General features: G+C 54.8%; 2 protein-coding genes across 2 annotated transcripts; one reads left to right on the plus strand and one right to left on the minus strand.

Annotated features, from left to right (window-relative positions):
- Window positions 1–8,780: 8,780 nt before the first annotated feature.
- Window positions 8,781–41,180, plus strand: LOC111145115 (phosphatase domain containing, paladin 1). The gene is made up of 19 exons (XM_022499768.1): window positions 8,781–8,995; window positions 11,788–11,890; window positions 13,079–13,258; window positions 14,345–14,509; window positions 15,357–15,517; window positions 15,746–15,821; window positions 16,538–16,689; window positions 17,042–17,141; window positions 17,334–17,438; window positions 19,538–19,633; window positions 20,078–20,206; window positions 20,702–20,818; window positions 20,913–21,068; window positions 21,394–21,576; window positions 22,697–22,837; window positions 23,080–23,151; window positions 25,336–25,476; window positions 38,885–39,040; window positions 41,016–41,180. Exons 1-19 carry the CDS (start codon window positions 8,811–8,813, stop codon window positions 41,166–41,168), a joined length of 2,571 nt encoding a protein of 856 aa, XP_022355476.1. The 5' UTR covers window positions 8,781–8,810; the 3' UTR covers window positions 41,169–41,180.
- Window positions 41,181–60,589: 19,409 nt separating this feature from the next.
- On the minus strand, window positions 60,590–65,071 carry LOC111144931 (perforin 1). Its single transcript, XM_022499540.1, has 3 exons — window positions 64,979–65,071; window positions 62,991–63,570; window positions 60,590–61,847 (listed from the first exon to the last, which is right to left on the minus strand). The coding sequence occupies exons 1-3, from the start codon at window positions 65,022–65,024 to the stop codon at window positions 60,719–60,721; spliced, it is 1,755 nt and encodes a 584-aa protein (XP_022355248.1). The 5' UTR covers window positions 65,025–65,071; the 3' UTR covers window positions 60,590–60,718.
- Window positions 65,072–68,830: the final 3,759 nt, after the last annotated feature.

Genomic DNA, 68,830 nt, shown 5'->3' on the forward strand with positions numbered 1-68,830 from the left:
GGGCTGCTGGGACCCGAGGCAGAGGATAAGCTCCCTCACCGGTTGGTGGCCAGGAGGCCAGGGGACTCACAGACTTGGACTCATGGAGGGGCTGCAGGAGCTGTGACAGAGGTGGACGGGATGCCACAAACGCAGGGCTGCCCCAGGGAGCAGGCTGGGAGGTCAGGGAGGGCTCCAGGGCCCTGTACCTGCACCCCACTTCAAGAGAAACCAGAGATCTACACTTCTGTTCAAAACCCCTTGATTTCCAAGTACTGGCAGCTAATTAGAGTGGAAAATTGCAAACCCGCAGGGATCAAGCCAGTGGCACACAGGACTGCTTTCTGCCTGCGGACGACGACCTCTACCCTCTAGACCAGATGCTTCCTGAGTCTTCAAGGGGGAGGACTTGGGGGGATGTGTGGAAGACTCGCTTCTTGTGAGACAGCCTGAATTTTTAAAAATTTCATTTAAAAAATGTTTTCATCCCCAGTTTTGTATTTGGAAAACTTTTAAGCCTACAAAAGGGAGGGGAGTACTATTAGTGAGTTAGTGTCTGTCCTCGCTGTGGCTGATGTTTGCTCTGTTTGCTTGTGCTCTCTGTCTCTGTCTCTGTCTCTCTATCTCTGTCTCTCAGCCACCTAAAAGTGACAGACACCAAGGTGCTTCATCTCTGGACCCTTCAGCCTGGGTCTCCCGGGAGCACAATATCCACAATATCATCACACCCAAGGAATTAACTTATTTATTCCAACATGCCATCCATATTCAAAATTTCCCATTTGTCCACAGAATGTTCCTTATAATCTTTCCCCCTTCTCTAATCCAGGTTCCTGTAGAGACAGAACTTTATGTCAGGCAGAGCTGACCTACAGGGGAGGTTCAGAGGTGGGAGGGCTCCCTAGGCTAAGAGGCAGGAGGCTAGGGGTGCCAGAAAGGACCCTTTTCCTTTCCGAGGGTCCCAGATTCCTCAGAGCTGACGGGAGACCGTTCTCCGTCCGCCGGCTGTTAGGGGAGCTAGGAGGGAGGCTAGCCCTCCCCCTGCAGTGTCTCCCAGCTTGGGCACTCCCTCGGCAGTGGGACCTGCTGTCACTTGCGGGTCTCCCACTGGCCACAGCTCCTCAGCTACCCAGTCACTCTGCCCAGTCTGCCCACTCCTGGCTCCAGGCCCACCCCATACTGTCATCTCAGGGGGTGACAAGGATGACTCCTCCCTGCCGGAACTCCAGGCCCATCCCGTGGCGGCTGTCCACCTGCTGCATACTGAGGAATGTTTCCAAACATTCTTCCACCTCTGGTTTTAACTTGTAGATCTTTTTTTTTTCCAGTTTAGAAAAAAGTGGAAACATTTCAGAAACATACAGTGTAGCAGATGAGGGAGGTCTCCTGCCATCCCAGACCCCTGGTAGCTTTGCTTTATATGCTGATCTGCTGGTTTTCAAAAGAAGGAGGCTGAGGGCTGGAGGTGGTGGAGGGTTAGGTCTGGGTGACGCTCAGAGACGTGAGGCCATGTGCCACACAGCCGAAGCCACGTGACTCTGCCTCCCCTGAGCTGCGGAGCCTGGGGAAATTCCTGTTGTTGGCCTGCTTCCCTGTGGCCTCTTCTGTAAAGTGGGGGAGTCACAAACTCTCTGTCTCACCTGGTTTTGAGGTGGTTGACATTAGCAAAGCCAAAAAACTCACAAAGATATGAAAAATCCCACCAGGCTGTATGAGGGCCGTGATTATTATGGGAACGTGGATGGCAAGGGGCAGCGGCCACTGGAGGTGGCGGGGGGACAAAGACACAGAGCTGGGGGAGCACAGTGGGTGGTGCAGGGGCACCCATGTGAGGAGCCGTGACCTTTGTCCCACTCTGAACCATTACAAATAATTATACTTTAATTCCACGTTCCCAAAGTAATCCTTTTCGTCCTCGGAAATTGAGAAGGGATGGATAAGCCAAAGGAAAGTAGATAACGTCACTTGGTGCCCCACTCAGGAGTAAGTAAACATCCTTCCTATCTTTTGTGCCTCCTTGTTGTGGGGTGCCGCCCTTGTTCCCATCAGCACGAGCCAGGCAGGGTGGGGAGATAATGAGATGGAGCCGATTTGTTCCGTCATTATGTGTGCAGCCCCTCCCCTGAGCCAGGCAGCGGACGGAGCCAGGAAGGACACAGGATGGCCCCTGCCAGGAAGAGCGTGCTGTGGAAGGGAATGGAGTGTTCCATCTTGCAATGATCACAATGGGCTGCAGGTGTTGAGAGGTGGGGTGGAGGGGTGGGTGGTGGGTGTGTCATCAGGGAGGGCTTCCTGGAGGCACTGGGCTTTAACCTCAAGGGGTGGGTGGAATGTGGGAGGGTGGGGGGAGGAGGGTAGTCCGGGTAAGAGCAGGATGGTGTGGGAGCGGCTTCTTCCTCATGCTCTTGAGAAGGACTGAGACCTGCTCCTTGGTGCCAGCTGCCCGCTCCTCCGAAGCCTAGAAGCTTCAGGTGCCTGAGGCTGGTCATATGCTCATCTCATAAATATTTCCTGAGCATCTGCCGGGTGCTGTCCTGGTGCTGGGGCTGCGATGTGGACCAGTCAGGCACTGTCCCGGCTTGGAGAGGGACGGGAGGAGGCTGAGGGGTTCCCATAACCCTATCAGTGAGGCAACTGGGAAATAAAAGGGCTTGTGGATGGACAGAGACTGGTGTGGGGTGCTGGGGGCAGACAGCGTCCCCAGAGGCTCAGAGAGGCCTCCCTGAGGAGGGACATTCGAGCCACGAGCACAGGAACGGGTAGCCATGTGAACAAGCTGAAGAACGTTCCAGGCAGAGGGTGCTAGGTGTGCACCCTCATGAAGAGGAGTGGGCTGGGGGTGCTGGAAGAAGGAGGGGCCTGTGGCCAGGACCAGCGGTGAGTGAGGTCAGAGGGGCGGGGCTGGATGTCCCAGTGTGACCAGATTCAGGGTTTTACAGGATCCTCTGGCTGCTGCATGGAGGATGGATTGTTGGGGGACAGGAGCGGAGCACAGGAGCTGGTGGTCTGGACTGGGTGGTGGCAGAGGTGGGAGGGAGCGGGAGGGGGCAAACCTGTTCTTCTGTGGGGAGAGTCCCAGAGTGGGCAGAGGACTTGCCCAAGGTCATGCAGAGCAGGGCTCTCTGGGTTCGTGGTGATGGCCAGGAGCAGATGGGAACCTCCCTAAGTGAGCTGCTGGATTGAATGGAAGGGGAAGTTAGACCTGTGTGTTATACCCGCTCTGCCCTGTCACTGGCTTGGGATGGGAGCCAGCGGACCGCTGAGCCCACCGATTCCTTCCAACCATTCCTTTCATAGGCCTTGTCTGTGTGAGGCCCCTGGCCCCATGAGGGAGGTTCCGATCCAGCAGTGGCCAGGAGGGGATGGGGGAAGGGGTGGTGGGGAGAGAAGTGCATGAGTTTGGGGCCCTCGGGAGGGGAAAGGGACTATAGACTCCCCCCGCCCCCCAAACGCAGGGTGACCACACACCCTGATTTGGCTAGTTACACACTCATGCATTATCTGTTCAACACCATCTCCCTGTGCTCCTGACACAGTCTTCCCCTTTGCTCAGGCTGGAGGGAGCCATGGCTCAGCCAGGGAGCCTGGGCATGGGAGGCAGGAGCTCCGGCTTTCAGTTCTGTCCTTGTGACTTGGAGCACCCCGAGTTCCCTCACCGGGCCTCTGTTTCTTCATCTGTGGAGAGAGAGGGTTGGATTAGCTGACCTCTGGGGGCATAGCCTGCTCTGAAGCTGCTTTTGGGAGCCTTTGGTGACAGCTGGTTGTGTGGTTCTGGGAGTCACATCTTTCCTTTAGGTGGGATTAGGGATTTTGTAAGAGGGTCTGGGTCCATCCCAGTAGGCAGGGAGGGAGGACAAAGGAACGAGCTGGGGTCAGTAGCTGACGTGCAGCTTTCCACTTCAGTCCTGAGAGCCAAACTCTGCTTTGGAAAAGCCTGCAGGGTTTGCCAAACCTGGAGGTCATGGCTGCTGCATTGGGACAGGGACAAAGAAGGTGAGGACTTGTGAGCTTTGGGTTGCAGACGGGGAGACTGAGACCAGAGTGGGGATGATTCAGTTCTACCGAGAACCAAATGAAAAGAAACAGACTTAAACTCATGTTGGTGTTTTGGGCTGAGGCCTGAAAAGTCTGCACTTGAACCTCTTACCTGGCCTCCCTGCTTCAGCACTTCCTTGGCTTGAATGCTGCCATTGACGAGAATCTCATCACTCTGCAGCCTAGGCATTTGTACTGTAACATCAGGCAGTCACTTGATGAGCTGGAGCTCATGTTCCAGCTCCTAACATTGAGTTATTCCTGGGAAAACAAGGTCACCTCTCTGCCACGGATTCCAGAGGGCGGTTTCTTTTCTCTCCGGAATGACTGCGTGTGGAGGCAGGCGGATGCATGTCCTCGTGGGGGAATTCCTCAGACACCGTGAGAGCTGTGGTCCAGATGATTCTGTGCCTTCTTAGTCGCTGAGGGCTTCTGTGGGTGAAAGGGGGCCTGGAGTCCTCAATCCCACTGTGGGGAATTGTGCACCTCTCTCCCTCTCTGGGAGGCTGTGTCTGGGGTGCTTTGGCAGAGAATGGAGTGGATGAGTGGGGGTCCAAGAGGGAGGGAGGGAGGGTGTGGGGCATGCTCCAGCTCTCAGGGTCAGCTGTGAGGAGGCAGGAAAGCAAACTGGGAGGAGTGGCTGACAACTGCTGCTGTCCGCCATCCTCCTCCGAAAATGGACACAGTAAGGCCAGGACCTTTGGGCTTGTTGGATGCCACCTGCTCTGTTGGTGCTTTGAAGTGTTAACAAGTAGATGCAAAGGAGAAGGTGAAAGGGGACCTATGTTTGATGGAGAATATCCTTTTTTTTTTTTTTTTAAAGATTTATTTTATTTGGGGCGCCTGGGTGGCTCAGTGGGTTAAGCGTCTGCCTTTGGCTCAGGTCATGATCTCAGGGTCTTGGGATCGAGTTCTGCATCGGGCTCTCTGCTCAGCAGGAAGCCTGCTTCCCCTCTTTCTCTGCCTGCCTACTTGTGATCTCTGTCTGTCAAATAAATAAATAAAAAATCTTTAAAAAAAAAGATTTATTTTATTTATTTGAGAGCAAGAGAGAGAGCATGAGCAGGAGGAGGGGCAGAGGGAGAGGGAGAAGCAGGCTCGCCGCTGAGCAGGGAGCCCGACGCAGGACTCAGTCCCAGGACCCTGAGACCATGACCTGAGCCGAAGGCAGACGCTTAACCCACTGAGCCACCCAGGAGCCCCTGGCAGAGAATATTCTTCCTTCAAATTAGGGTTTTCTTTCTGTCTTTCTTTCTTTCTTTCTTTCTTTCTTTCTTTTTTTGGCCAAGAGCCCCTCTAGCAAGCTGGCAGAAACTCATGGACCCCCTTTCCAGAATGTTTCAAGTGCACAGACTGTACGGGCTTACAGAGGAAGTAAGTTGTAGTCAGAGAGCTATGGAAACACTAGAAAACAAATCAGCGATGTAGTAATACACGCCGTCCGTTATTATTTTGTGAACTAGATCACCGATGAAGTAAACTAAGGTTAACTTTTATTTTGTGAAGACACATCCGTGACCAGGCTGTTGTCGCTCAGCTCGGGTGGGGACGTTAAGCTAGAGTGTGCCTTTGATGGGCACACATCTGCGTGGCAGACACCCAAGTCAGTGTGATTGTCCTTTCGGTCTCAGGCGTTGAGAACCTGTTTGCAGATGGCACGGCTGCATCTTTTGGGCTTGCTGGGCACGGTGAGGATAGGTTTCATGCTGGGGTCCTCGGGAATCACCTGCTCGTAAGGTCACTTGTGAGAACCAGGGGGCTTAAGACTACCAGGCACACATTTGCCCAGAGTTGGCGAGTCAGGGCACTCCAGCGCCTGTGGGCGGGGCCCCGGGTCCCTGTGGCTTTAAAGGAGGGATGATCGCGTGCCGAGTTTCCAGACACCTGCACTGTGCGGTGGGGTATAAACTGCCCCTGAGTTCCATGGCAACCACGTCCCAGGCTCTGTCACACAGTGGGGACAGCAGCCTTCACTCCTGATCCTATGAAGTTCTGGACTAGCATAATTGTTTATAAACCATCCAGGCTCCATGGAGCGGGTCTTTCAGTCCACCCACACCCTGTCCCGCCCTCTGTTCTCCCTCCAGGCAAAAGTTTGAGCACTAGGGACCTCACTAACATACCCCTTGCCTTGCTGACCCCCTTCTCTGGTAGTGGGCAGTCGTGGCATGACCACTAGGACCACCAGTCATAGAAGCTAAATCCGTTTGGATCTGGAAAAGGCTTTTGGACCATGCCATCTCTGCTGTCGTTTTAGGGCTGGGGACATGAGGAAGTTACTTGGGGCCCTGCAGCCTAAGACCAGCAGGAGGAGGCCCCTGGGCTGGTGAGGCTCACTCCAGGCAGGGTGGAAAGAGGTTTCAGGAGGAGTTTTGCAGAGTGGGAGGCCTGGAGATCCGGGGCTTCACCCTCCTCTAGACGGTTTGGAAGCCAGTCAACTTTCAAAGGGTATTGTCCATCCCTCAGCCCTGGAGCCTACAGCTGTGCACATGGATATTGTCTCCCCGCGGCTCTGACGGGTTTCCAGCTGGGGCCTGTTGTCACCTGTGGAGCCCATGAGAAAGGGGAGTGGTGGCTGGAGCTGGAGCTGTGGGGGTGTCAGCCACAGCTCGGCCCAGAGCGGGCAGCTGTGGGCACCTGCTGCCTCCTATAGGACCTTCCCATGTACTGTCCTCATGCCCTTGTCTGCGACAGCTACCTGTGCTCCTGTTCCTGGGGGAGACTCTTCCCAGCCATGCCTTCTCGGCCCAGGCTGCTGAGAAGGTCTGGAGAACTTCAGTGAGTGGCGTTGCCAAAGCAAGTGAAGTGGAAAGAACTTTCTGGCTCTCCTTTCGGCGGGCTGGGGCCCACTGCGGAGCCCCTCTTGCTCTCTGAGCAACCTGTGCTTCTGTTTAGGAACAGAGAGGCTCATTCCGTCCACCTTTGGCAGAGATGGAGAGAGAGGGAAAGTGGGAGGGGGAAATCGGGGTGTGGTGGGGCTCTGACAAACACAAGGTGTGCATGTTGACAGCCATGTCACACGGCTGCTGGGAGTTTTCAAGGATGACAAGGCAGGGCTGGAGGGAGAGAGGGAGCCCTTCCCAGACTGGAGAGGGACAGGACAGGTGGTGGTTTGGGAAGGTTTGAGGACGGGTGGATGAGTCTAGTCACTGACTAGGCGGCTCTGGGGAGGAGGAGCCTGAGTGTTCAGGGCCTGGGGACGCTCAGCCTTCCCACTGACCCGCTGAGCCCCTGCCTCCGCCAACCACTTCCCCGAGGTGCTGCTGCTGGTTTCCAGAGGCCGGGGTGGGGGGAAACGTGGCTGGCTCCAGCAGACTGTCTGTACCATGTGGAGCGGCTCATCTGGGCTGAGGGGCTGACTGTGGGTGAGGGAGTCTGGCGTCTAGGGACCGCTTCCCGCGCCCTCCAGCAGCTCCTCGCCCATCTCTGGCCATTTCCCCAGACATTCTCTGATTTGTTCTCAGTATGCTTTAACTTTATTACCTAGTGTTCAGAGGAGAAAAAGCAAAAGGAGATGATACAAACGAACTCTCATCCCACTTGGTGATAACTTACATGAGCATCTTGACGTGTACCTGCCGGGGTTTTCTGCTGATACATTTTCGTGAAGTGAAACGGGATAGCAGCCTGTCCTCGCCTTACAACCCGCTCCTTCTGTGCCTGCGTCCTCGATGCCTTTCCAGTCCATCAGTGTGATATTTTCAATGGCTGTTGAACCTTTCACCTTCGAGATGCCTCTACGTTATTCAGCAGAGCTGCTGTTGTTGGCTGGAGGGGGTTCCCGGGGTTTGGCCATTGTAAGTGACACTTCCAGGAGCAACACATCCCGGAAGCCTGGTTTTTGTGGACATCTTAAGTATTTCTCTGAGAGGACCCCCCCCCCCCAGGGAATCACTGCATCCAGCAGGGCGCCCAGCCTGCCTCGTGCGCGTGCAGGGTGGAAGCTTTGGCTGTGATGGTGATACTGACGATGGCGTCAAGTTCAGGGGCCTGGCACTTTCACTGAACCCTGGGGTGTCCCCAGCCTCATTTTGTGATATTCATGATTAAACTGTCCTCCTGCATCCTGTTTGCATCCACATTCTCTCCCCCTCTTTTTTAAAGATCTATTTATTTTAGAAAGCGCACACGAGTGAGTGAGCGAGAGCACGAGCAGGGGCAGAGGCAGAGGGAGAGGAGAGAGAATCTCAAGCAGACTCCCCGTTGAGCACATAGCCCGACGCTGGGTTCGATCTCATGATCCTGAGATCATGACCTGAGCTGAAATCGAGGTGGACTCTTAATGGACTGAGCCCCCCCCCCCCCCCCCCCGCCTATCTGCATTCTTCAGAGCCAAGCCTGACTTCCCTCTGCACCTGCCCCTGGTCTTCCCACTTCTCCCAACTCTGGGAGCCTGGCCTCCATGTGGCCTGACCCAGTCACTTAGAGCCCTAGGTCGTGACCTGGTGTGGAAGGTTAATTAACCCCTTCCTGATAGTCATCTTTTCGCCAGAGGAGTATAACCATAAGGGGTCAGGGACTGTGTCTTTATGTCCCTTTATGTCCATTACCCTCCCAGACCAGTACTCAAGGGACAGGTACACAGTAGGCACTCAGTGAACAGGTGGGAGACAGCACACCTACCTTCTGTTTCCAGCTACAGGTTGAGTTGGCTCTTTCTGGGCCTCAGACTTGGCATCTGGGCAGTGGGGGTAGAGGTGGGCTAGGTCCCAGCCTGCCGTGAATTTTCTCACTCCTTCTGCCACCACATGCCTTCTCATCCTGCAGGTCTGGGCTCCTGAGGCTGCCAGCGGACTATGGGCACCACAGCCAGCACAGCCCAGCAGACAGTTTCGGCGGGCGCCCCCTTTGAGGGTCTCCAGGGCGGCGGCACAATGGACGGTCAGCACTCGCTCAGTGTCCACTCCTTCCAGACCACGGGCATGCACAACAGTAAGGCCAAGTCCATCATCCCCAACAAAGTGGCCCCCGTCGTGATCACGTGAGTGGTGGCGGGATGGGGATATGTGTGACTGTATCTCTGGAAGACATGGTTGGGGCAGATGCCCAGAGGAGTGGTGGCATAAAGCACTTAGTCTACAAACTGCTTTCACAGATGAAGATACTGAGGCCCAGAGAGGTTAAGCAGTTTGTCTGGAGTAACACAGCAATCAAGTGGCTGAATGGGTCTCTGTTGTGGGTCTCTTAGCTCATGGCCACAGGGCAAGGAAGCATGGAGAAGGAGGAGTGGCTGGCGGGGGGACACCTTTTTGAAAATCATTTTTGGCCGAATATTTTCAAAGGGAGCTTACAGACTGAGATGAATAAAATTTAGATTTTTATTTTTCACACCTAGTAATTATGGTTCGAAACTGGGCTTAATACCAGGTTGTGAAAGAGCTGTGGGCTCGAAAAGCTGGAAGCTCTTGGTCACTTCTCTCTCTTTTTTTTTTTTTTTTTTAAGATTTTATTTATTTATTTGACAGAGAGAAATCACAAGTAGGCAGAGAGGCAGGCAGAGAGAGAGGAGGAAGCAGGCTCCCTGTTGAGCAGAAAGCCCAATGTGGGGCTTGAACCCAGGACCTGGGATCATGACCTGAGCCGAAGGCAGCGGCTTAACCCACTGAGCCACCCAGGCGCCCCATTGGTCACTTCTCTTAATTAGGTCCTTGAGGGGTTTTCCTGGAGGAGGCCGAGAGTGGGTTCTGGTACCATATTTTGAGACACAAGGATACACCACGTGCATCCAGAGGAAGAGGATCCAGAAGGGGGCTCTGCAACCCTGTCTGCCCAGTGGCGTCAGTGAAGGAGTGGGTGCTGGGAGCCAGAGGCCAGGAGGACAAGAGAGGCATGGGCTCTGTCTCCTGGTGAATTGGGAAGCCTCGGCTTCTGTCGAATCTGCCTCTGGGCCCCTCCAGCATGCGAGATATAGGACATAGTGAGCTAAGAATGAACTATGTTCCACACATAGAAGTTTGGCAGAGACCTAGCAGGTGGGACTTTCTGTGTAAGGAGACCTAAGGGGTGGGAATAGTAAATTGGCCTGCTGGCTTTGGGTCCTGACAGGAAAATTAGGATCCTAATCCACTACTGTGCTTGTGATAAGGGGAAGAGAAGAGACATTACAGACAAGAGACTTGATACGTAGTCTCTCTGCCGGAGGTGACACATGGAGGTTTGGCCCTTGAGGGCCGTGTTGGAGACACATGTCCTGGGCCTTGCTCTGTGACCTCGGGAAAATCCTTTTCCCTCTCTGGGTCTTGTTTTTCTTATCCGATCACATGGGGATGACGAGCAAAATACTTAACGAAGTGGTGTGGCTCAGAACAGTCTTGGGCCTGCCAGAGTGGGACTGTGTGCGCCTCCTGGATCCAGCATGAGCCCAGCACCCCTGGGGTTGTAGCATGTTTAGGGGGAAGGGACCTTAAAGATCACCCAACACAGGGCCTGGCAAACTGTATCCTGTGGGCCAAATGCCACTTAGCGTCTGTTTTTGTAAATAAAATTTTATTGGAACACCGTCACTCCTATTCATTTACATACTGTCCGTGGACGCTTAACACTCGAATAGCAGAGTTGTAGTTGCAACAGAAACTATGGCTCGCAAGTCAAAATTATTTACTGTCCAGTTCTTGATATAAAAGGTTTGCTGACTCCTGATCTAATATGTTTTAGAGCCGGTGTGAAAACTGGATCTAAATACATAAACCAAGCTTCTGGGGGTAGAGGGATTTGTCCACCACGTGGTGAGATGGAGGCCGAGCTGGGAGCAGGACCCTAAGTCTCTTGACTCCTCGAATAGTGCTCCCCTGCCCCACCTCGGTCCCCTGCCCTGCCTTTCCTGGACGCAGTTCTTTAGTAAAGAGGAGCAGTGTCTTATTCACTGTTACAACCAGCACGGAAGCTTCTTGTGTCTTGAGCAGACAGATCCATCCCAGCAGAAATCTGGTTTTATACCCGTGGGTTTTGCTTGAAACGATCCCATGTAGAGGTAGCTCTGTGACTGGTAAAAATGATTATTTTAATAAACCCTTATTGTGCCCAAGGCTCTTGGCTGAGCACTTCCATTCAGCAGTGATTTGAGTTCTCACAGCGGCCCCAGAAGGTGAGAGTTACTGGAAAGGGAGCCACAGAGAGAGTGAGTAACTCCAAAACCACAACGTTGCTGAGTGAGGGAGCTGGGTTCATGCCCAGGTCATGCAACCCCAAAGCCTGTGTCCTGAGCCCCCTCACTGTGCCATGGGGTTGTTCTCAGAGACAACCTGATGGAAGGGTCCCCGGGGACCCAAGCAACCCTTGAATGGGAGGCCTTAAATAAGACCGGAGCTTCTCTCTGCAAGAGAGTCCAGGACGCACGCCAGGCTGGAAATGGCCGCTCTGGGATCAGCCAGGCCCCTTCTCTCTTGTTTCCCCACCATCATCAGCACCTACTTCTCGCCATCACCTCTGAAGAGAAAGTAGAAGGCACCCACCTTCCCTTTAAGGGAATGGCCAGAAGTTGTTTGCATTACCACTTCTCCCCAAATCCCATTGGTCGAAACTTAATCACATGACCATCCTATAGCTCCAAAGGAGGCTGGGAAATGTAGTTCTCTGCCGAATAATGGCCCAGTCAGAATTCCAGGGTTCTGTTGCTGAGGAAGAAGGGGAGAGTGGATACTGGGGACAGCAGGCTGTCTCTGGCACAGGTGGGTAGCTGCGTGGGTAGGCTGGCCCTGTTGTGGGGTCTGGTGAGGGTGGAGGCTACCTTGATTGCAAAGGTTTCCTGACTTGGGCTCCATTCTGCCCTGACAGGTACAACTGCAAGGAGGAGTTCCAGATCCATGACGAACTGCTCAAGGCCCATTACACGCTGGGCCGGCTCTCAGATGCCACCCCTGAGCATTACCTGGTGCAGGTGAGGGCAGCCTGGCCCCTCCCTCCCCCTTGAGCCTCCCTCAGCCCCCTCTGGTCCTCCTTCCTCACGGGGTCCCTCCTCCTACTTTCCCCACTGACCCCTTCTCTGCTTCATGTCCTCACCCTGTCCTCTGGGGTCCTCACCCACTTCCTCTCACCCCCTGGTCTCCTGGGGCCGCACCCCCTGCCCTGTGGAGATCTCTGCTCGTCTCTTCTAGCAGGTCCCTTCCTGGCCCCAGCCTGCACACACCCTACCTTTGGAGCAGGAGGGAGAACAGAGTCAGGGGGGATCCTGAGCTGGGGGAATCTTCATTCCGTTCTCCACATTCCAGAGCTTCTCTGGCTTAGCCATCTTTCCCTTCCCATATCCTCTAGAAAGCCCCACATGCCTAGGTGACTTTCATTTTTCTCGTTCCCTGCTGTAGCCCCCGGCCCTAGAACAGTGCTCAGGCACCGTGCAGGTGCTCATGCTGATTAAACTGTGTTTGTTGAAAGAGTAGCTGGGATTTCCCGGTGTCTGGAAGAGCTGGTTCCATTTCTAATCTGTCAGGCAATGTGTGGGTCCTGTTGGAGGGGCATGGCCAGATGATGTCCGAGCTCCGTTGTGCCCAGGATTGAACTCGCCCGGTGCCTCTTGCTCTCACCCTTCTTTACCCTCATTGCATCCATTCATCCCCAGCTGCAGGGGAGAGAGCCCCGTCCATCCTCAGAGCCTCAGGACCTCAGGAAGGGCCTAGTGCACTTTTCCTCTAGCTGATTCCTGGGGCCCCAGCTGTGACTTCCTGCTTGAGCCCCTGCTCCAAGTCCTTCCTCAGGCCAAGGGAGACATTCGGCTTTTCCTGGAGAGCTTCGGGCCCTACCCTAAAGCCAAATCCTGCCCCTGGAGTGTTCTCTCTGTGTTCTCTTTCCTTAAGGCCTGGCTCCAATGCCGCCTCCTTCATGAAACTTTCTATGATTCCTCATCAGGAGGAGTTGTTTTTCCCTTTCCCATGCTAAAAGACACCCTCCTTGGGCTCACAGATGGCCACATATTTTGTTTGTTTTTTCTAAAAACCTGCAGACAACTGGAAGACCCTGTCCCCTGCCCTTTCTCTCTGCTCCCTGTCCTCTGGGGCCTGGGACAGAGCTCCACCAATAGAAGATGTCCCTGAGCCATCTGAGTAACCCCCTGTGGCTCTTCCCCTGCCAGGGACGCTACTTCCTGGTGCGGGATATTGCTGAGAAGATGGATGTCCTGGGCACTGCACGGAGCTGTGGGGCCCCCAACTTCCGGCAAGTGCGGGGTGGGCTCACCGTGTTTGGCATGGGACAGCCCAGCCTCTCTGGATTCAGGCGGGTCCTCCAGAAACTCCAGAAGGATGGACACAAGGTAAATGGGGCTGCTTCTGGACAGAGTCTTGCCCTCAACATCTGGCAAAGGGGCTCCTGGGAGGGGCCTGGACCCATGATGGGGAGGGTGGCTAGGGACCCAGACCAGGCTCTGCTAGGCCTTGAATGCCATGGTGATCACAGTGGTCAGCATGGTTGGGAAATTCTGGGTCAATATTTATTGCCTTGTCATGTGTGGACCTGGGGGCCCTGAGGTCGGAATACCCTTATACACTCCATGTTGAGAACCTTGGAGAATGAGAAAGGTGACAGGGTGATAAGAGGGTCCAGTCATAACAAGAGAGGCACAGCTTGGTGACCACAGTGGACACAGGTCCTTCTATGAAGGCAGGGTAGTTACTACCATTTCACAGAGGAGGAAACCGAGGCCCAGAGAGGATAAGTGCTGCAGCTTAGGAGTGGTGCCCTGAGACCCAAACCAGCCATCTGGATTCTAAATGACTCCTCTTTTCCTGCCTGATGCTGAGGAGGGGTTTTGCGCGCCTGGGGGTCCCCTGTGATTTCAGGCTCCGTGTGGGCAGCCCGTGTCTGGTGTGACCAGGGTTTAGCTGGAGAGTCCCCGAGTGAACCAGAGTGGGATGGGCTGTTAGCTCTGGGCGGATCCTGTCCTGTTCCCCAGGGAAGGGTCTGCCCACCTCTCTCTCCTCTGTACAAGGTGCTCAGTGAATGAATGATTGAACGGTGGTGGTGGGTATTCATTTCTCCCCCCAGTGTTCATCAAGCGCTTGATTTATCTGCCATTTCGTGCTCTGAAGAGTGGGGAAGTGAAAATGATCAGGATACGGTTCTCCCTGTAAGGAACCTGTAGTCCACAAAGGGAGACGTATTCACTGATCATGTGAGGGTGAAGCAGGAATTCACACCAGGAGCTTCAGGCAAAGGGCTGGGGGCCCTGAGAAGAGGGACAGTCAGGAGCAGGCGACACTGGGACTGAGCAGGCACAGGGTGGGGGTGACAGGCGCTCAAAGAGGAGGGACCGGTCTGTGCAAAGGCACAGAGGTGAGGCAGAAGGCCAGGCCCCTGTGCTGGGTAGCGGTGACACTCTTCCTCCTTTGGCCCCTGGCAGGAGTGCGTGGTCTTCTGTGTGCGGGAGGAGCCCGTGCTGTTTCTGCGGGCCGATGACGACTTCGTGCCTTACACACCTCGAGATAAGCAGAATCTTTGTGAGAACCTCCAGGGCCTGGGACCTGGGATCCAGGCAGAGAGCTTAGAGCTGGCCATCCGGAAAGAGGTGAGGGTCCCTGGTGTGGGTGGAGGGCCCTCTCCCTGACAGGCCGCAGGCATCTGTGTTGGGACCCTGCCTCCCAGCCCCACTTTGCTCTCACCGGCCCGTGCTCACCCACTCTTTGGCCCTGCTCGGGCGAGTCACTGGCTGCAGGACCTGCTTATGGGCAGCCGGAGGAGGGACGTTTCCTATTTCCGGCTCCCTTTGCTTCTGCCCCTTTCCCACCCTGCGCACCTCCTCCAGGCTCAGCACCCGTTTTAGCAGGGGCCTGGTGGTGTGGAAGGAGCGTTAGAGTAGGAGCCCCAACATGGAGGGTCAGCCCTCCGGGAGCTGTGAGGCCCAGGTGAGTCACTTCTCTCGATGGGCCTCTGGCTGTCTCTGAGGTGCCCCTGTTCTCCTGCACACCCTGGAGGCCTGTCAAGGATTTTGATGCGGAGGTGTGTGCCTGGAGTCGGTGGCTACAGTGCCCCCAGAGGCTCCCACGGGCACGAACCCATGGTCTCCCATCTCCCTCTGGGGGCCTCATCTCCTCTGGCACCCGGCTGACTGAGATTCCCCTGTCCTTGATTCTGATGGCTTAGCTGAGTCCTGCTGCCTACAGGACATGGCAGGGCACTTGCTCATTGGCCCCAGCGTGGGCCATGTCATCTTGTGCACAGGTTGCTGCCCTTGGGCCACTGGCCACCACCGTCCCATCAGGCCTCCCAGGGCGCAGAGCACCTGGTTCCCCCCTGGAGGAAGAGCAGCCCGTCCGTGGCCTCTGTGCGGTCTCCTCGCTCTAGAGCTCGGCCAGGAAGGCCAGGAGGGGCCTGCAGATCCGTCATGGCCCTCTGGCCCCCACTCCGCCACGCAGATCCACGACTTCGCCCAGCTGAGCGAGAACACATATCACGTCTACCACAACATCGAGGACCTGCTGGGGGAGCCTCACGCTGTGACCATCCGGGGTGAGGATGATGTGCACGTGACCGAGGAGGTGTACAAGCGGCCCCTCTTCCTGCAGCCTGCCTACAGGTACCGAGTGACAGGCCTCCCCGATGTCAGCAGAGGGTTCGGGCTGCACGGATGCCTGCGTGCTGGGCAGTGGAGCTCCCTGGCCCTGCTCCCCGGCTGGGGCCTCGCTTTCACTGTCTGCAGGCCGGGCCGGGCTCCCCACAGCCATCTCTCCCATAGGAATGCAGGGGTGGGGGGATGCCCGGGCTGTGTGGCCTATCTGACGGGTCTCTCCCCGTCACCTGGCAGGTACCACCGCCTGCCCCTGCCAGAGCAAGGGGCCCCCCTGGAAGCCCAGTTTGATGCCTTTGTGAATGTTCTCCGGGTAAGTCAGGGCAGGAGGGGGCAGGGGGTGGTGGAAGCACAGAGTAGGGACAGGAACCTGGACAGTGGGTCTGGGTCTAGGCCCTGTCTCCATTGTGATGCTCAGGGCGAGTGTGGCCTCTGGCTTTCCTCAGAGGAAGGCTTCCTTCTGTGTTGTGTAGGAGGTAGAATGTGTGTGTGTGGCTGTGTATATTTGTGCATTCTCTAATGACAGAGCCCAGCACTGACAGTCTGAAGGCCTGGACGCTGGACAGACTCAGTTGCTAACTTGGCTGTGTGATCTTGGACAAATCACCTGACTTCTCTGGACATCAAGTTATTGGGGCTCAGAGATTCTCATCTGTGGCCTCTTGAGCTGGTGTTTCCTGAGTACTGGTGTTGTTTCTTTCCCAGCCCCTGTGGGAGGTCACCTTATTTAATTTGCATCTCATAGGGATGTCAAATATAGGCCTGTCACCTCTGAGCAGTCTCACTCCCAGGCCCAGTTGGCTGAGCTCCCCCAGGGCCGGGGCAGGAGGCAGGGCCGTACTCCTCGGGGCAGGTGGAATAGATTAGGTTTAGAAGTTTGCCAGAAGCAGCTGAACCCCCTGTCTAGGCACCCCTTGCCAAAGACTGTGGGGCACAGATGGGCCGATGTCATGACCCCCTCTCCCTGGACTTGGTCCTGGCAGAGGGTTTCCAGGTCATGCTGTTGCTGACGGTCGTGGTCTTTCCCAGGAAACTCCCAGCCTGCTGCCGCTCCGTGATGCCCACGGGCCTCCCCCTGTTCTCCTCTTCAGCTGTCAGACAGGCGTGGGCAGGACCAACCTGGGAATGACCCTGGGGTCCCTCGTCCTGTTTCACCACAGTGGGGCTGCTTCGAGGCCAGAGTGAGTGTCCCAGGGCGCCGCAGGGATGAGGAGAGGAGGGCACAGGGCTGCCAGAGTGCTGGGGCCATGTCAGAAGCCCAGGGCCAAAGCCGGAGGTGGGGAACGTGGGGATCATTCCCTGGGTTGCCACAGACTTGCTGAGTAATGTGGAAAAAGTCGTTTGACCTTTCTGGGCCTCAGTTTCCCCACTGGGGAAAATACCCCTTGCTTCCCCCAGCCTGAATGGGAAGGAAGACTCGGAACCTGTAGTCCAGGGCCCCTCAGCGGCCATGTGAATGGAAGCGTCAAGAGTGGGAGCGGGGGTAGAAGACTTTGGGGGTACCGCCTCTGCTACTGACCCCTTCCTTGTTAGGGCTGTCCCCCTGCAGGCCAAGCCGCTGCCCCTGGGGCAGTTCCAGCTGATCCAGAGCTTTCTCCATGTGGTGCCTCAGGGGAGGAAGATGGTGGACGAGGTGAGCTGGGGGCTGGGGGCCGGGGCCGTGGAGGGGTGGGCCCTTCTCCGCTGGTGGGGTCTCTTCCTCCCCTGCACTGCCCCCTTCTTGGCAAACCATTCTTTCCTTTTCTCTCCCCTTCCATCTCCGCTGTCTTTCTCCGGCCCCGCTTCCCACCTACCACCCCTTCCCTGCTCCGGTCACGGGCCCCAGGTGGACAGAGCCATCGCTGCCTGTGCCGAGCTGCACGACCTGAAGGAGGTGGTCTTGGGACACCAGAGGAAGCTGGAAGGCGCCCGGCCCGAGAGCCCAGCCCAGGTGAGGCCTGGAGAGGGCCTGCTTTTGCCCGAGTCCGGTGACCTCATTTTGTGAAACCTGTGAACTGGCTTCTTTGCGACTGACTTTTCCTGGTGGCTGCTTCTCCCAGAGAAGAGAGGTGCTCAGAGGAAGGGCAGGTGGATTTGCTGGGCCGGCAGGAAGGACGGACAAGGAAGAGGCGAAGTTTACTTTCCCTGGCCAGGTCCCCTCGCTGCAGAATAAACAGGACGGAGGAAGGGGCCGCTGGCGGGGGTGCCGGCGGCCTCTGGAGCCAGACACTTCCCAGACTGCTCCTGGGTACCCCCGCCAGTCAGTCCCTTGCTGTTTCCTTGGGTAGGCTGGGGTTTGGTCCAGCCTGCTGCTTCTGGAAGAGCGATCGGCTCTGGGCTATCTCAGCAGCTCTGTCCCTCCCTCTGGGGAGAGGCCGTTGTCTTGACAGTGTTTGTGCACAGCACGTGGAAGGAATCTAAGGCCTGTGGAGACTTTCTTCTTTGACACTTTAAAAAAATATCTTTCGAAAGCAATAGTAGAGTATGGAAAAATCGAGAAATCGGAGCAGGCAGAAAGTCACCCATCATGCCAGCATGGCTGCTGGGAGCATTTCAGGCCACTTTCCTCCCCATGTGCTTTGTTTGTGACATTCTTGGTTCGGTTCGGGTGCCTCCCGGATGCATTTATGCCTGCTTGTAGCCCTTCTCAGCCCCCCACGCCATCCCTCCTTTCGTCATTGTGGTTCTTGCCGGCTGTGTGACTTCAGCCATCCTTGGCCAGCTAGGTTAAGAGCGTGGCCTCTGGCCTGACCACGTGGGGTCCGGTCCTGGCTCTGCCATTACAGGTGTGTGGATGTGGCTGGTGCCTCAGTTTCCCTGCTTGTAAAAAGGGAGCCATGAATGATAACCACCCTATAGAGTTGTTACCAGCTGAGATAAGCTGAGATAAGAGCCATGACGCCCTTAGAAGGGAGCCCATTGCAGAGCACGCGTCCCTGGGATGTCGCTGTCATGATTTACTAACCACGCCCCTCTGGTTGGACTGTTGAGTCGTTTCCAGTTCCTCACCAGTGTAAATTCCTTTGCAACAAGATAACTTCACGAAAATGAAGCTGTTGTGTGTTTAGGATTTTTTTCCCCGTAGTCTAGATTAGAGGTTAGCAAATGGTGACCTAGGGGCCAAATCCAACCCGCTACCTCGTTTACGTGAATAAGTTTTATTGGAACATGGACTTGTCCATTCAGTTCCACACTGTCTGTGGCTCTTTCATGCTGCCAAGATGGGCAGGTAAAGCAGAGACCCTAGAATATTTACTGCCTTTCATCGAAGTAGTTGTTTGCCAACCTCTGGCCTAGATTCCCAAAGATGGGGTTCAGTGTAATCAAAGGGCATGACCTTTCTTGTGGGCCTCTCTCGATCTCACTTGTCTTCCAGAAGGTGGTACTGACCCAGCCAGTGAACTCTGAGATCCTAAGGTGGAGAGAGGGACTTTGGGATTCTCTCTGACAGCTCATTACCCCCGGCCCAGGCTGGGCTGTGGTTACGACCTTTGGGGATCCAACTCTCCTTGCCATCAGTGGCATGATTGAGCAAGTCAGCTCATTTCTCAGAACCTCTGTAAAATAAGGGAAAAAATTGTGGCTCCCTTGGAGCACTGTTATGAGGGTCTTTTTGTTTTCTTGTGGAGTGGGTCACCGTTCTTAAGGGAGGGCCTCTGGCTTAGAGAAGGGTGTTTCTATCCTTGCTTCCTCAACATGATTGGGCATGGCCCTGCATGTGCATGGCTTGGTTTAAAGATGGTGTGGGGGGAAGGGAGGGTCCCAGCCTGTCTCTGCGCACAGAACTGGTAGGCTAGGTGGTCCCTGTGTTGACAGCTGGGGTAGTCACCAAGAGCTTCCCCTGGGCCACAGACTAATTGCAGCAAACGGGAGAGTGTTAGATGCTTGGAAGAATTTCCAGCCCAGCAGAACTGTGTTATAAAGGGAGAGGTAGATTGTGTCCTGGGGATTTCTGAGGCTTAACTCCTGCCCTTCGAGGGATGGGGACAGGGTGGCTCCGGGAGCCCTGTTTTTACCACCTGGCCCCCCTTCCGGGTCACCTTCTCTCAGGAAAGTTGCAGCCAGCACGGTGTCCGACAGAGGGCGCTGCAGAGCCTGGAGCGATACTTCTACCTGATCCTGTTTAACTACTATCTCCATGAGCAGGTGGGCAGGGGGATCAGTGGACCCACAACCCCTCCTCCTGGGGTCCCTCCAGCCCTGTCCCCTACAGCAACTGGCATGGGGTTGTTGAAGACCCCTGTGGAGCTGGGGAAGAGAATGGGGACATATTCATTGGTCCCAGAGGATGATGGGTGTGGGAGGCCTGGAGAGACCCTGATAGAGTGGTCGTCCCAGAGCAGGTCAGGCAAAGGGAGGGCCCACCTCTCTCTGTCCTGGGTCCCAGTCGCTGTACCCTTAACCGAGGCATCGGGGCCTGGAAGGATCTTGCTTTGGACCTTCTGGTCCTCTTGCACCCCCTCCTCCCTGTCCTGGACCATGATGGAAGTCTCTAGGGGCTCCGCCCCCTCCCCCCAACAGGGTCAGCTGGGAGAGTTTGGGATGGCCTCGTGCCCCTGAACTCCCATCTCTCTCTGCCTCGGGCTGCAGTACCCGCTGGCCTTTGCCCTCAGTTTCAGCCGCTGGCTATGTGCCCACCCCGAGCTGTACCGCCTGCCTGTGACCCTGAGCTCAGCAGGGCCTGTGGCCCCTGGGGACCTCATTACTAAGGGCTCTCTGGTGAGTGTGGCTGGCTGGCTGGGGCAGTGGGAATGGGTGCGGGCTGTCCCCGGGGCTGGTGGGCCCTTGATTCCTGATGGCTTGGATTAAACATCGCCCTCCTTCCCAGGAGACAAAGAGGCGATGGCCTTTGGGGCGGCAGACTTCCTGGGAGTGATGTGGGGTTGATCTCAGGCCCCAAGAAGCGTTTGCAGCTTTGGCCACTGCTGTTTTTCCCTCTCATCATTCTCGAACCCACGTGCTGCAGGCGAGGAGCAGGAGGCCTGGTTTGGATGTCTTTGCCACCAGCCTCTCATTGTAGAGCCTTACGGTCCTCCTCTGGAGGGTGGGCACTATTGCCTTTCTCCCTGCTGGGGTGGTGATGAAGCGCCCAGTGTGCAAACGGGCTTCGTGGACTGTAAAGTGCTGGTGTCTGCCCTCCCCTGCCCCGCCTTGGGCCAGGCTCTGAAGCTCAGTCAGCTGCTGGGGGTCCCAGGCTTGCTGCTCTCCCCACAGGGGGCGGATGACCTCATCTCCCCAGACGCTCTCAGCACCGTCAGAGAGATGGACGTGGCCAACTTCCGCCGGGTACCCCGCATGCCCATCTATGGCACGGCGCAGCCCAGTGCCAAGGTGACCACCCCAGGGGCCCCAGAACCACTCGTGGGGTCAAGGGGGGTAATGGTTGAGCCCTTTCACTGATGGCCCACTGATGGTCTCCCCCCAGGCCCTGGGGAGCATCCTGGCCTACCTAACCGATGCCAAGAGGAAGCTCCGGCATGTCGTGTGGGTCAACCTGAGGGAGGAGGCCGTGCTGGAGTGTGACGGGCACACCCACAGCCTGCGGTGGCCTGGGCCCCCCATGGCCTCCGACCAGCTTGAGGTGAGGCCCTCCTGCCCTCTGCAGACCCCCACCTTGGAGGCCTTCTGGGAAATTGGGCCTGGAGAATCTTCAGAAGGTCCCAGGCTCCTCTTGTAAATGGAGAAACTGAAGCCCCAGGAGGAGCAGACTCAGGGAGTGGCTGATTCGGGACTCCCACTTTGGTCATCTCCCTGGCTCTGGGTCTGGCTCTGACCCCTGAGGCTCAGGAAGGGGCAGGGGTCCACCCGAAAGCCAGGACCTGTCCTGGCCATGGCAGGCTCTGGCCTTCCAGGGGGGCCCGGAGGCTGCCTCAGTGGCCTGAGCCCTCTGTCCCACCTTCCTCTAGAACCTGGAGTCCCAGCTGAAGGCCCACCTGAGTATGCCTCTCCCAGGCCCAGGGGGTCCAGCGACCCGCAGGTTCCAGACATGCCGCACCTCGCAGGAGGTCTTCGCCCAGCACCGCGGGGCCTACCCCGGCCTCACTTACCACCGCATCCCCCTGCCGGACTTCTGCGCCCCCTGCGAGCAGGTGAGGGGGCTGTGCGGGCTGGGCCCCTGGGGAGCCAGAGCAGGCCCTCTCCCACCCCTGCTCTGGCCTGGGCCGTGGCTGTGGGCACAGATCCCCCCAGGGACTGAGAGCTTGTTCCATGAGCCTCCAGTGGCTTACTCACTCCTTTCCAAGGTTCGAGTCTGGGGGTGTGTATGCATGTCTGTGTTTATTCTGTGTCTCAGGTGTGTGTGTGTGGGAAGTGTATCCACGGTGTCTGTAGCGAATGTACGTCTGTGGGGGAAGTGTGTTTGGAGTGTGTGTGGGTGTCCTGTGGAGTGAGTACATGTATGTGGTGGGTGGGTTGGTCTGGAATCCGACGGACATCTTGTCTTTCCCGGGGGGTATGTGGCAGGCGTCTCTGGGGAGCTGTGTGGTGTGGTGTGTGTGTAGTGGGGTTGTGGGGTGCTTGTGTGTGTCCAAGGTTGTGTGCTGTGTGTGTGATCTCTGTAGGATTGTGTTTTTGTGTAGTGTGTGTTTTAAGGTCCGTGGGTACGTCTGTGGTGCGTGTGGCCAGCCCTTACTGCATGCGGGTCGCTGTGATACGTCCGTTGTTCGGGTGGTGTGTCTGTGCGGGGTGTGGTTCCGGGCTGGGTGCGTGTGGGGACAGGTGACCGCAGCCTGGAAGGGGCGGCCTCAGGGGCTGGTAGGTCCTGCCTCTGTGGGTCTGGTTGCCTGTTGTTTGTCGCCCCCTGGTGGACCCATGCTGCGGGGATCGGCTGAGGTCAGACCCCTGCCCCCAGGCTGGGACCTGGGTGGGGTCCCTCTCAGGCAAGTAGTGGGGCGGGGGGTGGGGGTGGGGTGTACCTGCGCAGCCCTGGGGGATGGAGCACGTGGGCGTGACATACACATCTTTTGTGTCCTGCCTGGTGGAGGTTGTCTGTGCGTGTGTGGGGGCGGAGTGGATGGGTGGGTGCCTGGGGGAAGAGGGGATGACACGCTGGGGGCAAGGGGTGGGGGTGGCTGTTTATAAGCATGCCATCTTGTATCTGGCTGTCCCACAATGGCTGCTTTGGGATTGCCTCTTGGAGGGGTGGGCCACATCTGGAGTCTGCCTCCTGCAGCACCGGCTGCCTGACTCGGACCCTGGTCTCCCACGCAGGATTTCGACCGGCTGCTCGAAGTTGTACGGGCTGCCCTTGCGAAGGACCCGGGCACTGGCTTCGTGTTCAGCTGCCTCAGTGGCCAGGGCCGGACCACTACTGCCATGGTGGTGGCTGTGCTCGCCTTCTGGCACATCCAGGTACGTGTGGCTTGTCCTGTCCTGCCTGCACAGGGCAGGGTGCTACTTGGCCCCTGGGACCCTGGCTGTGGCAGGAGCATGTGGGGGACAGGGATAGTGCACAGCATGGTCCCAGAGCCTGTCCCATCAGTCCTGGGCAGAGGGCTTTGGGGCTGGCAGACCCCTGGCAAGGGGTTCCTCACGTTGGGGAGGGGGCCACCTGGACGGACGTGCTCCCCGTCCCAGCAGCTGTCCTCCCTCAGGGCTTCCCCGAGGTGGGCGAGGAGGAGCTCGTGAGCGTGCCTGATGCCAAGTTCACCAAGGGCGAGTTTGAGGTGAGCACACCCCACAGGGCCCCGTGGGGACCCCTGGGTGAGGAGAGAGGGCTGACAGTTCTGGGGGATCTTCAGAGCTCCTCTTAATTACATCACCTTCTCCCATGTCAGCATCTCTGTGCTCCCCTGCTCCCATTTCACAGATGAGAAAACCAGAGCACAGGTCAGCTTGGGCTCTTGAAGAAGAGGGGACTAGACTGATTCCCCCCCTGCCACTTGGCTCTGCCACTGGGCTCTGCCACTGGGCTGCTCTGTGCCCTAGGGGAGGCCTTGGCCACATTTTGTCTGGATGGCACTGATGACTGCCTCATAGGCTCTGGGGCCCCAGCTGTGGCTGGTAACCTTGATGCCGGGCCGTGACCTGTCCCACCTCACCCCTGTTTCAGTCCAGGGCACTGGGTGGACAACTGCTCACATTTCTGATTTAGTCACCCCTGTATTGTGCACCTGCCACATGTCATCACTGCAGACACCCTGCAAGCAGGCAGCGGGATCCCTATCTTATGGGGGTGCTCAGAGCTGGCACGGGTCTCTCTGGTGTTGGTGCTGTGGCCATCTGGCCACACAGCATTCCCCTCCCCCACTGACCCTGCTGTCTGTCACCGTGGCCTTTGCGTGCTCCCTCAAACTTGCCAAACTCCCTCAGCTTCTCGGCCTTTGTGTCCGCTCTTCCCTCTCCTGAAACTCCCCTCTTCCTTCTCACTGATTCATTAATTCTTAGATTTTTATTTTTTCATTGTGGTAAAATGTACATACCATATAATTGACCATTTTAAGTGTCTTTAAGCATATAGTTCTGTGGCATTGAGTACATTCACTTTGTCGTGCAACCATTATCACCATCCGTCTCCAGAACTTTCTCTTCATCGCAAACCGACCATACCCATGAAACAGGAACCCCCCATTGCTCCCTCTGCAGCTGCTAGTGACTACTGTTCTACTTTGTGTCTCTGTGGATTTGACTGTTCTCCATGCCTCATACAAGTAATATCACCCAGTATTTGTCCCTTTGTGTCTGGTCTATGTCATTTAGCGTCATTCCTCCATGTTGAGTGTCTTTTCACTTTCACTCCTTTTCAAGCCTGAGTAGTATTCCCTTGTATGTGTGGACCACGTTTTGTTTATCCACTCATCTGGTGATGGACACTTGTGTTATTGTCACCCTCTGGCGACTGTGAGTCATGCTCCTGTGAACGTGGAAGCCCAAATACCTGTCTGGATATCTGTTTGCAGTTTCAGAGGTGGAATTGCTGGATTGTACAGTAACCTGCTTGATTTTTAAACGACAGCCATATTGTCGTTTGTGGCAGTGGCGCCATTTTACATACCCACCAGCAAAGCACAAGAGGTTGAGTTTCTCCATGTTTTTCCCAACACTTGTTGTCTTCTGTTCTGATAGTAGCTGTCCTGGTGGATGTGAGGTGATACCTCATGGTTTTGAGTCGTATTCCCCTGATGACGAGTGATGCTGAGCATCTTTCCAGATGCTCGTTGGCTGCCTGCATGTCTTCTGTGAGGAAATGTCTGTTCACGTTCTTTGCCCATTTCTGATTTGGTTTGTTTTGTTGCTGAGTTACAGAAATTTTAAATATATTCTGGATATCAATCCCTCAGTAGGTACACGATTTGCAAATATTTCCTTTCATTCTGTCAGTTGCCTTTTTATGGTGTTGATGGTGTCCTTTCTTTGGTTGCCTGTACGTCTGATGGCCTGTCCAAGAAGTCACTGCCACATGTGATGTCATGGAGTTTTTCTCTGCATTTTCTTCTGCCAGTTCTATGGTTTTAGCCCTGGTTTAGGTCTTTGATCCTTCTTAAGTTAAATCTGTATGTGAGGGGTGCCTGGGTGGTTCAGTGGGTTAAAGCCTCTGCCTTCGGCTCAGGTCATGATACCAGGGTCCTGGGATCGAGCCCCGCATCAGCTCTCTGCTCAGCGGGGAGCCTGCTTCCCTCTCTCTCTCTGCCTGCCTCTCTGCCTACTTGTGATCTCTGTCAAATAAATAAATAAAATGTTTTAAAACAATTGTTTAAAAAAATCGGCATGTGAATATCCAGTTTTCTCAGCACCACTTGTGGAGTGGGCCTTGAGGGGGCCCTTTGTGTGGGGTGAGCCTGTTGCTGGGGCTGGAGGCCCCACCTACCTCCCCCGCTCCCTTAGTTTTCTCTGTGCTCTCCTGGCCCCAGGTGGTGATGAAGGTGGTGCAGCTGCTGCCTGATGGGCACCGCGTGAAGAAGGAGGTAGATGCAGCCCTGGACACGGTCAGTGAGACCATGACGCCCATGCACTATCACCTGCGGGAAATCATCATCTGCACCTACCGCCAGGTGAGCCTCGCCCTGACCCGGGTGTCCCACCCCCAGTGCGCAGCGAGCTTGGGGCTGACTGGACGTGAGGCAGCTAGGGCTCCCATGGGACCCTCATCAGTTCTGTTACTCCTTCACCTTCTGGAAGTGACCTGGGAAATGGAAACACGCCCGGCCCCGGCTCACCCTGGCGTGATTCAGGGAGTTCTTGGTGAGGTACGTGTGTGTCAGGGATGATCAGAGCGTTTGACACCTCTGGCAGCCCTGGAACTGGTCAGGGATGTGGCCAGTCAGAACCAGCACCCCATCCTGACCCCTGTGGTGCCGAGTGTTAACCCTTCAGGTTCTGGGTCGTGGGGGCTGCTGAGGGTCCCAGGCAGGAGTCAGGTAGCTAGATGGGGCCACTCCAGGGCTTGGCACGTGGCCATCTAACGACCGGCAGGGCACCCGTTCAGTGTTTTAACGGCTGATGCCGCGTGACTGCAAAGGACCTGTGTATGTCTGTACTACCCGGGAGCTGGGGCTGGCTCCCAGATTGACCTCCTCCGTTAAAAATTGTGTTTGGGTGACTCATTAAATGGTAGCAATGAAAATGTTTCCATAAATTTACAAACTTTCTGTAAAAGCCCAGAGTTTCAGCCTATTTAGAAAAAAGTGTGTCGTTCCCTTAGCTATCGGTGGGGCCCTGTCATACACAGCTCTCCTGGCTCTGTCAGATGATTTGACATTACCTTCTGGTAACCATGTTCACCCACTCCCATTCCAGAGGCCAGGCTTCTGCTGACCTCAGCAGTGGGAGGATAGGGATCCCTGAACCCCATGCAGGGCTCCCTGGTGCAGGGGTGATGGGGTGGGGTGGGGGTGGAATGGAAGGAAGATATAGAGTCATTCCCCAGTATGGCCGCTAGGTGGCCTTAGTAAGCTGAGCCTGGGTCAAATTTTCAAAGAGGCTGAAGAGCAGAAGGCCTTCATTCTCTTATCTGGTCCTTTTCACCCTGGTGACACACTTGTTTCACACGGGAGCTTTAAAACACTCCCATGCCTGAGTTCCATCCATAAAGTCTAACTTACTAGGTCTTCTTGGGGGGCCAGGGTGTGGGTGTTTGTAATGCATAGTCAAGGTTGAGAACCATCTCATCTAAGCGGGAGTCCCCAGCTGCGGTGAGTTTCAAGATCACTTGGGGGGCCTGTTCTGGGCTGGGCTCCAGTTCTGAGTTTCTGATTCTGTAGGTCTGTAAAGCTCTTAGATGATGCTATGCTCCTGGTTGGGGGCCCCTTCTGGGGGATTTGCTCAGCCAAGTCTCACCCTTTTGCTGTCTTCTAAATGACAGCTTTATGGAGATAGAATTCACGTACCATACAAAACAATTATTTAAAGTATAATTCCCTGGTTTTTAGTACATTCCGAGAGCTATGTAGCCATCATCACAGCCAGATACAGAACATTTTCATCGCCCCATTTCGTCCTCCCCCAACCCTAGGCAGCCGTGAATCTACTTTCTGCCTCTATGGATTTGCCTATCCTGGACATTTCATAAAAATGGAATCACGCACCATGTGGTCCTCATGACCAGCTTCTTTCACTCAGCACAATGTGTTCAAGTTTCATCTGTGTTCTAACCAGGATCATGACTTCATTCCTTTTTGTGACTAATATTCTATTGTATGGATATATCACATTCTGTTTTTGGTGTCATGCCTAATCTAAGCTCATGAGAATTCACCTCTAAGAGGTAAGTAGTTTTCTTCTAAGAGTTTTGTAGTTGTAGCTCTTACATTTAGTCTTTGATTCATCTTGAGTTAATTTTTATATATGGTGTGAGGTAGAGATCCAACTTCATTCTCTTGTATGTAGATATCCAGTTGTCCTTGCACATGTGTTGAAAAGACAGTTCTTTCCCCCACTGAATTATTTTGACACCTCTAAAAAAAATCCATTGACTGTAAATATGAGGGCTTATTTCTGAGCTTTTAATCCTGTACCATTGATCTGTTTGTGTGTTCTATGCCAGTACTATACTGTCTTGATTACCATAGTATTGTAGTGAATTTTGAAATTAGGAAATGAATTCTCCAAGTATGACTTCTTTTTCAGAACTCTTTTGGCTATTCTGGGTCCCTTGTATTTCCATATGAATAGAAATTAGGATTAGCTTGCTAATTTCTGAACAACAAAAAAAAGCCAATTGAGATTTTGATAGGGATTTCGATACAGATCAATTTGGGGAGTATTGCCATCTTAACAATAGTTCTTCTTTTGATGCATGAACATGAAATGTCTTTCCATTCACACAGGGCTTCTTTGCTTTTTTACAAGATATTTTATAGTTCCAGAGTGTGAGTTTTACACTTCTTATATTAAATTGATTGATAAATAACTTACTGCTTTTGTGCTATTGTAAATGGAGTTAATTTCTCAATTTCATTTTTTAGTTTGTTCATGGTTACTATATAGAGATACAATTGTCATTTGTATATTGATCTTCTATCTTGCAGCCTTACTGAACTAATTCATTAGTTTTCATACTTAGTGAATTTTTTAGGATTTTCTATTTAAAAGATCATGTCATACGCAAATAGAGATAGTTTCGCTTCTTCCTTTCTAATTTGGGTACCTTTTATTTAATTTTCTTGCTTAATTGCCCTGGCTAGATCCTCCAGTGGAATGTTAAGCAAAGTTAGCTAGCAGAGACAACCCCCCTCTAGTTCCTGATCTTAGTGGGAAAGCTTTCAGCCTTTCACATTAAATCTGATTTTAACTGGCTTTTTCTTTTCTTTCTTTCTTTTTTTTTTTTTTTAAATATTTTATTTATTTATTTGGCAGACAGAGATCACAAGTAGGCAGAGAGGCAGGCCAGAGAGAGAGGGAAGCAGGCTCCCTGCTGAGCAGAGAACCAGATACGGGGCTCGATCCCAGGACCCTGGGATCATGACCTGAGCCGAAGGCAGAGGCTTTAACCCACTGAGCCACCCAGGTGCCCTAACTGACTTTTTCATAGATACTCTTTGTCAGCTTGAGAAAGTTCCCTTCCATTTTCAGTTTATTGAGTCTGTTTTTTTCTTTTAATGAGGAGATGTTGACTATTGTTAAATGCTTTTCCATATCTGTTGAGATGATTATCATGGTTTTTGCCCTTTATTCTATTGATATAGTATGTTATTTTAATTGAACTTTAGGTGTTAAACCAACCTTGCATTCTGGGATAAATCCTACTCAGTCATGGTGTGTATCTTTTTATGTTGTTAGATTTAGTTTGTTGAGGATTTTTGTGTCAGATTCATAAGAGATCTCAGTCTCTTTTGTCTTTGTTCAGTTTGGCGTTAGGGTCCTGCTGGCCTCACAGAATGTGACTGTCTCAATTTTGCAGATGAGACCGAAACCTCAAGAAGGGAGAGGCCATCATACGTGCATTAGTCAGCTCGGGCTGCCACAATAAAATACCACAACCACATGGCTTAAACAACAGAAATTTATTTTCTCACATTGCGGAGACTGGAAATTCCAAGATGAAGTTTCTGACCAATTTGTTTCCAGAGAGCACTCTCACCATACTTGTGCACGGCGACCTTCTCTCTGTGTCCTCCCACGGCCTTTCCTGGCTGCCTGGATATGGACAGATGGTGGGATGGGAGAGAGAGAGAGGGAAGGGGCTGTCTGATATCTTTTCTTATAAGGACACTAATCTTAGAGATCCTAGAACAAAGGAAGAGCTAAAAGCAACCTCAATCCCAGTAGCTGGCCAGTTTAAAACAGGGAAAGGACCTTTCTAGGGTTGCCAGTATATAACCTTGCTAAATGTGTCCATTTTAAAGAAAGGAGAGATGGAAGGAAAGAAAGAAGCAACAATTTAAAAACCTAACTACCATATACACGGTTGACATTTCATTTAAAAAAGGATATTTTAGTACCAGAAAGGTAGAATGGATGTGATCTGGGAGTAGAATAGACATTATCTCAGAGTAGAGTCCTTGAACAGATTTATGTTTCTAAGTTCCTGTGGATCCGTGCAACTGGTTATGGACCCAGATTTAGGAATCACAGCTTTTGGTGACCAGGCCCCTATATCCTTTAGAGAGAAAAGGCAGAATGTCTTTCCTCCAAGGTCACCCTGCATTTGACCTGGCCTGGCTAGACCCAAAGCATATGTCCTGCTAAGGTCAGGATGGCCTGAGCTGCCCCAGCTGCCTTGAGATTAGAAGGGGCCTCTGGCCTGCTCTGTGCATGCCTATGTGTGGACTCTGGAATGGCTGGATTGTTCTGGGCTGATGGGCAGAAGGAATGTGGGTGTGGGAGTTGGAGGAGCCTGGGTTTCAACAGCCATCTTCATCCTCTCTGACCGCCTGTGTCCCCACCTGACAGGCAGGACCGATACTGCTTCCTGGCAGGGCTGTGTGTGAAAAGGACATAAGGGACCAGAAGTACAGGGCTGACACACAATAAGTGTTCGACTAATGGGAGGGCTCTGAGGATCCCTGTAGGGCCAGAGTGTCCTGTGATGTCCTGTAGCTTCAGAATCCCCACAGAGATCCTGAGGTTTCAGCACTAAAGAACTTACAGAGCATTTGTCCCCTCTGCTGACAGATGAGCTAGAGAGCAGTTTTCTAGGGTCCCATGTGCGTTGCTCTCAGAGCGGGGCTGAGAGGCGAAGAGCCTCGCTCCCAGACCCCAAGCCTCTAAAAGTTACTCCAAACCTCCCCAGCACCTGGTCCATGTTTAGATTTTCTCAGTGGTCTCCCAGAGTCTTTTTGCGGTTGGATCAGGATCCAGATCAGAACCACAGATCACATGTGGCTGATGTGGCCCGTGGAGCCCAGGGCTGCTCTTCTCCCTCTCCTTCCCCTGAAGTGTAACCCCAGAGGGAAACGGGTTGCTTATTAGACACCTGTGGTCTGGACCTGGCTGGTCGCACCCCAAGCTCTAACTAATCACAGGTGATGCCATGGGCTTCCACGGGGGTACGGAAGGTCCTGTGGTGTCTCTTGGGACCGGGCAACTGCTGGAGGTCGTCCCCTGGATTCTTTATTTCACTGAGGGTTTGCAAAATGCTGATACGCTGGCACTCTCATTCCCCCTCCGTTAGCTAACTCAATCATTCCAGAAAGATACTCCCCACCAAGGTGTGGCGGAGGCAGAAAGGCAGGGCCCAAGCTTGGTTTTTCACTGGACTTGCTCGTGTTAAAGGAGGTTTGCAAGGTATGCTTCTCTAAAGCCGAGGGGAAGGATGTTGGGTTCGGGGAGCCTCTGTTCTTCCAGACTCGGACTTGGAGCCTGTGATGTGGGTCTGGGTGACTGGGGTGGTCTCGGAGAAGGAAGATGGAGGAGCTCCTGAGGGGAAGCTGGGAGTTGCCAGAGGCCAGGGCTGGAGGCCGGGAGACCCAGCCTCCACATGTCCCGACTCAGAAACAGTGTGGGAGGTGCCCCCACGAGGCTCACTGAGCATCTGGCTCAGTGCTCACTTGTATCTGTGCCTAAGGAAGGGGAGGCTATACCTCACAGCCATGTGTGCATTTGAGGAAGGGAGGCCCTGGGCTTGCCCAGGAACCCATAGCTGGTGGATGGCAGGAGGAGAGCAAGACCCCAGACCCGGACTTCCTGGTCGGGCCCTCTCCGCCCTGCCGCCCAAGTTGGAGGACAGTTTCAGCTCCTTCCCACCTCAAGCCCTGCTGCTTCTGGGGTTGGGGGAAGCAGAACTAGAAGCCATAATCCGTGCTCTTGGCCTGAGGTGGCCAGAGGACAAGAGCACATCGCAGACTTGGGTCATAAACACAGAGGGAGGGATGGGACTACAGCTGCACACACGTTTTCCACAGAGACAGGCCTTCCCTTGTATGACAGTCTTGGCCCCGCTCTCTGCCTAGGCTCATCCCTGGCAGCCCAGCAATGTGTCCTCCACTTTCTAGAGTGCAGTGAGACTGGGCCAGGGCCTAATCTGGCTTATGTGTGTGAGGGGGCCAGAATGCTCAGGGCATTTTTAAAAACCACCTCAAAAAGAAAAAAGAAAGAAAGCTCTTTGAACTAAGCCACTCTGTGAGGTGGTGATAGAGGTAACAAGGCTGGGCCCCAGCCCACAGTGGGACACCATCTGGTGAATTAGTTGTTTCCTGCTGGGCCTAGAAAGGGAAAAATATTTGTGACAGAAACTCAGGTCAGGGCTCCTGGAGGAATTCCTGCTAGAATCATTAATGCCAGCGGCCTTTTCCTTAGCTTTGGCTGGTGACATTTGGCTGGTGACTGTTTTGAACAGTCTAATGTGTCTCCCTTCTGTCCCTTCAGAAGGAGTTTGAAGAAAAACTGAGATAAAAGTAGCCACACAGAGAGGAATTAAATGTCCTTTGGTCTTGAAGTGAGATTTCGTCTATAAATCTCTAACTTTGAACAGTGCTTTTTGAGTTTTCTAAGAACTTACTCTTTTGTCTCCCTTGGTACTCGGGGTGGCTGGTAAGGAGGTGATGGTAGGTTTTACTAGACCATTTTCCTGAGGAGGACACTGAGGCCTAACGACACCATGATCAGCTCGAAGCAGGACCAGAACCCGTCTCCCAACACCTCAGCCCATGTTCCTTCCCTCCCCGACAGCCATGACCCAGGGGGCAGTCTTATTGTGGTGGAAAAAGGAAGGGGCCAGTAAGGGAGCCACCAGGGCCTACCACACGCGCTGCCCTGGGTTGCTGCCGAGTTGCCAAAACGTCAGAGGTTTAGCTGGGTGCCCGCAAAGACAAAGGGTATTATCTTCAGATGACTTTCAGCCAAAGTCGTTCCCTGAAGACCTCATTCCAGTAGGCAATGTGTCTCCAGGGCCTGGGCTGTGCAATTAGAGTGGCCTTGGAATGCTGTAAGCTGTCACAGAAAATATGATGGAAGGAAGAGTTGCTCGGGTGGACGAGCGGCTGCTCGAACAGTGTGTGCATGTGTGCGTGTGCGTGTGCGTGTGCGTGTGCGTGTGTGTAGGGCACGTGTTCTCAGACCTGAGACCTCTCTTGCTTTCCCCTCCTTCCCATGGTCTGGCTGAGCCGGAACGATCTTCCCCCTCCAGGGCGACCTCCTGCTTTAACCCTGCTGCAGCCATGCCCTGCCCACCTGCCCTAAGCCAGGCGTGGCCTTAAGTGTGCCCCTGGAGGCTTGGAGCTCTCTGTGGTTCGGGAGGGGTCTCCGTCTCAGCCCATACATACACTCCCCAAGGAGACCCGCCTTTGTGCTCACTGCTGCCCCTGTTAGCCTTCTGGTTGTCCCCCTGGGGGTGCTTCTTTCTGCTGCTCATCTCTCTTCTACTGGGCCAGGGCTCATCTCTGACCCCTTGAGCCCCAGATCCCGCCTGGGGCAAGTAGGGCTCCACAGATGTCTGGCCAGTGAGCAGACCGGTGAGCCGAAGGCTGAATAAGTCACGGTGTGATTAAATAGGAAAACTGACTCCTACCCTTCCTTGTACTTTTTTGTTCTTTGTCCACATTGTTGGTGTGCCAGGAGAGGGCGCTCTTCTCTAGCTGCCCAAAATGCTGAGTCTGGGTGGGAAGCCCCGAGTTCTGGCCAGGCAGGGCTCTGCTAGGAGCTCCCTGCACAGCCCTGGGTGGATTGCTTTGGCCTGTCTGGGCCTTTCCTTTCCCATCTGTCACCTGGGGTCACTGTTGCTTCTCCAGCTGCCTATAAGGGTGGCAGCGAGCACAGCTTGTTTCCAAGGTCAAGTGAGAGTGGGGTGTGTCGGGTGCAGTGGGCAGGGGGGCTGGGACACCTGGCCAGCTCACGAGCTTACGTACAGGGCAGTGGGCTCCCGAGGGCTGTCTTGGCACCGCATCCCAGAGCCTGGCCTAGGAGTAAATGACGTTTGTGGAATGAAGGGCGCACAGAGAAGCCTGTGTTGCCAGGTTTAGTCCCTTCCTGCTTTGAAAGTACTGAATAAAATGTGTTCTTTGGGGGCATCTGGTTGGCTCAGTTGATTAAGCATCTGCCTTCAGCTCAGGTCATGACCCCAGGGTCCTGGGATTGAGTCCCACATCAGGCTCCTTGCTCAGTGGGGAGCCTGCTTCTCCCTCTGTCTCTCCCCCGCTTGTGCTCTCTCTCATGCTCATGCGCGCTCTCTCTCTCTCAAGTAAATAAATAAATCTTTAAAAAAATGTTTTGTTTTGTTTGGAAAACTGGCTACTTGTCTATAGGCCAAGGGCCATTTTCTCTCTTTTGGGGATGAGGTGTAGAAAGCATCCTTGTGCTCGAGGCCCTGGGACAGGCCCGAGGATGGAGTTTGCAGGGACTCCTAGAAAGCCTCTGGAAGCGGGTGGCACTGATTGCTTGAGAGCCAGTGTCTGACAGGGAGAGGGTGGCACGGGGCTTTGAGAAGGATGAGGGGTTGGCGCTCTGGGACCTCGCCCCTTAGAGACTAGCCGTCTGCAAGGGCTGCCCGCCGCCTGCCCAGCTGGACAGGAGAGGCCACCAGACCATCTGTGCTCCTTGCTATGAGTGGGTCAGGGAAAGGGCAGCAGGCGGACTCCAGGAACAAAGGTGTCTTCCGGTTGGGACTGACTCAGGCCCTGAGCCTGGCCTCGCTTGCCCTTCTTGTTTCTCTCCTTGGGCTCTGGTTTTCCCATGGCCTGGGCTGCGTCCAGCCCTCCATGCGATCGGCAGGTCAGCTCATCTCTTTGACCTCGGCTGCCCCTTCTGGAAAGCAGAAGGGTTGATGTAGGTAAGCCCGGGCTGTCTGTGATGCAGGGCTTGATAAAAATGGGAGATCGAAGTATTCAGCAGACATTTCTGGTAGGCCTCCTGAGTGCCAGGCACTGTGCTAGTTCCGGAGATGCCTCGTGGACAGCCTAGGGAAGTTCCTGCCTGTGTGGAACCCACACTCCAGGGAGGGAGACACACGAGGAACAAGACACAAGTCAAAGTCACGTTGTGTCCGGTTGGGATGCGTCTGTGAGGTTAAGGGGATTGCAGTTTTACATGGGGTCTGGGTCAGGAAGGGGCTTGATGAAAAGGTGCTGTTTGAACACAGACCTGAGGAAGTGAGGGAGATCCATGCCGACATCTGGACAGAGGGATATGGCAGGTGCAAAGGCCCTGAGGTGGGGGCTTCCTGGTATGTTTGAGGAGCAGGAGAGGAGGTCAGAGGTTACAGGGGCAGGGGGCAGGCAGAATGGGGCCTGGTCTGGGATTGCACAGACGATTACACAGATGTCGGCTTCTATTCTGAGCACCAGTGGGGGCTTGTGGAGCGGGTTGAGCAGAGGAGCAAATGTAAGGTTCTAGCTGGCTTACTCTGGGGCTGTGTTGGGAATAGTCTGTAGGAGTGGGCTGAGGAGGACCAGGAAGGCCAGTCAGGGACTGTCACTGAGGTGACCCAGCTTGGGCTGAGGTGATAAAGGGGCGAGCAGCAGCTGGGAGTGTTCAAAGCAGTTGACGAGATGCCCTGACTGGTTGGCTGTGGGGCTGAGAAAGGGCGAAGTTAGGGCGGAAGACCAGGTTTTGGCCTGAGCAGCGTGAAGAATGGACGTTAAGATGGGCAGACCGTCCAGCAGGTTTTGGGAAAGCTCAGGAGGTTCACCTGGGACATGTTTTGTGAGTTTCAGAAATTGGTTTGGTATCTACCTAGAGCTCTTCAGCGTGGCGGTGCGCTCGGATTCTCCATTCAGCCCGGAGTCTGGATTCCCGGAGGCGGAGGTGCACGTGTGGGGTCCCCAGTGTCCTGTCTGAACTCTAGGTTCCAGAGGGCACTGGAAACATGAGAGTGGCTGAGCTGGCTGGGGAGTCTGTGCTTATCCTCCAGCTGGACGCCTGCTGCGCGCCTGGTCTGTGTCCTGACACTGGCATTCGGGGTATTGGGGAGGATGGAAGTTGTAAACCTCATTATAATCTGATGCCTGTCCCCAGGATTGTTTTCAAGACTGATCATTCCTTGGGGAGCAGAGGAGACCGAGAAGAGGTTGGAGCACTCAGAGCGGGCTTCAGGAGAGCCGGGGCTCGGCCTGGGCCTGGAGCGCTGAGTGGAGCAAGGCCAGGCCTGGTGGAAGGGAAGGGCTTTCCAGGCAGAGGGAAGGCAGGGGGTCAAGGTACAGAAGCAAGAGTGAGGCGGGCGTGGTTGAGCTTGACGCCCACAGGGCCCAGAGGGGTCAGAGAGCTGGGCATTTGGAATTTGTGTCCCAGCTGGGAACTCTGACGTTGGGCGCTTACTTAGCCTTGCCCAGCCTCCTCTGCAAAATGGGTGTCCCTCTAGGAGACATTTTAGGATCTAACACTCCGTTCTGGGTGTGACAGGCTCAGCCTGGCACGTGGCATGCTGTAGACCCTTGACACACCTGGGGAGGGGGATCAGCCCTGCCTCGGTGGGTCTCTTCCACGTGGCCCAGCAAAGGGCAAGAGCTTCAAGAGAGCCATGACTGTAGACGCTGGGCCTATGTGGATGCCGGCCGACCGCAGGCCCGAGAGAGCCAAAACGCCCAGCACCCTTGGCCACCTTTCCTGAGCCTCTTCTTTTTTAGGGCTCGGTCCCAGTGGATGCGGAAGCCTTGTCCAGCGCCACCACAGCTAATGACCGCCTGGCCTGCCAGGCCATTTAAAAACAGATCTGCTATTTTTATCAACAGGAGGAGGTTGGCCTATCCTTGTCCCCAGACAGTGCCCACATTGGGTTTTAAGGAATTTTAAGGAAATCGGGCGTTGATAGGAAGATGGGTCATTGTCTCAAATCACAGACTATGATTGCTCTCAGGAAGTGCCCACAGAACCTTCTGGGGGGGTGTCAGGTGTCACCTTTACTTACGGTCTGAATTTAGAGATAATTCTACCCTACCTTGCCTGTAGGGCTCAGAGTCACCCAGCCTCTCCACCCTGAGTTTTGCTCAGAGGCGGCCCTCTCTGGTGTATCTGGGAGCAGCTGGCCCCTGTCCCCATGGGAGTGAGGGCTTGGGGAAGACAGGTCTGGGTACCTGTGCCCATGGGCCAGCCCTGGAGCCGTGGGCTTCTCATGCCCATGGGATGTTTTCTTAGCGCTAATTGAACGTAGTTTCAAACGGGTCCTGTCTTGTGGAACTGTGGGTGATTTTCCTTCCTTCAGTAAGCTGCAGGGATGGAGATGGGGAAGGCAGCAGGAAGGATGGGGCGGTGAGTGGCCCGTGCCGGACAGAAAGGCCCTCCTTAGGGAGAGTGGGGTGGTGGTGGATTGGCCATACTTTGTCTCTAGGTAAATTTTGTTTTGGGGGATCCACTACCTAATTTCTAAACAAAAATGCTTTTTTTTTGAGCACCTGGTGGGTTGATCCTTAAAACAAGAGGCACTCTGCCCTACCCTGCTGCGGTCATCTCGGGCAGCAGCCCTGGGGCCATTTCCACCCTCACCCTCTCCAGAAGCACTCCATGGCCCCTTTGTCTGTAGGATCAGGGCCTGGCTGGCCTTCCACATCCTATTCTTGTCTCGCCTCATTGCTTCTTTCTCTGTGCCGCCTCCCCTGTCAGTCTGCCTTGGACACCCCTCACTCTCTGGCCCCTTCCTCCTCTTCTCAGGGCACCTTTCTGCCTGCCCCTTTTCCTAACCCACCTCAGATACCACCGCCTCCTTGATGCCCTCCCTGGTCCGGCTCCCCTCCCTGTCTCAGTCCCCTGACCCAGCTGCTCTGGTTGCCCTGGGACTGTCCTCAGCCACCCAGCCAGCCCCCGAGGGTCGCTGCAGGCGGGGCCCGTGCACGCATCATCCTCGTGTAGCTGCTCTCTCGCAGCTGTGTCTCGCAGGGAGCCAGAGCAGTGGCTGTGGGCCCCTTTCCCCTCCAGGGCCCCCTCCACTGCCCACCTCCCACCCTTCCCTGTCCCCAGTGCCCCAGAGCTCCTTCTTACTATGTCCTTGCTCCACCCTGAGGGAGGCTGTTACTTGAGGCAGAAGTGAGAGGTGGGGAACCACAGGCCCTGCAGACGGCCCCACTCCAGCTCCGGGTTCTTGAGGCTGTGGGTCTCGTCATGTTTGGGGGGGGGGCCCCCCCCCCCCCCCCCCCCCCGCAAAGCCTTCCTGCAGCTGGGCTGAGGTGTGCCTGTGCTGGAAGTCTTCTGGCAACGGGCCTGCTATGGGGAGGCAGCCCTTCCTGGTTCCTGGGTCTCTGGTTTCTAGTTCCTTGCTGTGCCCTTGAGGAGGCTCCTGGCACCTGAGGAAACAGCCCCCGGGCTAGCCTTCCTGGAGCACAGGGAGCTGCGGTGGGTGGATGGAGGCCTGGAGGGTGTGGGGTGGGGTGTGGTATTCCCTCTCCTGGGCTCCCCCTCTAGGGCGGGCTGCACGTCTGTGGTGGGACAAAGGAGCACCTCAGGCATGGCAGCAGGGACACGGTGCCACGGGGACGCCGACTCTGTATGCCTTGGGGTGCCCACTAATGCCCACACCGAGGAAGCCTCCAGAGCACCCCACTTAAGCCCTTTCTCCTGAGCACAAGCCTCCTGGGAGCCTTCCGGTCAGAGGTCATTCCTGCCCCTACACCTTCAGTGACTCCCCTGAGCTAAAGCCATGGGGCTCTATCCCGTCTGCAGAGTCCCCCGGGAGCTTCTCAGGACGCTGACCTGTACCCCGTGTCTCGAAGGCTCTCCTCTGACGGGTCTGAGCTGGGGCCCCGGTATCCGCATGCCAGGGTGGGGAGCTGGGCTAGAGTAGAGTGCGGGCTTCCACAGTCGGCTGCCAGCCCAGTTCCCCGTCTTGTCCCTTCACACCCTCATTCCAGCCAGGCCAGCGCCTTCTGGGTCCCGCCTGCTGGGTGCTGTCTGCGCACCATCTGCACCGCCCCACGGGCTGCTTGTTCTCTCCACCCCGACCCCAGCCAGCCTGCACTGCCCAGCCACATCCCATGCTCTCTCCCTAGTCATGTGGCGGTCCCCTCTCTCCTGGCATGTCGCCTGATGCCGTCCTAGAGGGGGCTGGGGATGGCATGTTAAAAACACTGATGCCCCCTGACCTAACACACACCTCTTTCTTCCCTCAGCCGCCTTATCTTTGGTCACTCTCCAGCCCTGGTGGCCTTTCTAGGATCTATTCCAGCCTTGGGGAGGGTAGGGCCAGGGTCAGGGGGCTGGATTCACCCCGCTTCTGCCCCTGATCCTGAGCCATTTGAGAAACGGGCAAGAAAGTCCATTAAGGACCTGTCCGGGCCAAGGCCAAGGCGGGGGCCGCCCTCCCAGGCAGAGACACACGCACTAGCCTGGGAGCCACGGGAGGCCGTAGAGCTCAGGCCCCGGGGGCCAAGGGGAGGCCGTGCTGCGTCCAAGGTCAGAGCCCCCATGGCTCAGCCTTGCTCTCCTTTGGCCTCCCTGGAACCTGAGCCGGGGCCATGCCCGGGGCCTCCCTGTCCGAGTACCTTCCTCCTGTCTAGTCCCGGAGCTATGTCTGTGTGTGTGTGTGTGTGTGTATGTGTATCCGTGCGTGGGGTGTGGCGATGGGCCCCGCGGTGACTCCCACTCACTGCCCTCGTCCTCCAGGCGAAAGCGGCCAAGTTGGAGCCAGAGGCGAGGCGGCTGCAGCTGCGGAGCCTACAGTTCCTGGAACGTTACGTGTACCTGGTGCTCTTCAATGCTTACCTCCACCTGGAGAAGCCCGACTCCTGGCAGAGGCCTTTCGGCTCCTGGATGCGGCAGGTGAGAGGCTGCCCTGCGCCGCCCCCGCCGGCCCCGCTGTCATTTGGCTCCGCGGAAAGCTTCCATGATATGGGACCGTGTCTCTATCATCAGCATTGGGCGTCCAGGCTGGTCTCTGCTTGTGGCAGAGGACACGACGTGGGAGGCGTTGGAAGCGGGAATCAGTGTTGGGGATGATGAGGGATACGGGGAAGAGTACAGGGCAATGTGCCCGGCCCTGCCCTGCTCTGGCATCCCAGAGCTGAAGTGACCTGGTGCTTCGTGCCTGCTCTCTTGCTCATGCCTGCCCTGGGCTCCGCGAAGGGCAGGATGGCATGGTGGCCCCCTTCCGGCCCTGATCTGGGACAGGTGGGCCCTTCCCTCTAGCTGTCCTTGGCACAAAGGTGGGATCGTCTCGGTGCTGTCCCTGCCACTTGAGAATGCCGTGGTGGGGATTCCATGAAATAGAGCAGGTGCTGTGTGCCAGGCCCCGTGTCAGGTCTGCCTTTCGTGGTGGCTATGCTCTCCCGTGGCACAGGGGAGGAGACTGAGCACAGACAGGGGAAGTACTCATTCACGGTCAGCGGGTGGGGCCGCTTGGCTGGCTCCAGAGCCCACAGTGTCTGGCCCGAGATGCCTCCCTCTCGTTGCACCTCTACCGTCCCTCTCTCTGCTTGGCCTCCTGGATCCTCTAGTTCTTCCTCGGCTTGGCTGGTTTTAGGGGCAGAGCAGAGCTCCTGCCTTGGCACCTCTAGGTCTGGAGAAAGGCCTCCATCCTCCGCCTGGCACAGTGGCCTGTAGTTGTCTCTCCACCGGGATACTGGCCTCTCCTGGCCTTGCCAGCCTGTCCTGATGACTCTCATCTGGACTGGAGACTGGACTTAGCTTCCATGGGGCAGGTGGGCAGGAGAATGGGTGGCGACCCCGGCCAGAGTGGACATAGGAAGAGCACTGAGGCTTAGGCAGGTGTGCAGCTGGGGTCGGAGCTGCCAGGGAATAGAGGTGGGGGGCCACGGCCAGGCCTGGCAGCTGCTGGGGCCTTGTGCTGAAGACAGCTTTAAGGGTGGTCCTTGGGAGGATGAGTGTTGAGTCAGGGGACCCAAGTCCACACTGGGGCTGTCCTCTTGAGCAGGCCTGGACTTGGCTTCCTTTTTGGACCCCTGGGTCGTGGGGAACTTCAGACACTTCTGCTTGGGTTCTGCTTGGGGAGTGGACATGGGGGAACCAGGGGCTGGGCAGGAGCTTGGTCCCCTCCCCAGCTGAACCTAGGTGCTGTGTATTGGGGGCTGTCAAGGAAGGAGAGAGTCTGGGAATGGGGGCTCCAGCCTCAGTCCCTCCCTTCTGGGGATGCATGGAGGGCGGGGTGAAGGTTGCCTTGGGGACTCTGGTCCGAGTGGAGCCTGTATCCTCCCCATCTCCTAGGATGGTGGGGGGCTGGTCATTTAATGGTTTGCCTGGGCCGCTGGGCCATGGGCCTGCATGGAGCATGTCCAGGAAGGCCCCTGCCTGCCCACCTGAGGGGAGGCCTGGGGTAGGCCTGACTGGTCCACATCTGGAACACACAGTCCCAGGGCTCCGGCTGGCTCCTGCGCCCACACTGCTTTCTCCAGCCCTCCATGGGGATCCCGGCTGTAATGCCCTATGCAGCCGGGCCCGTGACCCTGAGCGTCTCAGTGGGCACATTAGGGCTGCATGGGCACAGGATACTTGGCTTCCTGTGCTGCTGTCCTCTGCCTTGCTATCTGCTGGGTACTTTCTGTGCTTCCGGATCCCCCGACATCGTCCTGGATGGTAGAGGATGAGGAAGCTGAAGTTCATGGTAGTCAAAACGGAAGCTTGGTCAGGGCCTGATCTGGTGGAAGGCAGCGCTGGGCCCCAGCCTTACCTGTGTGATCTGGAGCCCAGCAGGGGGAGGGAGTGGGGGGGGGGGGCGTGGTGACGTGGAGGGGGCCTCTCCCCCTGGGACTACCTCCCCCATCTCTGCTGTCTTCCCCAGGTGGCATCGAAGGCGGGAGTCTACGAGATCCTCAACCAGCTGGGCTTCCCCGAGCTCGAGAGTGCGTGGGACCAGCCCTTCTCCAGGCTTCGCTGCCGGTGGCAGGAGCAGAGCCGCAGCCCCGAGCCCTCCACCCCTGGGGACTTCCTGTAAGATGTGCCCCCCAATTCCTGCCCACCCCCCACCCCCCACGGCTTCATGCAGGCTGGGGGTGCTCCAGGTGCTCTCCACGGGGAGTGCTCTCAAGGAATCTGTGTCCCAGCTTCCCGGAGACACTGGGGCGGGGTTGGGACCCTTTTTCAAAAAGAGCTTTTTATAGGACAAATAGTGCACAGTTATGCTTGTGAACAGCAGGCGCGTGCGCCTTGCAGACTGCCGACGGCTTCCGAGGAGCTCAGTCCCCAAGTAGCCGAGCAAAGCTCCTCGCCATGGCCACGTGTGCGCCCTCCTCTCTCACCCCACAGTGGTCCCAACAGCCTGGGGTGCTGGGCTGCTTTCCCTCTCTTGCTGCCCTCCCTGCTTGGTTCCTGGTCCCCCGGGAGTGGACAGGGCTCTGGTGGACTTGTTACCTTAAGGCAGCTTCCCACCCAGTGTCCTTGCCTCTCGTGCCCCATCTCCAGCCTGGAGACCTCAAGAGTGAGACCCCATGGCCTGCTGGGTCTGGCAGAGGCTCTGCCTCTCCTTCCTTCCCCGCCCCGTCCCCTGGGGCTGGCAGGACTGCGGAGGTCCTCCAGCTGGAAGGGCAGAGTCCCTCTCAGGAGGCAGGAGCTTCTAGAAGGTGGTTGCAGCTCTATAAAAGAGGCCTGCCCTGCTTTCCAGAGAGCCAGGGTGGGTAGTGCTGAGGAAGCCCAAGCTCCCAGCAGGGGGTCCCTCTTCTTCCCTGCCCTGGCTGCCCAGATGGCCCCAGATCCCCTCCAGCTGCAGCAGGAGCCCCGAGGATGGCTGGGTGATCCCGAGTGAACAGCGGAGTATGCGAGAAAGCTGAAGGGTGTTCCAGGCCATCCCAGCTGAGGACCCCTGAGATTTCCCTCCAGAGGGAGCAGAGGGGCCGAGGGTTGGGGAGCAGGAGGCCTTGGGAGCAGCTGTCCCCACGGTGGGAAGGCTGCGGGAAGTGGTTGGCCCTGTGGAGGTGAGTCGTGCGGCTCTTCATCTGGGGACCACTGTCTGCTGACGCCCTGGGTCTGGTGGTGTGGAGGCTGCCCCTTAGGCTTGGCTCGTGGCAGCCTGGGAGCCCTCCCCGGTTGAACGCATGCACTTCTGCAGAAAAACAGCAGAGGCATCTCTGGTCCTGGGAGGAGAGGCCAGAGTTGTTCACATCCACCTAGTAGTGGAAAATATTTGGCCATTTTGGCTGAAATCTTTTGCAAAACTACTGTATGTCTGTTCATTACCTTTTCAGATTTGTTTTTTTGTTTTTAGTTTTGCATGTATTAAAAAGTTTTCATTTCTTTGCAGACAAGGTCTAGATGAGGGGTCACAGATCAGGCTGAACTGGGAGGGATCCTCTGTGTTCTCACGGTTGGCCCTGACTTTCAGCTGTGCTGGTCACTTCGCCTCTCTGCCTCAGTTTCCCCATTTGTAAAATGGGAGAATAATACTTGCCTACCTACCTCACAGGGGTGTTGTGAGGACTCATTTGTGACTTTTTTTTTGTACAGAGCTTTTGAGCATTAAAAATGGCTAAATGTGAATTGTGCCTGCCTGCTGATATGTCCATAGTATGTTCTAGAACGGATGCGAGCTGTGGTCCTGGCTCCTTCAGAGTAATGGTTGGGGGGCAAGGTGAGTTGAAAGCACCGACTCTCTGAGAAGGTAGGTTTGTCCAGACATCCCTCTCCTTCCTTCACTTTCTCCATGTGTGACTCTCTCACTCTGGATGCCTGGCTCTGCCCCTCCTTGAAGAACATGGTAAAATAGGCAAATTCATGCTAAAGTGTGAAGGACTGTTGTGTTTGGACATGGAGCAAAATGGAATTTCAGGGGCTATGATGGAGGATGGACCTTAGCCTCTCCTCCCTCCTCTCACTTCTGTAGGCTTTGGTTGGCCCCTTCCAGCCCCTAAATACTTGGACACAACGGCATTGAGAGGTTGGCATGTAAAGAGGCAGTGAGGAGTGTGAGGCAGAGGGCACAGATCCCAGATCTCCCAGCATTAGGGGAATGAGACCTTCTGGGTTATATTTCAGAGGTCAGCTGGGGGTGGTCAGAATGGAACCCAGAGCCTCATGGGTTAAGGGTGATGATCTGCCCAGCCTTGGGGGAAGATCTCCTGGGGTTATTGCCCCGCATGGCCCAGTCCAAGAGGCTCCCTCTGCCTTCTGAATGTGAATGCAGAGACATGTGTCGTCGTCGTGTGTGTGTGTCCCCTCCGGCTCCCTGGGCCATCCCACCTGTGGGAGGGCATCGGGCCGGTACGTGGACGGTACCAGCTCCCATGTCAGGAGCCCTTCTAGGGCAAGACACCCAAAGACTGTTCAATAAGTGAAGACACGTGAAACCTTTGAACAGCCCCTGATGCATCGTAAGTATGCGGTCAGTTTTAGCCAACTTGGCAGAATCAGTCCTTTTGGGGTGCTCAGGAGCAGTCTCCTCACTTATCCCGTGTGTGGTCATCACTATGGGGGCTTCCCTGCGCCTTCCAGAACTTTAGACATCACAGAGCTCTGACCCGCTCAAGCGCCCAGGCTGGGAGGTGTCACTGGGGACAGGGCCTGGGGTCTGTGTTTACTTGCAGTCGAGGAGCCCGACGAGGTCTCTTGGGTGAGCTGCCACACTCCCCTCCTGCTGCCCCCCGGGGCTTGGCACCTAGGCCAGCTCCCTTCATGTGCCTGGCTCCCACGCCCTTACCCTGGGTTCTGTCGCACGGGCTCCTGGGCCTTATGGGGGTCCTGCCACACCAGTTTGCCCCTGTGTACAGACCAGATGGGCCTTCGCTGGGACCCTGCCTGCCTTAGGGATGCATCCGTGGGTGCTAATGAGCACTTGCCGGCTTCTGTGTCTAAGGGTGGGTGTGGAAAGTGAAGATGCCTGTATGGGGGCTGTGGTCAGCAAGTCAACAGTCACACACAGGGCTGTGACAGGGACAGCCCCACCTTCCAGAGCCTGTGGTATTTCCGGGAAGAGAGTGAACGAGTCATTTGCACTGGGGATGGCGAGGACTGGGATGCCGTGGGCTGCCTGTAGATAGGAGCAGTGAGGTCGGGTACAACGTCCAGAGTTCTGCCTGGGGCCCCAGCTTCCATTGCTCCCTTCTGATGGAGCTTAGGAATAAGGAAACACTGAGGGTGTGGACCCTGGGGACATGGACCCCAGAGACACGCTGGGCCCAGAGTCAGGCCCCCTCACCCTAGGACCCCCAGGGCTCAAATGATCTGAGTTATTTCTGACCCTATTTACCCTCCCAGCCTTGACCAGACTCAAGAATTGGCCATAGTCTGTGGAAGGGGGACCCCCAGAGTGCCTTTGGCTTCTCTGCTCGTCCCAAGAACCAGTCTAGGATGAACCGGAAAAATGGCACCCACCCAGATGTTGCCTGACAGATCTCCCCTGCCGTGTCCAGTCCAGGGGCCCCCAGCTTCCCCCGCAGACTCAGCCCTGTTAGGTCTCTACCTTGGTTTTACCTTGAGAAAGGCTGTTTATCTTTCATTCCCATAAGTAAGGCATGAGCAGCAGCTCGCTAGGAAAATTCAACCAGTATCTTCATCCCCCCCTAGCTTACCACGCCCCCGCCCGTGGCTAAATAAGGCAACTGGTGCTGTCCCTGGCTGTGGCGTCCCCCGCCCCTGTGTCTGGCCATAGCAGAGACACAGCCATCTCTGCTCCGGCATCAAGAGTGATTTCAGCATGCGTACTCTGGCCTTTGAGATCTCGGGTGACTCACCTTGTCTCTCCTAGTCTCCAGTTCCTCAACTGTAAAGGAGATTAAAATACTTGCTTTGTCCGGAAAGATCAAAGTGAATGTAGGGCGTCCTAGTGCCTTGTCTTAACACTCCGCAGGAATTCCTGCAGGAATCATCTTTGTTCGAATGAGTTTGTTATTCTAAGACCCTGAGCAAAGGAGTCCGGCCGAGGTGGTGACAGGGACAGTGGCGGAGGTGGTGACCTGGAAGTCAGGGAAGCTTGAGCCAGTAGGCCAGTGATGGCAGGGAGTCAGAGGCTAGTGGGTGCCTCCAGCTGTCTGGGAGGCAGAGCTCTGTCTGTGTGTCCTTCCCTCCTGGAGGAGTCCATCGAGGGGATGAAGGGACGCCCCGTTGTCTCATGCAGCTCTTCTCTTAGGAAGGCCCTGCGGACTTCTCTCTGGTTAGAATAGGTGCGGGGCCCGGGGAAGGGCAGACTTGGCCATGTCCTACAGGAAGCCAGCATGGGGGAGCTCTGGGGGAGCTGACTGGAGAGTGTTTCTTAAGTTTGTTGTGGTTGGATTAGGGCAGACAGCCCAGCTTCCAGAATATTTCCATCTCTGGGCGGCCCAGGAGAGAGCAGCATTGGGCCAGGAAGCTCCAGGGGCCATTAGAGCTGGGCAGTTTCTGCCCACTGCAATGTCTCTCCCAACTGGCCGCCTAGCTTGGGTCTTCTGCAGTGCTCAGCCCTACAGCTCCTGGCCGTGAGGGGACCCTTTCTTCCCTCTCTCCTTCCCCAGCTGTCAGACCCTCCTAGCCTTCTGCTGCCTCCCCTTCATCCTTCATGGGGGGGGGTTCCCCCAAATAAACCTCTCATACATCTAATCCCATCTTGGTGTCTGTCACTCTGAGGACCTGAACAGCACCCCCTCCCTCTTGTCTTGGCCTCTCTGAGCAGCTACTTTGTCTGCTTCATGGGGAAGGTCAACCTTCTCTGGCACTGCTCAGGGAACATGACCTCCTGTTTCCATCTTCATCTGTTCTTCATTGCCCTGCCGTCCCATCTCCAGGGAGGGGCCGCTGGTCCTGCAGGTGGGGACCAGGACACCGTTGCTCAGGCTTCCCTGTGCTAGAGGGATGGAGAAGAGAGGAGGACAGAAGGAGTTGATACCCCCAAATCTGCATATGGCGGTGCAAGCCTCTGATTATTTTCTAAATAAAGGGAATGCTCATTTTAGCGGTTTTGGAACCGCACCTCCAGTGTGTGCTTCAGAAACGTCCTCTTTGCCCTTCCGAAGAGTAAGTGTACTCTTCCCCTTGCCAGCACTGCCTGTTACTTTTTTTTTTAAAAAGATTTTATTTATTTATTTGACAGAGATCACAAGCGGGCAGAGAGGCAGGCAGAGAGAGGAGGAAGCAGGCTCCCCGCTGAGCAGAGAGCCTGATGCGAGGCTCGATCCCAGGACCCTGGATTTTCTCTTATGAATTATCTGTGTGTCCTTTGTTGACATCTTTGGGGTGTTTGTGTTTCCCTTCTTGGTTTGTAAAGATGGCAATGCTTCTTTTCCCATGTAGGTTGCGTTATTTAGCTTGAAAATGTCATCAGACACACACGTTCCCTTAGAGCCTGTCCTCTCCGTCCTTCTGTGCCCTCAGTCCACACTGTAGCCAAATGGTTCTCAGATCACTGACCCGTGCTTCTTTTGTTATGTTCTGTAGGAGAGTACTTACTTTGTCAGGCACAATATTTGGCTTTGTTTATAGTCCTCATCTCATTCAGCACTCCAGCAATACCACAAGATAGTAGTGCTCCCCCCATTTTGCAGGCAGGGACACTGAGGCCCGGAGAGTGTGTGATTCCAGGCTCTCGCTCAATTCAGAGGCGAGTGTTGGAGCCAACAATGTCGGGATTCTCTTTGCTACTGGAATCCTCTTTGGCATTTTCAAGGATTGGAATCTTTCTGGAAGACTGCCCTAGCTCTTCATGCTTGGGTGGTGGAGGGGTTGAGGGGGACAGAATTTCTTTGAAAACCCTCCCTCAAGGTCTTGTGGTTCTCGGACTCGATGCTGTTCAAACCCCTACGTGCTTTCAAGAGGTTCCCCTCAACATCCACAAGAAATGCTTGTTTCCTATGAGTCATAGTGACAGATTTCTAAGACCTGAGCCTTTTAACTTTGACTTCAAACCTCCTCTCGGTGGATTCTTTCTTTTTCTTACCGTCTGCTCACGTCACCCAGGCACAAAGCCTATGGGACAGCACGTCTACGCTCTCCCAGAGTAACTGTCATTCTTGTCGTTCTTTCTTTGAACTAAGTGAGGCCATCTTCTGGGCTGAATGAAACCCCAGTGGTTTATAACAATACACGCTTTCCCCTTCCCACTCTGACATTTGAGGTCCCCAGTCTTTTAAACTTTTGCCAATCTGATATGGAAAAAAAAAGTAGTCTTATTTTTATCTTAATATGACTTTTCTAATTACTACTGAGATGGAACATTTTTCATGTGTTTATTGACCCTTTGGATTTATTCTCCTATGGGTTTTTCTACCACGTTGCCTTTCTTACGTTAATAGGCATAAATGTTTCATACAATCTGTTTAATTCTTAGATAGGTAGCTAGATATACAACCAATTCTTTCACTCAGTCTCTCTGGTCTTAGAACCATTTTATTTTATTTTATTTACTTTAAAAGTATTTTATTTACTTATTTGAGAGTGAGAGAGAGAGAGGGCGAGAGCACATTTTAAATGTATGAGATTTCCAGTTTATTCTTTTCTGGGTTGAATAAGCCTCATCTCTCCGAAGATCTTCTTATTTGAGTGCTGGTTTGGTTAGCTCTTTTGGTTAGTTCTTTAGTGAGCGGAGTACTTGTCTTTCATGTTGTTGGTTTTCCTCTGTGGCTGGTGAATTTCGGTTGTGCACTCATCTTTTTTTTTTTAAGATTATTTATTCATTTATTTGACAGAGAGATAGAGGAAGAGCACAAGTAGGCAGAGCAACAGGCAGAGGGAGAGGGAGAAGCAGGCTCCCTTCTGAGCAGGGAGCCCGATGCGGGACTCGATCCCAGGACCCTGGGATTGTGACCCGAGCAGAAAGCAACTGCTTAGCCACTGAGCTGCCTAGGCGCCCTGGTTGTGCACTCATCTTTGTCTTGAGATTTCAGACTGACCTCTTTGTAAGATCTGTGCCTACTGAGCCCAGCCTGGGCCGGCAGCTCCAGGGGAGGGAGGGGCTGTGCTGATGCCCGCGTGGGCCAGTGGCTGCCCTGCTGGTAGGGGTGCCCCCTTGTGTCAGGTGTGTATCTGGCCCAGGCTGCTGCCGGAAGTGCCCCACTCCCTGCTGCTACCTAGGGCCCCTCCACTGCTACCTTGACTTGACCCAGTCCACTTAGGGGGCCCAGGGAGAGTCAGACTCTCCAGCTGCCTCTATTAGAATGCTCCAAGCCACGCCACGATGGGGGCCCAGGCTTCATCCTCCTCCCTGGCTTGGCATCTCTGAGCCGGAAGCTTCCTTACAGGGGGTTCCTCCTCTCCCAGAGGCGTTCACCTGCGCGGCGTGTGGGCTGCCGTCCCCCCGCCTGGCCCATCCTATCAGTCTTCTGATTTTCAGGGACTCCTCACAGTTTCTGACCTCTTCTTACTTCAGAACTGGCATAGAATTTTAAAACTGTACACTTATTATGGTATTTTTAAGGACTTTGGACTGGAAAAGGGAGATAAGAGCGTATCTTTAATCTTAATTTTTAAGATTTTTAAAAATTTATTTGGAGGCGGGAGTACAAGTAGGGGAAAAGGCAGAGGGAGAGGAGGAAACAGGCTTCCCGCTGAGCAAGGAGCCTGATTGGGGGCTCGATCCCAGGACACTGAGATCGTGACCTGAGCTGAAGGCAGATGCTCAACTGCTCAATTGACAGAGCCACCAGACGCCCCATCTTAATTTTCAAATACAAATAGTTTATGCTGTGTGCCGGGCCCTGTGGCAGTCAGGGTCCCGGCAGAGAAAGAATGACAGGTTTAGCTCGGATCATGATGACAGCTGAACGCAAGGACCATTTGCAGAGGCATGGGCAGGGTGGAGGGGACCAGCCGAGACTGGTGAGGTCCCCAGGAGCTAGTATAGGGGCGAATGATGGGGTCCCCAGGGACCTGAAGGATCAAGGGCAGCACAGCATTCCGTGGAGCACGTGTCTTCAGGGGACACTGGGGACCATCGCCAGGAACTGAGTTGTTGGGGAACAACCATGGCCCGAGCTGGGCTAGTGGAGGTAGGGGAGTGACCCGATCTCTCTCTCCTCATCCGCTGATCTGTCAGTGCCTCCCTCTGACCGGAAAAGTTCCCAGCACCATGGTCTGGGGGACCAGGGTCCAGAGACGGGGAGTGGGGAGAGAGAGGAGCAGAGAACAACCAGCACAGTCTCTTCCAGCCCCTGGGTGAGCACCATCCCTCCAGAGATGCCACTGGTATTTTGATCAGGATGGCGTTCAAAGTATAGCTTGCTCGGGGCAACATAGACATTTTAACGACATTTATTCTTCTGATCCATGAGCATGGAATGTTTTTCCATCTTTTTGTGTCTTCTTCAGTTTCTTTCATGAATGTTCTGTGGTTCCTCGAGTACAGATCCTTTACCTCTGGTTAGCTTTATTCCAAGGTATCTTATGGGTTTTGGTGCTATTGTAAGTGGAATGGATTCCCTAATTTCTCTTTCTGCAGTTACGTTGTTAGTGTATAAGAAAGCAACTGGTTTCTGTGCATTGATTTTGTATCTTGCCACATTACTGACTTGCTGTATGAGTTCTAGTGATTTGGGGGTGGTGTCTTTTGGGTTTTCCATAGGAAGTATCATGTCCTCTGAGAAGAGAGAGACAGATTTTTCTAGGGAAGGTTTGCTGAGGAGGAAAGTAGGCCCCTTGGGAGCGAGTCTCTGGGAGGAGTGGGGAGGGGAAAGGAGAGCCGTGGGCTGTGGACCTGGGTCCTTATGTGTCCATAAGTGGGGGGACTCTCCATGAGTGAGTCCTGAGCCAGTGGTTACTATTGGGCACGAATATGTACCTGATACATTGCTCCAATGGCCCCGGTCTCTGTTTGTGCATCTCTAAAATGGAGCAGACGACGTTCCCCTGCCCCAGATACCCTCTTTGAGCTCGGGCAAGACTCCCCAGCTGTCTGTGGAATCAACAGCAGGACAGGCCTCCACCCACGAGCAGGGCCCCTTTCCGAAGCTGCTGTACCTGCCACGTTTGTCGCTGCTCCCTCTCGAGGTCCTTTCCTGCAGAAGCACACGTGTGAGTGAGCTGTCAGTCTGTCCAGAGGATGCAGGAGGTGCTGGGTACTTGCTGGAGAAGCCTGCTGCTCAAGTCACTTAGCAAGTCGGACAGAGCCCACCACACACACCTGGTCTGGGAGGGCTTGGGGATGTTCTTCGCTCCCGATGCTACCGGTAAGGTCCCTTTGGTCCAGTTTTGTTGGTACAACAAAGACAATAAACAAACAAATGTTTTTAGAAATAGTTGGGGGGAGGGCACGCCTGGGTGGCTCAGTCATTAAGCGCCTGTCTCTGGCTCAGGTCATGATCCTGGGGACCTGGGATCGAGCCCCACATTGGGCTCCCTGCTTGTCGGGAAGCCTGCTTCTCCCTCTGCCACTCCCTCTGCTTGTGTTCCCTCTCCCACTGTGTTTCTCTCTGTCAAATAAATAAATAAAATCTGAAAAAAAGAAAAGAAATAGTTGGGGGACATAATTAGGAAAGAAATGACCAGATTGTCTATATCACTGAACCGTTTCAAGGAAAGCCCTTGTGTTATTTTCAGATAGGCTACAGATGCTAACCAAGACTGAGCTGCTGTGTGTGCCCGGGCTGGGGTCCCTGCGGCTCCTGCTTCTCCAGCGGGTACCAGATCAAAGTCAAAAGTCGTTGCTCGGGGCGCCTGGGTGGCTCAGTGGGTTAGAGCCTCTGCCTTCGGCTTGGGTCATGATCTCAGGGTCCTGGGATTGAGTCCCGCGTCGGGCTCTCTGCTCAGCAGGGAGCCTGCTTCCTCCTCTCTCTCTGCCTGCCTCTTTGCCTACTTGTGATCTTCCTCTATCAAATAAATAAATAAAATCTTAAAAAAGAATTAAAAAAAAAACTTAAAAAAAAAAGTCGTTGCTCAGAGTTTATAAGCTAATTTGCACGGTTTGCTTAATAAGCACATTTGCCCAGTTTAAATGGTTTCCAAAGGACTTGAAAGAACTTTGGGTTCTTAACAAAATCATAGAATTCCCTGCCATCTCATTTGCCCTGTGAATTGGTTCTGCAAACCATGTTTTTGTTTTGTTTTTGAAATCACGATCAGATGTTTATGTTTAGACTGCTGGCTCCAGTTAAAGAGAGGCTTTTCGACTTCTCTGCCCAGCATTGCTCTGTCGGGGGTGGGAAGGGGGGTTCTGGCCAGACTGGAGCCCTTTCCCCGGGGCCCTCCCCTGAGCTGCCTCCAGCGACTGGCTGCTCCCTTTACAGTCTACTCTGGGGGAGGGGGCGGCCTTCTGGAAGGAAGGGAGTGGACTTCCTGGGCCAGTCTGCGAGGCCTCAAACTAGCCCTCTTCTTGTCCTGCCTGCGGGGTCCTGGCCTACTGGCTGAGGAGGTTAGATAGGGAGAGAAGGAGGGTCTGCAGGCCCAGCACTGTGCCCCACCCACACAGACGCTCAGCAAATGTGTGTTTCCTGCTTTTCCTTCAAGCTTCCCAGAATTCCCAATCCAGGCTTCCCTACCCTCTTCCGGTCCAGAGGGTATGGCTCAGTGTGTGCCCCTAGTTCCAGCTCCCAGAGAGCGCTGTGCAGCCTGTGGGACTCACTTCCAAATGCCAAGGAGAGCAGAGGGCGTGGTGAGGGTCTCAGAGAACCTTGCAGTGTAGAACTGACCAGGGCAGAGGGAGCCAGAGGGAAAGGGGGGATCTCCCCATGGGAGGATAGGAGAGATTTAGGGGGATGGGTACCACCTCAGGTCTGGGTCTGCGGCAGCCAAGGGGCTTGTACCCAGGGAAGGCAGACTGGGAGGGGAGGCCTGGGGGCCAGTGCAGGACTTGTACTCTGGACCGCTGGTAGGCCAGCCCCTGGTTCGAATCTTACCCTTCCCAACATTGTGGACAAGTTACCACACCTTCCTTAGCCTCAGTTTGCTTATCTGTGAAGTGGGGCTCCTGGGAAAGCAAAACTAAATAATGCATGTTTACAGGGGCCTGTCCCATCGCGGGCGCTTGAGTCTTGGTGGATGAAGGTGAAAACAAACAGAAACCCCTAGAGTCCCAGACTCACCCTGGTGTTTACTAGGTGTTTGCACCCCTGGTGCCCCTATGCCTAAGGCCAGGGGCCGCTTGGCTGGCTCTGGGGGGTCCCTTTCTCCAAATATATCAGTTTCCCACACCATCGCGGTGCAGTGGGGAGCCTGCTTCTCTACCAGGGGAAGCCCCAGCAGGCGAAGATGGAGGAGGGCTCGGCTTTCTCTCCAACCAGCCCAGCCACAGCATTCCTTACCTGCTTTCTCAGGAGCTGGGCTCCAGGGCTCCTGTCTTAGCCACCCACGGCTTGTAGTCCTTTAGGGGCAGAGATGCATGTCAACATGTGTCCACTCCCTAGTGTTTATTGAGTAACTACTATATGCCAGGTGCATATGAGGGGCTATGAAACCAGTTAGGATAAGACAGAGCGACTTGGCACAGTAGGCCAGGGAATCTCGCCACTGAGGAACGGGTGCTCACCCACCCAGCTTTCTGCCCCTGCCCCTGCCCAGTGGGGCCCCATGCTCTGTAGGGCGAAGGCAGAGTGGTGGGCAGAGCTGGGCCTGGAAAAGCTTGGTGTGGCCATGGTCCTGCCATGAGTGTGAGGATGGTCTCCCCATGGCTGGACAGCGGAGCTGGCTGTTGGCTCAAGTCCTGGTTTGAACAAAGGAAGGTCAAAGACGACGGCGAAGAAGCTAGTGGCACGCTGTGGAGACAATTTGGCAACCATGTGGCAACCATAGGACCCAGCAATTCCACTCCTCAGTAAACATCAAAAGAAGTGAAAACAGGGACTCAAACAGATACTTGCACCCTAATGTCATAGCAGCGTTGTTCACAGCAGTCAAAAAGCGGAAATGACCCAAGTGTCTGTGGACAGATGGCCGGATAAACAAAGTGAGATGCACATAGGATGGAAAATTGTTCAGCTGCAAGAGGAGCTACAAGAGGTGTCCAACAAGCACCGTAATGTGGATGGATGTGGGAAACACTGCGCTTAGCGAGAGAAGCCAGGCACAGAGGACAAACTCTGTACGATCCCATTTGCGGGAGGCACCCGGAACAGGCAAATTCACAGTCAGAAAATTGAGTAGGAGTTACAGAGGCTGGGGGGAGGGCAGAAGGGGAGTTACTGCTCCCTGGGCACCGAGTTTTTGTTGGAGATACTGGAAAAGTTCCAAGCATAAATAGGAGTGAGGCTTATGGACACTGGGAATGTATTTAAAGCCATGGAACTGGGGCACCTGGGTGGCTCAGTGAGTTAAGTCTCTGCCTCGGGCTCAGGTCATGATCCCAGGGTCCTGGGATCGAGCCCTGGGTTGAGCTCTCTGCTCACCAGGGAGCCTGCTTCTCCCTCTCCCTCTGCCCCCTCCCCCAGCTCGTGTGTGTGTGTGTGTGTGTGTGTGTGTGTGTGTGTGTGTGTGCCCTTTCTCTCTCTCCTGTTTCTCTCTCAAATAACTAAAGAAATAACATCTTTATAAAAAATAAAGCCACAGAACTATGCACTTACAAATGGTTAAAGTGTTAATACTATGCTACGTATATTTTATGACCTTTCTAAAGAGCCAGCGGCAGCATAGAGAGATTCCTCCCGCTGCGAGGACCACCCCCAACGTGGGTCCTCTTCAGCCGCTCGAGGCATGGAGATGGTCCTGAAGACTAGGAGGGGGCCATAGTGTAGACTATGCTCTCGGCATCTCAGGAGTCGGACAGGGGCAGGAGCGGAGAAGGTCTGGATCGGAGTGGGGGAGGGCCCTCAGCTTTCTGGGAGATGTCATTTCTAAAATGGGGGTAAGTCCACCCCTCACCTGGGTTGCTGGCAGATGAAATGCACCAACACATGTCTGGTCCTTTGGACACTACAGTAAGTGGCTCAGAAATGTTGTCTGTTAGCATTTCATTTGTGGCGTTGGTGGGGGAAAAGAATGGAAGGGGGGAGGCAAGGAGAGGCAGCGAGTCTCTCAATGCCTCCGGCTGGGAAAATGCTTCGCAGAGTGAAATCACACCCAGTCCCCCATTCCCGCAGGAGAGGGGGAGGCCTGGATGGCACAATGTCCCCGCTGTCTCACTGTCTTGGGCAAAGGTCCTCTGTCCTAGAGGGGCTGATTACTGCGAATACAGACAAAAGGCGGGGGGGGTGCCAAAGACGTGTCCCGGGGTTGGGGGGGAGGTCAGTCTCATGGCAGGATGGTTGAGTCTCACCGGGAGTCTGGGTTTCCCAGGGGGAAAAGCCGGTGTCCTGCCAGCGAGCTGACGTCACTGTCTTTTTAAGAGGAAGCTGGGAACCAGCTGTTGTGCAGATTCACTGTGAGCCCAGATGTGCCGTGGGAGCCCTGCGGCACATAGATTCCGACACAACCCGCAAAACACTAGCAGCTGCTGTGAGTCTGGCCGGCCAGGCTGTGTGTCTGGGCCTTTAGAAAGAGGAAGGCAAGCCCGGTGGGGCTCCTTGCAAGCATGGGGAGGTGCTTGTGCTCAAGGGGCACTCCCCGGGTACTGGGGGTGTTGGGCCAATCCGGCCATGCCCACTGAGGGCCAGGGCCCAGCCCCTCCCAGCTGGAAAGCGGGGCAGAAATCAGCGTTCTAGTCCCTGTTTTGTAGCTGGGAACCATGGGATCCCGCAGGGGAGGGAGTTGTGTGATTGCAGTGAACTACGGAGAGCTCACCGAGGTTGAGACTCGATCTTGGCTCAAAATCAAGGTTCATACGATACGTCTCTGGCTAGTCTGGGTGAATGTGTGGCTGGGCTCAATTCATTTGTGGCCTGGCTTGGCTGGCAGTCCGTGGCTCTCAAGGGTCCTGCCTGTGATAGGGGTTGATCGCTTCTTTGTGGGTGACACTAACCCTAACCACCTGATGAGAATCTCAGCGGCGCCAGACCCATTCCCCACCCCATCCTGCATGGCATGAGGCTGGGCAGCTGCTCAGTCTGGTCCTGCCTGTGTGTGTGTGCTCGGGCTATGGAAGCCTTAGCTGGAAAAGACCTTATCAGGCAGCAGGGTTGGGGCATGGGGAGGGATCCCCGGAGCAGGTTAAGGGGGCGGGCCTGCCCTCCTGGGGTCACAACTTTCCTAGGCCAAGTGGATACCTGTTGAGCCCAGAGGAAGAGCTGTCCCCCAGTTGGAACTGCCTCATTCATGCCTGGGCCATTGATAAGTGAGAGGTCGGGACCATCCGTCCCTGTCCCCATCCACAAAAGGCTCCCATTTCTATTGACAGTAATAGAGAGGCAGCGGCCGGGCCAGTCCCTCCACCCAGCCCTGTGTGCTCCCTCTGTGGCACTCTCCCAGAGGGAGGTGTGAGGGACAGCTGTGACCGGCACTGGAGTCAGCCTGGTGGTCTTTCTGCTCAACCCAGTGGCGGACAGGACCAGAGATTTAGATACACAGAGGCCCTGATCTGCTGGTAGGGCTGCACGCTCTGAGAAGGCAGGTTCCTGTGTCACCTGATGGCTCGAGGTGAGAGCCCATCACAGACAGAACAGCTACCTCTCAAGGTAAGGAGCCCCCTGCCTGTGGGAGAGTTGGGGAACAGGCTGGAAAGAGTCTTCGGTGGGTTCCATTCATTCATTTATCCGTTACCCCTCTAATCACTCATCCAGCATTTTTCTTTCTTTCTTTTTTAAAAGATTTTATTTATTTATTTGAGAGAAAGAGAGAGACAGAGAAATGGAGCACAGGCAGGTGGAGGGGCAGAGGGAGAGGGAGAAGCAAACTCCCCACTGACCAGGGAGCTGGATGACATGGGACTTGATTCCAGGACCCTGGGACCATGACCCAAGCTGAAGGCAGGTGCTCAACCGACTGAGCCACCCTGATGCCCCTCATCCAATATTTTTTAAGCAGCGAACTTATGCCAGGGGCTGGACTATTGATTCCACTCTGACTAAGACAGAAGTGGCCCTTGGCCTGACAGTGGGTCGTGAGCTCGACTGGGAAACCAGGGAAGGCTTCCTGGAGGAAGCTGTCTTGGAAACTGAGGCCTGAAGGCTGAGGAGGACTTATAGAGTGGTGGAGAAAAGTTGCAGAAAGAGGAGGAGACATGTGGGAAGGGCAAGAGAGACTGTGAGCAGCAGAGGAGCCAGTAAGCTCGGTGAGGCAGGGTTTGGTGAGGTGCAGAGCTGAGTGCGAGGTCAGCACGTGGGTCACATTAGGGGGTCTGAGCATTATCCCAGAAGCCACAAGAAACCAGTAAAGAGTTTTAAGCAATGACATAGTCAGTTGTGCGTCTTAGCTGATTTCTCCAGAAATAAAGCTTGAGACAAGGGTTCACAAGCAGGTAGTTTTTGTGGGGCTTGTTTCCAGAAAACACCAATGAGGGAATGAGACCAGAAAGGAGGCCAGCCAAGAGAGCACGTGTGGTCAAGCAAGTCACTCCTATGGGCACGCGAACTTCACCCTGCTGGGGAACCCTGGATGTCAGGGTTGAAAATATATGTCCGAGTTATTCCCCGATGGGAGGGACCTGGAGGTTTTATGCGCCACCCGCCTCCCTTCGGCCATTGGGTGAAGGCTGTCCGGGATGGGTGGGGCATGGACACTACGGCCTGGCTCTCCTGGCTTCCCGTGGGGGCAGGCAGAGCAGGCCTAGTTCAGGTCCCCAGGCAGTGATGTGGGGGCCGGCTCGGAGTGGGCCAAGGGAAGGTGGGCTGGAGAGGCACAGAGAAGAAGACAGGTGCCCAGGGATCCAAGAAGAGCCCACGGGAAGACATGTCTGGGAGATGTTGCTGTCCCAGGGAGGCTGTGGTTATGAGCAGAAGGGGACAGATTTGGGGTATGGAAATGCCTGGGCTGGATGACAGATGCAGGGGAATGAGGAGCACTGTGGAGAGCATGCAGAGCCCCCCCAAAGCTACAAGGGCCTCTTTGCTCCCCAGAGAGCTCTCCCCACTCCCACACTGCCTGTTCTCCAGCAGGTCCCCCTCTGCAGCCTCTGGGACAGTGCGGCCACACCCCAGGGATTGCTCAGTGTGTTTGAAGGCAGATGAAGGTGCGTGAAAAGGAACTGCGCAGTGCTGGCCCCAGGTCTGAGGAGAGAGCATCTGGACCTAGGACAGCGGTAAGAGAAAGGCAATGCAGCCGAGACTCCCCCATCCTGAATGCCCGACCCCCCAACCTTATTCCCAGGGGGAGGCCGCCAGAGGGCAGGTGCTTATAACCATCTGGTATACAGCAGGTGCTTATAACCATCTGTTCAAGGATGGAAGCTGTGAATGGTCCCAGTCATTCTGTGTTCCGTGCACCTGGGAAGGGGGGTGCTGCTGGGGATAAGTGAGCAGTGCTTCTAAGGACAGATGGGGGTGGGAGGACGGTTGGGAAAGGGGACAGAGTGTTGAAATAGGGAGGGAGAAGGTGGGACGGTGTCATCAAGCCAGGGTTTTTATTTGCCAGAAAGAGAAGGCAAGTCTGGATCAAATCAGTTGAAAAAGAATGTAGCTCTAACCAGGGACCAATAGGAGGGGCCATACTGGCACCCAGCTCCCTCCAGGCTGAGCTGGGGTAACTCTGAGGTACCAGTACTGTGTTCTTTGCTGGCTCTGGGGGCCCCCCATGGCAACTTGCTGAATGGCCGGCCACTGTCCCTTCCCTGTCTCACTGGTCCTCTCCCCTGATGGGCTTTCTGGGATTGCCTCTCACATAAATCACCTGTCCTTGAACCTTGGGCTCACCTCTGCTCCGGAACAGACCCCATACCGAGGGCAGGTGCCTCCTGTGGATAGAGCCCGGCATATGTCCTTTCCTAGTCTCAGGGAAGGATGGGGAAGCAAGAGTCAGGGCATTTTCAGCTGCTGGGGTGGGGGGGATGGGGGCGTGTGGCTCTGCTTTCCACTGGGACTCAGGTGGTGTTGTCATGGGACCCCATCATTCCTTTGGGGCTATTATAACAAATACCACAGACTGGGTGGCTTACACACCGGAGAAATACATTCCTCTCAGTTTGGGAGGCAGGAAGTCCCAGGTCAAGGTGTCGGTGGATTCAGGGGCCTGTTTTCTGTTTGTAGAGCGCACCTTCCCGTGGGTCCTCCTATGGTGGGAGGGGCCTGGGATCTGTCTGGGGCCTCTTGCATGACGGGGCTAATTCCACTCACGAGCCCTCCCACAGCACCCCCTCCTAAGGTGATCACCTTGGGGGTTATGATTCCAGCCTATGAATTTTGAGGGGACACAAACATCCAGGCCATATCAGAAGCCAATGGCGTATTCAAATTGTAATAATTTGGGGAAGGGTTGTTTATAGAGGGCCTGTGTGCAAAGGTGTGGGGGGGCTATGGAGAAACACAGGGGGAACGCGGTAACTCGGGATCAGTACAGCGAAGCTGCTACCGTCCACGGGTCTGAAGGGGTGAGAGAGGGGGCAGTTGCCCGGAGAGAGACAGGTAGAGGCGCCCTGGGGAGGAGCGGTGACCAGCTAGACAAGGCCACCTCACTGAGAGACCAGAGGGGAGCAAACGCTCTATCTCTGAAACTGCCCCCCACCCCCATCTCCTGCCCCCTGACAGAGGGGGCAGATAGGTCAGCACCCCAGGCCAGAGCAAGGTGAGGATGGAACCCGAGGAGGGCCACTGGAGGCGATCTGGCCCAGGAGGGAGCTCCCCGAGCAAACAAGGGGCCTCGGGCTGACAGTCTTCCAATGTCTGTGTGGGGTGGAAGGGAAAATGTCACACTGGGTCTCGACTTAGGGCTGAGGGCGAACTGCCCCTCAGCAGCATCGGCCCGTTCCTCCTCCTCCTTGACCATCCCACGCCTTTTCATCCAAGGGCCCTGTTCTCTAGAATCCTGTTGGTCTCTCCAGCTCCGGGGCTTGGAGCGGCGTGCCCAGGACTCAGAAACCTGGCTCTGCCAGAAACTTTTGCAACCACAGTTACATCCTCTGGGTCCCGGCTTCCCTAGGTGGAGCACCAGGTGGGATAACAAGATGACTTTCAGTACCTTTTATGGAGCACTGACCTTCTAGAAAGCCTTGTGGCCCCCTTCCAAACAGTCCCAAGAAGGGAGAAAAACGAAGAGTATCCTTCTGGGGAAACCAAGGCCCAGGGAACAAGGCGGTTGCTGGAGGTCACTGATCATGTGGGCCCTTAAACAAGGGTCCTCTCTTTGGTCAGAGTGGCCCCCTGAGCCAGGTCTGCTTTCCCAGAGGGGTATGGCCCACACCCATGTTTATTTTCAATTAGTGCAGCAGCCAGCGTGACCTTTCAAGAATTTTCTTGTGCTCTTGTTTGTGCCCGTGGCTGTGAAGGGAAAGGTGTAAGAACATTGGCTTCAACCGGCCTTTTAGAGCCAACCAGTCCCTCCTGTCCCCCCATCCCACCTTGGGGATTTGGGGTCAGTGTAATATGACTCCTGGGCTTTGAGAGTATGGGTCCACAAAAACCTCCAAGGCCTTAATTTGCAGGGACTTTCAAAGGGAGTCAGGAAGCCAGGCCAGCAACTCTGAGCCCCTCTGACTTGGCAACCCCTCACCAATCCTGCCAGTTGGAGGAGGCTGCCTGGATCTTGCCGCCCACCCCCGTGAGCCTGTGTCCCAAACATACGAAACAAGGACCATTTCATTTGACCACAGAACCCAAAGCCAGGAAGCCTCAGACACCCCCTTGTTGGAGCCACTGCCTTCCCTCCTCCAACTGTGGGGGACAGGGGAGAGCCCTTCAGCACGTCACATGGGTTCTGTTGAAATGACAGCTTCCCAGCCGTTGGCTGTGGATCGATTATGGCCTGTGCACACCTTCTCTTTGACTTGCACATAGGTTTATTTTTACAAAGTGAACTGCCTTGCCAACAATTAGAGAAGTTAATTTGGGGTTTCTAGCTACTTCCAGAAATTCTGAGCCCCGCCAGCCCTCCTGCCTGGGAATGCTTGACAGGAGCAGAGCTGCAGCCCCCCTCCCCTGCTCCCCCCCATCACGCGCCCTTCAGCTCCCCATAGTCCTCACCATTCCCTGTGGCCACACAGCTGGGAGCTGAAAGTCTGTTGCCTTTGGTCCCCGTGTTGGTGCTGCTGGGTGTTGAATCAAGAATTACGAGGGAAGTAAAATATTTTGGGTCCCCACGTTTCTAACGAAAGTAGAAAGCCAGTTTGTTGATTCCTGGCCCGCTCTGGGGTGAGCCGCGGGTCTTACTGGGTAGGGTTGCTGATGTAGATGTCGGTCTCTAGGGCGGTGTTTGGTCCCGGCCCTCTCCACGGCCACAACCACCACCATGACGGTCACCATCACAGCCCACGTATCAGTCCTCTGTCAGGCTGGGCACCCACGAGGCCGATCCAGACGGTCCCTGATTTGGCTGAGGGGCAAAGCTGGGCAAAGAAGAGAGAGCAAGCAGAGCAGCTGGGACAGGCAGGGTTGGACCCAACGGGGTGAAGAAGTCTCTGTGCTGGTAAAGGCTGCAAGGAAAGCCGCTTGTTTCCAGGGCTCGAGAGGATCAGAGAGCTACGGCAGTTTGGACAGCAGACCCAGGGCTGGCCTATAAATTCAGCTATTTCATTGGAAAAAAAAAAAAAAGTAAGCCTCAGTTTTCCATCTGTCTAATGGGAATATGAAGATAGGCCCTGGGTCCCTCTGTGAGAACCCCATTCATTCTGGGTTCCCTAGTCCTCTCGAGCAAGGCCCACCGTGCTTACCACACTGGCCCGCTCCGGTTCCCCGGAGGTGCCCCCAGAAGGCCATGGGGGGCGTACTGCAGGCAGGTGGCCCCCTCCAGGTGAGGCAAGCACTTGGCGTGGTAGGAGAACCTCAGGCGGCCGTGGTTCAGGTTGCACTTCACCTCGTGTGAGCCAGACTGCGCTTTCTGGTCACAGGTGCCGAGGAGGTTGTCATCCCAGCCATGGTCTTCGTCCCACACCTGCACCCTCAGGGGCCCCCCCGTGGACAGGAGCACGTCCCCAAAGTCCAGCCGCACAGCCCACTTGGGGTGGTTGCTGTTCCACACCGTGCTGGTTCTCAGCTCCTGGCCTCCGAAGAAGACCTTCAGGTAGGCATCAGTGGCTGTGATGTAGTCTCCCCACAGGCCTGTCGCCTGGAAGTTCATCACCTCCAAGTGGGCCAGGCCCCTCTGCCGGGGACAGCAGTCCTGGTTGGTGACCGCTGAGCTGTGGCACACACACTGGCATGGGTTATGGGGGCTCTTGTGCTGCCCCGGGGGGCAGGGCCTTCCGCAGTCCTTCCACCGGGCCTTGTCCATCACGTACTTGCTCACGGCCTGCCTCAGCGCCTCCCGCCGCGGGTCCTGGCTCTCCACCAGCACGTGCAGAGGCTCCAAGGTGTAGTCCACCAGGCCGGGCCTGTCCAGCAGGGAGTTCATCCAGGCGGAGAACTGCTCCGGCCTGGCCCCGTCCCCAAATAGCAGGTCGCCCACCGCGGTGTGGTGACCACCGACTATCTGGGAAAAGCGTTCCCGGTAGGACTGGTGGAAGGAGTACTCCATCTTGTGCTGCTTCTTCTTCTCCTCACACTCCTTGAATTTTGAGGAAAGGCTAGCTTGGCTGTTGATGCTGACCTGGGCCTCGACGTTCAGGCAGTCCTCTACCTCGTTGGCCGTGAGCCCGTTCAGGGCCAGCTCACAGGTGCGCAGGGCAGTGAGGGCCGAGACCCGGCCGCCCAACTCCATGGACCGGATGAAGTGGGTGCCGTAGTTGGAGATGAGCCTGACGTACTCGGCCTCTGTAGAGGTGTTGAAGTTGGGGGGCAGGTCGCTGAGGACCTTTTGGAAGTTGGGGTGGAGTGGGGGAGAGTGTACCACATGAAAACTGAAACGGGAGAGAAACATCAGATGGGCCGGCCGTGGTTGGTTTTCCTCATTCAGCCTATCCCTCAGGGTTGACCAAGGTCACATGTAAGTGATAGAGAACTTGAACCCAGGTGGCCTGGCTCCAAGCCCTAAGCTCTGACCTGCTGGGGAAACCCATTCTGTCTGTTGCTCCTTGGTGAACTAAGCATGATGAATTTCTGCTTTTCCTTTGCAAAGTATTTTCTTTTCTTCCTTCCTTCCTTCCCATTCTCCTTCCCTCCCTCCCTCCTTCCTTCCTTCCTTCCTCTCTCTCTCTCTTTCTTTTAAAGATTTTATTTATTTATTTGACAGAGAGAGAGAGACAGTGAGAGAGGGAACACAAGCAGGGGGAGTAGAAGAGGGAGAAGCAGGCTTTCTACTCAGCAGTGACCCTGATGCGGGGCTCGATCCCAGGACCCTGGGATCATGACCTGAGCTGAAGGCAGATACTTAATGACTGAGCCACCCAGGGGCCCCTCCTTTTTATTCTCTAATTATAAAAGTGATGATACGACATAGATAGTGACCATCTTGCTTTGGAACCCAGTCCCATGGCCTTGTCTGTCTGTCTCCTAGATTGGGCTCCTACAGCTCTGGCCACAAGGCAGGAAGCACCCTGTCTCACTGAGGGGGATGTCAGGGTGGGTGACTTGGGTCCTCCGTGGAGACCATGTGTTTCTGGGGTGTGGGACTCAGGTCCCTGAGGAGAGGGGGTGTGGCTGCTGCTGTCTAGCTCTGTAGCCCTAATTCCTAGCACAGAGCCTGCTACATGACAGACATGATCGTGGTCGGATGTGTGAACGAGGCCCAGTGATGGGAAGTCTCCTGCCCATAGGACAGGGGGACTGGGCACTCAGTAGATCGAAATGGCACCATGTCGGGGTTCTCAGCACAGCCTTGCTCATTTCTCCTCCACCTGTTCTCTCCTGGGGCTCTTCCTTTTCAGGGGCCCTGGGGAGGAGGCCTGAGGGCACTGTACCACCCAGCCTGTGAGAACCAGTGTTGTGTATCCTCCTGGTGGACTCAGCCTCCAAGTCCCTGCCCTGCCATCTCAGTGCTCCTGACCACGCCAAGTTTCCCAGCCCTTTTTCTGAGCTCCTCCACTCCGACCCGCGGTGCTCACCTGTAGAAGCGACACTCCACCAAGTCAGTGCTGAAGCTGTACTGGTCCTGGTGGGTTTTTTGGGCAGCAAAGTTGGCCATCTTGGAGTGCGAGCCGGCCATGGTCACATGCACCTCGGCGCCGGGTCTGGGAGACACATCCAGTCCCACCTGCCAGTCGTTGCGGATGTGGCTGGCTGCCTCCCTGGCCACGCCCTCAGTGGAGGTGGCCTTGGCCCTGACCACTTGGCGCTGGCAGCCTGAGCCCTGGGCGCGCCAGTGGGTCAGTGCCAGGGGCAGACGCTGGAGGGCGCCCTCCTGCAGGGCGTTCTGGCAGAGGGTGCAGGTGCCGTCTGGCCGCAGGTAGCTCTCTATGTCCACAGGGAAGGAGCCCGAGCGCTTGAGGCTGGTCACGTCCACGCCCTCCCCCGCTAGTGCTGCGCCAGGCACGAACCCTTGATTGTGCCGGCACTCATTGCGGGTGCCTGTGCGGCAGGGGGCTGGGGTGGGTGTGGGCAGCAGCAGCAGCAGCAGGAGACCCAGGAGGAACAGGTGGGCACCCATGGAGATGCGGAGGCACAGGGGCGTTTGGGCTCCGGAAGCTGTGGGCGGAGGTACGGAGGATGAACCATTGTGGCATACGGAATAGAGCGGCAGTGGCCTTTACAAATCCGGCCCATCCCCCCACCTGTACAAATGGGCCCAAGGATGGGAAGTGACTCGCCCAGGGTCACACAGCCAGGAGGCGCCCCTTGCTAGGATTTCACTATTTGTTTGTTTACTTATTTTTTAAAGATTTTATTTATTTGTTTGACAGAGAGAAACACAGTGAGAGAGGGAACACAAGCAGGGGGAGTGGGAGAGGGAGAAGCAGGCTTCCCGCTGAGCAAGGAGCCCAGGGCAGGGCTCAATCCCAGGACCCTGGGATCATGACCTGAGCTGAAGGCAGATGCTTAATGACTTAGCCACCCAGGTGCCCCTAAGATTTCATTATTTAAGGCCTAATGGGGATCCAGACTGATGGCTTTGAACCCAGGACCATGGCTGCTACTGGTGGGGAAGGGGCTCTGCATACAGAAGAGGAGACAGAGTGCACATAGAGCAAATTTGGGAAGGGGTCTGGGACTCTAGAGAAGCTTGGATTCTAGGGAATTATCATTTTGGGCCTCAGAACAAGCCAGGCTTTTCCCACCCCACCTCTCTCATTCTGTATCTGTCTGGCCGTCTCCCATGAAGCCCTTAACAGAATTGGGAAAGAAATAACTTATTGCCCTTATGGTCCCCACCTTCCCGTTGGGCCCGCTCTCTGAGCCTCATGGGAGAACAGCCCGAATTCCAAACTCGAAGCTGCACACTTGCCTCTGCCCTTACACCCTGTGTGGGGAGAGCTTTAGGTCCCCTCTCGGGATTTCCCGATGCCCACACCTGCTCTGCCATCCTCTGCCGTGCTCTGCAGAATTCCAGCCTACTGTTGGGCAACCATGGGCTAGAAATTTCTTTCCTGTTTTGAGGTGGCTTCAAAACAGGGACCTGTTTAGAATCTGGAGTCTCCACACTCTCCCCCTATCCGAAGTGGACTTCTTGGAGGCTTGTCCCTTCCAGCATCTGCCAGCAGCCACAGCCTCTCTGGAGAAAAGCCCATGGGTCCTCCTACTCGGGAGGCCAGCACAGCTGATAACATTAAACCACAGAGCTCCATCTCTATCCTGGGCCTCATTAGGCTCCCTGAGCTCCCAAGGAGCCCATTTCCAGTTTTCTTAAAGCTTTCCCTGTCAGCATCTGAAGGGGCCTTACAGACGATGCCCTATAAGGTTTCCCCTTTCTCTATGAAGACGTTGAGGCGCAGAGCGGGCATGAGGCCACCCAGTGAGTCAGTGACAGAGCATTCTCACAGGTCACAGCACTTCCTGTTCCATCAGGCTCTTCCCTGGATGGAGCAGCCCCGCTCCCAGGCCTTCCTGTCCCCACCCGGGGGCTCACAGCCTCCCCGATGCCCGCCTTCCTCCCTACCTGGAGTCCTTTGCGCAGACGCTCTACACAGACATTCTCTCCCCATAGGAGACGCTCCTGAAACGGTGCTGTCAGCCCCCAGCAGGCTCACCACACAGCTCATCACCCCGGCCACTGTTCACATCACTTCTGCTTCCTGTCCCGCCCCTCCAGCTGTGGTCATGGGTCCCCTCGGCTCTCCCCCTCCCACCAGCACCCATCCTGTCCTCACCTCCTCATCCGGGCCTTCTGACAGCCCTCCAGGAAGCAAAGCTGTGAGGGCCAGCGCGTCTCATCCCCCAGCAGAGGTGCCTGGGGTGCGGGGGCCCAGGCTGACAGGTGAGGTTTGGTGTGGAGCACACCCAGGGGCCTGGGGACTTTGGGATGCAACTCTGGGGTTGAGGAGCGGGCCAGCAAGGGGAATCCCCCTGCTTCTGATCTACAGCATCACGTGTTTGAGACCTAAGAGGGGGCACAGCATAGGAGCTCACCACAGGGGCTCTGGCTGTGTGACCTGGCAAGCTTCTTTAGCCTCTCTGGGCCTCAGTTTCCTCAGTTAAAAAGGGTGATAATAATAGTTGGACCCTACAGGTTGTGAAGAACGGGAGAGTCACTATGTGTGAAGTGCTTAGAACAGTGTCTGGTTCTCAGCACATGTGAACTCCCGTGACCATTCCCCCACCTCCCCAGGCAGTGGGGAGAAATTACCCTCCTGGCCCTCTCCCTACCCACACCTGCTTCCCAACCCGGCCCAGGCTCTAGACCCCAAATGACATACCCCAGGACACACTTACCTGTTCCCCCTTTTGTGAGGAGAACCAGCAGCCACACTGGTCCCCAGTGCCCCCCCAACCCTGGCCTGAGGTCGCAGCCACGGAGTGGGGGGGGTGGACAAAGTGGGAGAGAGATGTGGGTGGGACCAGAGGCCTAGGGTCTTCATCCTTTGTCTTACCTGAGGTCAGGGTGGGGTGAGGTTTCCATGGGTTGAGTGACTCATGGGGTGACTTCTGGGGGCCAAAATCACACTGGTTTGAGGTGAGGACAGCTGGTTAAGTGGGGGGCTGTTTTCAAGAGTTCACACTCCAACTGGTGTACGTGACGGGAACATATAGCCACAGGCCCCAGACCACGTGTGACACCATGGGGTGGCTCATCCCTTGAGTCTGTGTCCCCCCCTCCGTGAGGGCCTTGCTGTTACGGGAACAGGGGCTTAGGCTGCCTTCTGGGAAGCTGGATGCAATCTTCTCCCCGCGGTGCCACCCCCCCTCACCGCTTCTATATGTCTCTGCCTAGTTTTGTCACATGGGCATAAACAAGAGTTGGGTCATTGTTTGGATGATAGCATGATGATGTATATTAAGATCTTTGGAACTTTCCAGAGACTGTTACCAGGTAAGTGCTCTGTGTGCATCGTATTTCTGGAGTGGCATTCAGAGAAATTTGTTTCATTTTTACAAGATTTACAAGGGAACCTGATTAAAATAGGTCAATACATCTCAACACCAGCTTTTCAAAATGAAATTCAGTTTAAACAGGGAGGAAAAGGCCCTACATGTCCAACAGTGTTGGTACCATCGCATGAATAAAATTACGTCTCTGTGTTTAAGGAGAGGGTAGGGACACACCGTGTTCCCTTCAGGAACAGAAAACATATTTAGAATCTAGTCTGATTCAAAACATATCTGTTGAATGCCCATGTTACTGCTGCTGTCACCTTTAAACATAAAAATCATCTGTAAATAACTAAAAGGAAAAAAGAGGTCAGGTGGCCAAGGCTGTGAGTTTAGTTCTGGAGAAGGGACAGGTGACGGAGAGGGAACAGGCTGTAGACTCAGCTTGTGGGAAATTTACTGAGTTTGAACCATTCCCAGGCTAGTTTGCTCATTCCTAACATCCAACGAAGGCCTTTGGGACTTCTAACAGTCCTTGGATTCTTTTTTTTTTTTTCTTTAAAGATTTATTTATTTATTTATTTATTTGTTTGACAGACAGAGATCACAAGTAGGCAGAGAGGCAGGCAAAGAGAGAGGGGGAAGCAGGCTCCCTGCTGAGCAGAGAGCCTGACGTGGGGCTCAATCCCAGGACCCTGGGATCATGACCTGAGCCGAAGGCAGAGGCTTTAACCCACTGAGCCACCCAGGCGCCCCAGTCTTGGATTCTTGAGGAAATGTGCATTTAACACTTTCCAAGTGTCATGTGAAGTCGCTACCGTCCAAGGGATCCTGGGGGTGGGGGGTGTGACCCATTAAAGAGCGAGGATGACATCGAGGTCTACGACGACCTTTTTTGACCCTTGTGCCTATGACAGCTGTTCTCTCCGGGTGGCATTTAGCACTTCAGAAGAGAGTTACACACACCTTTTCGTCTGAGATGTAAGTTTTCACAGTGTGTTCAATTGCCAGACACCCCCTATATGGTTTATGAGTAGTCACTTAGTTGAAATAGAACTCACATATAATTCACGCATTGGAAGCATACAATTCAGGGATGCCTGGGTGGCTCCATCAGTTAAGTGTCTGCCTTCAGCTCAGGTGAGGATCCCAGGGTCCTGGGATGGAGACTCGCATTGGGCTCCCTGCTCAGCAGGAGTCTGCTTCTTCCTCGGCCTCTCCCCCTGCATTTAGTGTCTCTCTTGCTCACTCTCTCTCTCAAAAAAATTGGAGTGTACAGTTCAGTGGTTTTTAGTAAATTCACAGAGTTGCGTACCCACCACCATGATCAATTTTCAAACGTGTTCATCAGTCTGAAAAAGAAAGCCCATATCCATCAGTGGTCACTGTTCTTTTCACTAGACACTGATCTACTTTCCATCTGTATGGATGGAAGACAGAAAGTGGAGGACATTTTGTATCAATGGAGTCATGCAAGAGGTGACCTATGTGGCTAACTTATTTCATGTAACATCATATTTTCAAGGTTTATCCAAGTTGTACCCTGTACCAGTCCTTTGTTCCTTTTCCTGGCTGGAGCACAGTCCCTTGTATGGAGTCACCACATTTTTTTCATTCATTCATTGTGGTCATTGAGTTGTTTCCACTTTGGGGCTGTTAGGAGGAATGCTGCTATGAACATTTGTGTACAAGTTTTTGTGTGGACCTGGGTTTTCATTTCTCTTGGATATATATCTAATCCTGGAATTGCTGGGTCATAGGGTAACTCTACATTTAACTTTCCAGGAATTGTTTTCCTATGGGGTGGCACCATTGTACTTTCCCACCAGCAGTGTAGGAGGGTTCTAACTTCTCCACATTGTTGTTGTTATTGGATGTTTTAATTACAGCCATTCTCATGGATGTGAAGTGGTATCTCAGGGTGATTTTGATTTGGATTTCCCCATTGGCTAAGGATGGTGAGCTTCTTCTTTTACTTATAGGTCATTTGTGTATGTTCTTTGGAGAAATGTCAGTTCAAGTCCTTTGCCAATTTTTGAATTGGGTTATTTGTCTTTTTGTTGTTGATTTGTAATAGCTCTTTATATATTTTGGATTTGAGACCCTTTTCAGATAGATGACTTACAAACATTTTCTCCTATTCTGGGTTATCTTTTCACTTTTTTCTTTTTTAAGATTTTTATTTATTTATTTGAGAGAGGGACAGTGAGAGAGAGCATGAGAGGGGGAAGGTCAGAGGGAGAGGCAGACTCCCCTTGGAGCTGGAAGCCTGATGAGGGACTCAATCCCGAAATCCCGGGATCATGACCTGAGCTGAAGGCAGTTGCTTAACCAACTGAGTCACTCAGGTGCCCATGTTTTCACTTCTTAAGGTTGTCCTAGGAAGCCTAAAACATTTTAAACTTTAATGTAGTCCAAAGTATTTGTTTGTCACTTTGTTGCTTATATATATTTTAATGTCATACTTGAGAGGTCTTTGCCT

This window comes from Enhydra lutris, unplaced genomic scaffold (assembly GCF_002288905.1).
Source record: "Enhydra lutris kenyoni isolate GAN:26980312 unplaced genomic scaffold, ASM228890v2 scaffoldscaffold12, whole genome shotgun sequence".
Taxonomy (NCBI): domain Eukaryota; kingdom Metazoa; phylum Chordata; class Mammalia; order Carnivora; family Mustelidae; genus Enhydra; species Enhydra lutris.

Excerpts from the sequence above, each read along its gene's own strand:
- LOC111144931 (XM_022499540.1), bottom strand. The coding sequence starts at position 65,024 with ATGGGGAGAGAATGTCTGTGTAGAGCGTCTGCGCAAAGGACTCCAG. Across the intron at positions 63,571-64,978 it reads GTCTGCGCAAAGGACTCCAG|CTTCCGGAGCCCAAACGCCC; the intron begins GTAGGGAGGAAG and ends CTCCGCCCACAG. Across the intron at positions 61,848-62,990 it reads GTGGAGTGTCGCTTCTACAG|TTTTCATGTGGTACACTCTC; the intron begins GTGAGCACCGCG and ends CTCCCGTTTCAG.
- LOC111145115 (XM_022499768.1), top strand. The coding sequence starts at position 8,811 with ATGGGCACCACAGCCAGCACAGCCCAGCAGACAGTTTCGGCGGGCGCC. Across the intron at positions 19,634-20,077 it reads ACTACTATCTCCATGAGCAG|TACCCGCTGGCCTTTGCCCT; the intron begins GTGGGCAGGGGG and ends CTCGGGCTGCAG. Across the intron at positions 22,838-23,079 it reads TCGCCTTCTGGCACATCCAG|GGCTTCCCCGAGGTGGGCGA; the intron begins GTACGTGTGGCT and ends GTCCTCCCTCAG.